Source organism: Poromitra crassiceps (genome assembly GCF_964638095.1).
Source record: "Poromitra crassiceps genome assembly, chromosome: 2".
Taxonomy (NCBI): Eukaryota; Metazoa; Chordata; class Actinopteri; order Beryciformes; family Melamphaidae; genus Poromitra; species Poromitra crassiceps.
This window is the reverse complement of record NC_139624.1, coordinates 89,748,018-89,816,268: the sequence shown is the minus strand read 5'-3', so window position 1 is coordinate 89,816,268 and position 68,251 is coordinate 89,748,018. Positions and strand designations below refer to the sequence as shown.

Sequence of the window (68,251 nt, the reverse complement as noted above, 5' to 3'; positions counted from 1 at the left end):
TCAATTTTTTTCCGCCGGCGCCCTTGCGGTCGCCACCGAATCCGCCTCCTCTTGCTGGACCTCCCCTATTTCGGGACCCTGGTTACGGCCCTGATTGCGTGGGATGAAAATGTCAGAGATAGTGTGGAGACACAGTAGCATTGCTTTCTGATGAGGACAGGACATGATAGATTGGGATTTCTGTGAGGTCATGTGTGAATGTTGAGGAGAGTACAGTACAGTATGTGTATGAGGATATTATATATTATATGTGTATGTATTTTTACATTAATAACTGAAAGCTGTTTGCGGGGGCAATACTGAACTATAGTGTGTGAGTCTGATAACAAAAAATGTATCTAACATTGAGTCAGCTGAACTCTGCTGGTCTGTCTCTTCTAATCTGTGACTCATGCCTCCTTTTGGCTCTGTTAAGCATATCAGTGCATGTATTCAGAAGTTACAGGACTGATGGCTGTCACTGTCTATAGATACTCTTTAAATGGCTAGTTTAACTCATAGATAATCTATAGGCTGCACCTGCAAATGATTTAGCTAAAGCTAATTACAGTTAATCAAATAATAGATGCCTATATATTCCTTCACTCTCCTTGCCCTGCGCATCAGAGGGGATTTAGAAGTGGGTGCAGACTGAAAAAGTAGTCCATATACTTAGCCTGCACTATACCCTGCACTACACCCCTGGCCACACCATACAGTGTATGGGCCACACCTGTCCAGTTTTGGAAGTCCTGTAGGCAGCTCACCTGTGGGCCCAGCAGGCAGGCTTGGTTCTATGGGGGTTCAAGAGCATGCATTGCACCCTCAGTTTAATATTTTGCACCCTCAGTTGAAATTGGCATGTGCGGCCAATATTACTGTCTTTCAGGGGCTGTAGCATAGCAGGCTCACTTTTAAAGCTAAAGTGATGATCCTGGTATAAAACTAGAAGACCAAAGGCATCCAATGGTACCAACCATGTTGTGCTAGCTTGTCGAGAATGGGGGTAAATAATGCTTCAAATTTCAGCTAAATTTTTGCGAGGGTAAAACTGGCATGGCCATTTTCAAATAGGTCCTTTGACCTCTCACCTCAAGATATCTGAATGAGAATGGGTTCTAAGGCTATTTTGGCTTATTGCCCTTTGGTACAAAGTTTGAAAATCACTGCTTTAGCTCAACACATGCACACACATTATCTGTGTGCTGGTCTGGGAGAACGCTTCACATGTCGCTGCTACAAATTGTTGGCAATGAGCCAAAGTAGGTCGAATATGAGTTTTGCAGATATTTTGAATGATTTTTATCTCCATAGTACATCATTGTGAATAATTATTTTCATAAAACAAAAGGGAAAGTATTTATTTTTATGGTTTTGGTGGAATGCCACTGTAGAAAATGAAAGGTGGAATGTTTAAAGCCAGGAAGTCCTGGAAGATCATCAAGGACACGACCACCCGCACAACAGCCTGTTCTCCCTGCTGGGAGAAGATACAGGGTCCCGAAGGCATGCACAAACCGTCTGCGGAATAGTTTCCGCAGGCCACGAGACTCCTCAACAGATAACACACATGCGCACGTGAATTTCACACGTGCGGTGCGTACTTGTACAACGGAGTGACAATAAAAATATTTTATCAATTATTGATTGATTGCTTATGATCTATGGCTCTTCTAAGATGGACTCTGCTCCATCATGCAGAGCATTCCTGTATAGGGAGATAACATGTATTTTGTCTTGTGTGATCAGACCAAGGTTATTGTGTCTTTTGTGAATGTCAGATGAAACTACTGGCGTAATGGAAATGTACTGGGTTAGATGGAACTTCTGTGAGCGCAGTAGAAAATCACTGGCCTCCAAGGTGGGGGGCGGGTGCTCATTTTAGTATATGATGGGAAGACGCTTTGACTCGTGGCTCTCCTGATGTAAGTTTTTTGGACTGTCAGGGAGACTCTGTGCACAGATGTAAACATGTGGAATAAAATCCTCCTATATACACTTTGAACGGGGAACTCATTATTGATGGATCAACAAGGCATTTCAACTATTTTTCCATTACAGATCCCTCGCGTGAGTGTACCAACTTTAGACTTTTCCTCTTTAGCGCCATATGCCATATGGCCACGCCCCTAGCTTATGCCGGCGCTGTCTATAAAACAGTGCTGCGCCCAGCAAACAGCTCCTAATAGGATTCTTCACCTAGTGGATCAGTGAGCCTCAAGCCAAGAGAGGGCCTCGCTGATTTCATAAAATTAGAGATTACTTTAAATCTTTCGTTTGATTTCAAATCAGCTTCAGCCCTCTCTTAGGCTTCGCTCATTGGATAATGGCAGAGCCTGATGGGTCCACGCTCACTGTGACACTCAACGCAGGGGTCACCATGAGCTCATATTATCCAGGGGCAATGACCATATGATATGAGGCTGTGGAGGCCACGCCTTCACCTGGGAAGGGTCACCAAATCAGCCTGAATGTAAGCGCATGGCATGTTCCTGGAATGATACGCCCAGAGGGCAGTCTATGCTCCACCACCCTGGAAGGAACAGCCCCAGAGGTAGCAAGACAGTACACGGTTAAGTTAGCTCCAACCGGGCATCGCCCGTGGAGTTCATGCGTGTAATATGCTTGCGTGAACATGTAATAGTGGGCAAGTATTCTTGCTTTACGCCTAAGGGAGGAGCTGCTCCCAAGGCGAACATAATAATACTCATGTCTGAGTCTGATGTCTGTCCCAAGGGGGCAGCAGGCTGCTTTCCCCAGGCGGTCAGCCGGCGAAGTTTCTCCGCCTCCTCCGTAGCATTCTGGAGTGAAGTCACCACATCTTGTAGCTTGGGCCCGAATAACCCTGACAAGGTTATTGGGCCGTCGAGCAGCATCTGTTTCACAGCGGGAGAGATGGGCGACTGGCTGAGCCAGACATTTATCTGGACCTGGGTTTGCCACGCCATGATGCGGGAGGAGTTCCCGGTGGAAACCTGTGGGAGCTGGAGGATGTGGGAGGAGTTCCCGGTGGAAGCCTGAGGGAGCTGGAGGATGTGGGAGGAGTTCCCGGTGGAAACCTGAGGAAGCTGGAGGATGTGGGAGGAGTTCCCGGTGGAAACCTGAGCGAGCTGGAGGATGTGGGAGGAGTTCCCGGTGGAAACCTGAGGAAGCTGGAGGATGTGGGAGGAGTTCCCGGTGGAAACCTGAGCGAGCTGGAGGATGTGGGAGGAGTTCCCGGTGGAAGCCTGAGGGAGCTGGAGGATGTGGGAGGAGTTCCCGGTGGAAACCTGAGCGAGCTGGAGGATGTGGGAGGAGTTCCCGGTGGAAACCTGAGCGAGCTGGAGGATGTGGGAAGGAGTTCCCGGTGGAAACCTGAGCGAGCTGGAGGATGTGGGAGGAGTTCCCGGTGGAAACCTGAGGAAGCTGGAGGATGTGGGAGGAGTTCCCGGTGGAAGCCTGAGGGAGCTGGAGGATGTGGGAGGAGTTCCCGGTGGAAACCTGAGGAAGCTGGAGGATGTGGGAGGAGTTCCCGGTGGAAACCTGAGGAAGCTGGAGGATGTGGGAGGAGTTCCCGGTGGAAGCCTGAGCGAGCTGGAGGATGTGGGAGGAGTTCCCGGTGGAAGCCTGAGCGAGCTGGAGGATGTGGGAGGAGTTCCCGGTGGAAGCCTGAGGGAGCTGGAGGATGTGGGAGGAGTTCCCGGTGGAAGCCTGAGGGAGCTGGAGGATGTGGGAGGAGTTCCCGGTGGAAGCCTAAGGGAGCTGGAGGATGTGGGAGGAGTTCCCGGTGGAAACCTGAGGAAGCTGGAGGATGTGGGAGGAGTTCCCGGTGGAAGCCTGAGGGAGCTGGAGGATGTGGGAGGAGTTCCCGGTGGAAGCCTGAGGGAGCTGGAGGATGTGGGAGGAGTTCCCGGTGGAAGCCTAAGGGAGCTGGAGGATGTGGGAGGAGTTCCCGGTGGAAGCCTAAGGGAGCTGGAGGATGTGGGAGGAGTTCCCGGTGGAAGCCTAAGGGAGCTGGAGGATGTGGGAGGAGTTCCCGGTGGAAGCCTGAGCGAGCTGGAGGATGTGGGAGGAGTTCCCGGTGGAAACCTGTGGGAGCTGGAGGATGTGGGAGGAGTTCCCGGTGGAAGCCTGAGCGAGCTGGAGGATGCCCGTCATGTATCTTACATCGTAGGCCACTGCAGGAGGGACTCGATTGTCGGGGTCAAGGACCCAGGCAGAAAGAGCAGAAGCCAGCAGGACCACATTGTTCTGTGCAGCCATGGACTGGGCGGCGCAGCGGTGGGACTTGTCGTCAGTCGCCTGGTCGGTGAACTGGTCTCTCACGTTCCCCGTGACAGGCTTGTGTTTCCCAAAGAAGTTGGCTTTAGGCAGGAAGATGGTCACTCACCAGGCTGGGCTTGAGGTGCGGAATGGCCGGGAACCCGCTGTCAGTCTCGCCGGCCACTCTAGTGATGTCCGCCCCCTTAAGGCGCTCCCCTTAAAGTCGAGCTGAACCCAAAAATGACTTTTCTTTTCTTTTAGTTCAAAGGGAGCCGGGGAGGGGGCAGGCTGCATGGACAGTGCCCCCAGGCCATCACTAAACTCTGAGCCGCCCAACAGGGAAGCAGGAGCACGTGAAGAGGCGGAAGAATCATCCTCCGGACCGGAGTCGTCGAGTGAGTGGTCAGCCACCACCACCGCCCCGGCCTCTGGTAGACCGGGCAGGGCGGCTTGGATTAGGGACGCCGTCACAGTTGCAGCAGTGTCAGCGGCCGTCTCTTCCTCGTGCTCAGGCGTGGTTTTCAGCCCACCCTGGAAGATAGAGTTTTTTTTTTTTTTTTACAAAAGTAAGAATAGCTGGCCCTCCTTTAAAGCCATAAAAATAATAGTAATAATAATGGAATTGGTGATTGGTGCATGCAACATACAACCTTTATTTTGAAAATATGGTTAGGTCTAGAGGAAGTTACTCATCTACACTCCTGGAAAATTGATCACCCAGGAAATAAGGAAGTGTTCTTTTCTCCTTGAGAGCCTCAGACGGACAACAGAGACCACCAGCAAGACAAGGTAGATTAAGTCTCTTTTCTATAGTGAGTAAGGTGTTAAACACCATGATCATTGAGTTGGTTGAAAAACTAAGTCTTTATTTTAACACGTTCACTGCCAATGACGTGTTAATACGTCAAAAAAAAATATATTTTTTTTTGACCGTGGGATGTGCATCTAACCCTTTTACATCTCTTATATAAATATTGGAGCCACCGAACGTGTACAACCCATTCCACCGACCCACTAAGTGGCGACAGTGCTCTCCCAGACTAGAAAAAGCAGAGCCAAAACTGCAGGGGAACGCGCGATGAAACCATTCTCATACTGTAGAATGGATTGGCGAAAACGCTTTCGCTTTCGCGCTGATTGCTGGCGGTGAGGGATTGCAAATTTGCATAATAGATTACGGGTGGAACACACTTTGAAACACGCAGCATAAATAAGACCAGAATCGCAAAAGCTTCATCAAAGCTCTCAACCGAAACTCCAAGAAACGAGCGAGCCCATCCAGACTTGCCCAGCGGCCGCCAGCAGACAGGAGCAGCAGCAAAGCAGTGAGCCTGGTGACGCGAGGTTACAGCAGCAGCAGAAACGAGCTTGTGACACGCCCGCTGCAGCCAAGAAGAACACACACGGAGGGAGGAGTTTGAAGGAGAGGGGTGTTTCCTGCTGTTATGGAGGAAATTACTGTTCAAAACTATTGTTTAGATGTCTGACGTCTTACTGATGCCAAAAATGAATGGTTAAAGTGACTGTTCTATCGAATTTCACAAAAAGCTATTTATCTCAGCTTAAATTTTCAGACGCTGAAACCATGCTGTATTCAAGTGCTAATGCCTACATAACTACTAACTCTACAAACTAACTCTTTTAGACAGAGAAAGCACACATTCTATTAGTTCTTTTGAGATATTTTGTGTTCACAAAATCTTAGCAGAAAAGAATCCTCGGGTCTTGAAAGATGAGCCAGAATCCTCAAAAAACCCCTCTGGCAGAAGCTACCTACAGTAAAAAAAAAACGGCTGGCAGTGAATGTGTTAAGTTATATTTTGTAAATGAACTTCTTCATTAGTCAACCAGAGTTTACTATGAAGTGAATGGGTGCAACATCATGCATCTAATGTATTGGGTACCTGTGATCATCATTGTGGGGCTACTGAGCTGAGGTGTAAACTAGGCTACTAGTGCTAAGCTGTTTGTTAATGAGTCTGTTGATATGCAAATGCACACTAGCATAATGCTAAGTGGCCAGCCATTTTGGTAATGTGTTAAATCGTAGCCTATGTTTAGAATAGCCACTGATATGCCTGTTGCAGTGTTGCTTGCTATGTGTGAAGAAGGTTAGCTTTATTCATGGTTGCCATACAGTTTATAAAGTTAATTCCTTTAACTTCTTTGGTAACTCATTAACCTCAAGTCACTCTTAGATTATTGTTTTTGTGTGGAGGTGGAGAACAGAGGAACTGTGAGAAGAAGCTGTATCTGCTAAGAAGTACACACACACAGAAGAAGAGTGAATCTGATAAATTGATTAAGCTTTCTTCATAGATGTAGTCTCTTCATTTTGATCTCAAAGTGCACCAGATTGATAAATTTTTACTTTAAAATGTACAACATTTTCAGACCCCCCTAGGGAAGCCTTCAGCCCTCTCTTGGGCTTCGCTCATTGAAGCTGATTTGAAATAAAACGACAGTGAAATAAAATGTATGGTTTACTTGGAATGTTTCAGTATTGCCAGTAGGAGGCAGTGTGGTGCTTTGCCAGAATGTGTTCCTGCACAGTCTATCAGGGTTTGTATTAAAACATTTATTATTTAAACCCCTAATTATCTGTGTGGTCTCCCTGGTTTTGTCTGACTTGGAGCTGGTTTATGACACCATCTCCATGCCCAGTGATGCAGCTCCCATGGGAAAGAAAATCCATGCAGACACTTGGTGAAAGTAAATTGCTGTTTTTCACCTTTGCAACATCACTACAGACCTTCCACCTCCATGGAGACAACCTCAGATTACCAAACACATCTAGCAGGCTGAAGAGGATACAGCACAGTGCAGAGAGGGAAGCCCAATTGCTGTAAATTTTACTTTTCTAATGCGAGCTATTTCAATTAGTTTAATACAAATTTCATTTCAGTCATCAAATATCTAATAATAATCACAAACCACCCATGGAGGTTCAACTGCATAAAACATGGTGGCTTGTTTGACCATGTTCCCAATAACCTTCTTGCTTTATTGCAATCATTAAAGGCATATTTCATTATTGAAGTGTGGGCTTGTTACACATTTGACAAAAGAAAAAGAAAAGTCACCCTCTGAAGTACTGGTTTTAACATAAACACATTAGTGCAGCGTACATGTGCTCTACACAGAGGCCATTCCAATGACATTCTGCAGCACACTGGTAAAATACCATTAAATGGCTTTAGCATGTCAAGTAACAGCCTTTCAATATGTACAAAGGAAGAGCACACATAAGCGTCTCTCTTATCAGTCACCCATAGACTTGGCTTTGTGCCATCCAGATGACGAACTGTCACTAGAACAAGCCATTACTGTGAGAACAGAGGGTGAGCTGGAGCCTAAAGTTGTCCCACTGTAGTGTGATCAGCGCTAGTTTCCCCCATGATGACGAAGGGGACGGACAGACTGATTCACAGCCAGCACTCAGAGGTTCCAGTTGGTGGAAATATGCCTTTCCCAGATGATGTCATCATGGTTAACATAGATTGTTCCGTCAATGTGAATTTCATTTCGCTTTTCAAAACCCTCCCTGTTACACCATCTTGTTTGGTTCTCATAGAAATACCAAGATGCGATGTTGTAATACAAACCAATAGCCCCCAATAAATAAACTTGTTTTGTTCCCCCCCTCCCATCCAAGGCAAAAAGTACAGTGCAAATTGAAAACTCAACATTTACATATGGCCCAAGATGTCATTTCTAAAAGCTGTTGCATGTAGTAACCATCTTTTATAACTATCCACCCAATCTAATGGATGATTATCTAATCACCAACAGTTAATCCGTGGCCAGAGTTTTAGAACACAAGGAAAACACCCAGTTGAATCATATGGAACCGCTGAACAGCCCCACCTATAGAGGCTCTACTTAAAGTAGACATAGCATCCAACAAGGCTTTGTGACTGATATTGTCCTCATTGCAGAGAATGGAATGTAGAGTCACCTGTTCTGTGTGCTATTCATGGCAGTGCTCAACATTTCTCTACACTAATTATGACATGCAAACACTGTGGTGGGAACCATTGCAATAAAATGAGAAAGGGAAATCATGTTGGCTAAGGCAGTCTAAGTACTTATTATAACCAATATAAATGCTGACTATTCGTCTAAAACATTTGCTAGTTAGCGGGTTGGTTATGCCGACTGGTCGCAGTCACAATCCTTCTGGACAAATAAACAAAATAATTTTACACAAATACACAGGTTTTGCCACGAAAACATTTAGTGAAAAATAGATACTTTATTAGGAATTTATATAGTTACTGTGCAAATATTTAGGCAAGAAAATACGATCAGGCACTACATAGGGCACTTTTAAATGTAAATGCAGAGAACCATTTCTTGTTAAAGTCCATAATTTCATCTGTGCATACGTCAAAACTCTGTCCTTAGAAAAAAGCAGCTAAGAAAATAATTTGCATCTGCTTATGTTTGCTTGCAACACTTCAACACAATTCATTACAATCTTCAACCATGCAAAGAGAGAGATGATTAAATATCAACATGATAGAACATTAAATGTTCTAAATAAATATATAAATTTTATCCATATTATTCCTCCATTATTTCTCCAAGTATTATTAGCAGTGTAGCCTGCGTTGTAAGGTCAAACTCTGCAACTCTACTCTAAATATAAGCCTTATGACAAAAACCTAAGCTTAATCGGTCACCAAAGCATGGACTAGTAACCGTTGATCATGAAAAACTAGCTTAAAGTCGCTGGAAACCAGAAATATTTCTTTATTATTTAGCATTTTGAGTTCATCACATCACAGGAGCCTATGTTAATAAGCCACCAGCCAAATTTGAACGATGATGAACGTCGCAAAGTATATAAATTTAGGTTTGACAGTCCTGGCAAAAGTCATGAGAATCAATTATTTTTTAGAGTGTATTTTCTCCCGCGGACTGTGTGGGCGTGTCCCGTCTACAGCAGGGAAATTTCCCTCTCTCAGTCAGACCTCTCTCCTCTCCTCGGAGAGGGAGAGAGAGAGAGAGATGGTTTGTGTGTGTGTGTGTGTTCGCGTGTTGCTGCGCGCATAGCGTACTGACGGTCATCTGTCTATCTGTCTATCTGTCTGCACGCGCACACACACACACACACACACACAGCAGCGCCGCAGCAGGCAGAGGAGAGGTTTCTACACACCGCCGACGAGACTAATCTCTGCTCTGCCACTTCGAGTGCACAGCGCTTCTGTCTCCCTCCCACCGTGTGCTGTGTTCGTTCGTTCTCTCTCTCTCTCTCTCACTAGTCCAGAGAGAGAGAGAGAACGAACGAACGAACACAGCACACAGAGTGGGAGGGAGACAGACAGACAGCGCTGTGGGGGCAAAGAACGCGCGTGTACAAAGGTTATATAGAGCTTATGACGTCATAAGCTCCTGCGTTTTAGCACCTCGCGCACTGCTGTCTTCAATGAGGAAGTACTTTGTAGAATCTTGTAGAAAAGTGTCGATTTTAAGGCTTTGGGTTGAAAGTAATGTATAATAATTTCGGAGGCACACAATTACTAACATAAGACCCTAAATAACATAGTTAGAACGTTTTTGTGGATTTTGGTTTCCAGGGACTTTAACATAAATCCCTCACTAATACCACACATTTGTCCAGACCACAAGTATTGAACGACGATGATTGAGTATATCTGATAAAGCCTGTGCTTCTTTGATGCCTTTATGATGTAAAAGAAACTGCCACATTTGAAAAGCATATCATGCAGGCAACCAATCCCTTATACAGTAAGTAAGTGTCATAGCATTATCATGAAGCACAATCCCTTGACAGTGACACAGATGGGAACCTGTTACACAGTGGTGTCCCTACTGCTGTTCAGTTTCTAATTCAGTATCCAACAGTGGTCCTTTCCAGCTCCTCTCTCCTTTCCTGCAGTGCATCTGGAGGTAGGAGAAAGGAGAGGAGGCCTTCTCAGATGCTTCCGTTTAATCCGTTGTTATGTACACCATGGTCCTTGGTGCTTTCAAAAGAAAATTATGAATATTGAAAAGTAGAGGAGATGAGAGATCATTAGTGCACTGATTTAGTTTAACATTTGCTTTGCCTCTCACAGCTCTCCAACTCCTTAAGCGTCATGTTGTTTTGTCATCTCCATTGTCCATGCTATAGTGACTTCAGCAATACTTTGTTGAGAACGACAGAGATAATATCTGGATAATATATTACAGTTGAGCTTAGGACTACAGAAAAATTAGCCCCAATTCCTCTCCAACTTTCACAATTCAGTCTCTTTTTCATCACCTCCAGTTTCCAGGTAATATTCATCATCCGTGGTCGTATCTGAGCTGCTGTCTGAGGACTCCTCGAAGGCACTCAGACTGGACACGTAACCTTTGGAGGGCAAATTCCCTCTAGGGGAGTGGCTGTCCTGTGATGCTCCTGGTAAGCTGGGGGACGAAGGGCAGGACAGACTGGGAGGTTTGGAGATGCGCCTGGATGTTGGTGACAGGGGAGGGGATGGAGGAGGGGTTGGAGTACTCTCTGTGTCCCACGCAAAGTCATAGGTGTCCAGGTTCGTGATCCAGAGGTTGCCTGGCTTTGTGGTTGTGGTAGTTACAGCTGGAGGAGCGGTGACCTCTGACCTCCAGAGAGTCAGAGATCGAGGAAGGGATCTGGATCTCATTTTAACTGGATCCCTTGAGACGGATGACAATCGATCGTCACCAGCGCTTCGATAATCATATTTTGAAGTTTGATCACCTCTGACTGCCCACTGATCCAGGCCAGTGCTGCTGGATGAATATCCTCCAAAAGACATTGCAGGGTCAGAAAGGTCGTTCACACTCATGAACCGGGATCCGGTGGAGATGCGTCCAGGTCCCGAGGGTCGGCTGGAGAGCACCGAACTCACAGAGAAGGACCTCCTGGCCTCAATGCCATACTTGATGTCTGCACAGGAGGAGTAGGACGCCAGACGTTCCTTGTCCTGACACTGGCCTCCACTTGAAGGAGCTGTGGACGCCCGGCTCCTTGTTGAATCCACCAGGCTGATCCCCTCTCCCTGCTCGCAGGAACAAGTGGACCCTCCCCGGCGCTGTGGCTTTGGGCTGTAGAAGACACTGTCTTCTGTACCATCAGCTGTGGGCAAGGGGGAAACCGGGGACAGAGAGGAGAAAGGGGAGAAGGGGCTCCTGGGACTGGGTGTGGACTTGCTGCGTTGAATGGCAGAGTGGTTAGGGCTCCAGCATTGCTGCCTTGCAGGGCTGGGATCTCTGTGAGAGGGAGATCGCTTTGTTGGTTTATAATCTGCCCTGTCGTCTTTGTAAAAGTCAAACTGGTGCCTTGTTGGTCTGCAGCTCGTCAAATGAGCCTGGATTTTACTTTCAGAGTCCTGGTCTTTTGCAAAAGCACTTTTATCCTTTTGAAAAAACCCAAACACAGAGTGCTTGTTTTGGTCACTATCTACGGTTGTTTTGTCTGACCAAATGGAGAATTGATCTCCCACCATCCTGTATCTATTTTCTGTCCATCTCTCCCTCTCCTGTATTCCTGTGTCGCTGTCCCTCCCCACCTTCCTCTCCTTCTTCTCCTCCTCTATGGTTTTGTTACTCTCAAGAGTACTATCACTGCTTGATCCACTAACAGAGGGTGTCTGGGGGGGTCGCTTAAATCTCCATGAAGAAAATCTATCGTCATCAGAACGTCTACTGCTGAATGTCTGTCTCAGCTTGCTTAGGACCTGGTCCACTTTGTTACCGCTCTTGTGGGCCCTTTCTGGCTCTGGCCTTGGTTTATATGGTGAAAATGGCATCTCTTTATTAGCATGTAAACTAGAATTTGGTGTGCCGGCACTTTTTTTCAATGCAAAAAGGCCTCTCCTTGGGCTTTGAGAAGGAGGGATTTCATTCTTACTCTCCGATGAAAACAATCTGCTTTTACTGATAGTACTCTCCTTCATTCTTCTATTACTCCACCCACCATCCACCTGTGCAGTGGAAGGGCACTGATTTTCCTTTGAGTTGCTTCCATTGGAGATCTGATTTGACTGACATTGTGGAGTACCTATGACTTTTCTACTGTGAGTTATGGAAGGCTGTCTGCTGAACTTGCTCTCCACAGACACATGTGTGTTTGTGTAAGGCTGTCTGCTGAACTTGCTCTCCACAGACACATGTGTGTTTGCGGTGTGTTGCATCAAAGGCTTAGGTGTGGCGTCTAAAGCATTTGTGGAATCTGCTGTAGAAATGTTGTACACAAGCGTTTCGATTACATTGACACATGTTGCTGGAGAGCCGAGTGGCTTATCAGCCTGTAGCATCGGTGGCTGTGAGCTGATATCAACTCTGTTGAGGACAAGTGACCTCTGCCCTTTCTGGCCATCTTGGCCACTGTGCTTGCAGTGATTATTGTTGGTGTGATCAGTTTCTGTAACAACAACCTTTGAACTCTCCTGCAAGCCAGTCTTTTGGAAATGGGGGGATAGGGGCTGGGCTGAGTTGATGGGTGACAAAGGGAGTTTGGATTTGGATGAGGTTATTTTGTCCGGATCTAAAGAAAGGGGTAGGGTATAAATTGACTTGGAGGGTAAGGAAGTCTGTTGGAAGAGAGTTGACATGGGTGCTATATTCTTAGCTTCTCCCTGTGTTGACCGTGTAGACTTGAGGGCGGAGTAAGGTGTGGAGCTATAACGACGTTGATAGCCACTTGAAAAGTCTGGTGGGAGGGAGAGAGGAGTAGCAGAAAGACAATGGTCTGGGCTTGCCTCCTCTGACAGCTTCCTCTCATGTCTGGGTGAGGTCAAGTGACTTTTTCCATGGTCAAAGTTGTACTGTGAGGGGCTGTCTATGGCGCTTGTATAAGTTCTTCCTCCCTCTCTGGATGGTTGAGCAGCAGAGTCGGATGATAAAACCCCCGGCTGCTGCCCTCCTCTCCACACCTGTATGGTGGAGGTCTTGGGGGTAGGGGGGCAGAGTGGAGATGTTCCGGTGGGACTTCCTAATCTGAGGATCGAGAAGATCGAGGGAGACCCCAAGCTCCGTGGAGTCCTGGGAGGGGATATGGGGCTTGTTGGGGTCTGAGGTGGCTCTGACTTCTGTGCCATTGTGGCCTCAGAATGTTGATCTACTGAGTCCTGCCATGTTACGCATCCCACCCTCCTCCCCTCCACCTGGGAATGCTGTCTCTTTGGGGTGAGGTCCAGGCTGCCAGAGAACGTCCTGTCTACCTGGCGGAGGGAGGTTTCTACAGGGTGGTTAAGGGTGGGGGTGGCAGGGGGGGTTAGAAGAGAGGTGGTGACAGTAGTGGCAGAAGACGTGAGGGCACGAGTCCTTGAGGGGTATTTTGGGCTTGTTGGGGTCTGAGGCGTGATGGGGGGAGTAAGGAGGGATGGGATGGTGGGGGTTGTGGGGGCAGGATGGCTAGATAGGGTTGTAGCAGAGGTGCTGAGGCTGGTGGAACTGGTGGATACAGCGTTATAGTTTGTTTTGGGTGGAGGCGTAACATGGGATGTGGGAACAAGGGTGGAGATCGCTTTAGGGTGGAGAGACTTCGGGATGGAGGCGTAGCTTCTTTCAAAGCCAATGGGTGTGGCAGTGGCTGTCTTGGTGAATGTAGTGCATAGTGGACGGGCTACAGAGCCAGTGTGTGATACAGAGGGAATACTGCTCTGAGAAGAAAGTGATTGGGTGTTGGAGGAGGAGTTTGAGCTGGGGAGGGGACCAGAGACAGCTTTAGTGTTTGAGCTGGGGAGGGGACCAGAGACAGCTTTAGGGGAAAGAGCTTGACTGTTGAGAGCCTTGGTGGTAAAAGTGTCAGATTTGTCTCTGTGATTTTCAGCTTGATCGGTGCAGGTCATTTTAGACATTTCTACATTAGTAGTGTCGGGACTACTTGTGGATGGAGGGATGAATAGAGCTGGGGAGGGTTTAGTGTTCGCAGTGAGATCATCTTTCTCTGAATGACATTTTAGTTGACTCTTAATGTCTTTAACCATGGCCTTGCTGCTAAATTTAGAACCAAATGAATCATTGGGCAAACTATGGGGCTTTTGTGGTTGTCTGTCATTCAAATTGGAGCCATGTTTGAAAAGCTTATCAGAGTCCCGCTCAGATTTGTCCTCTGCATTGCTTCCCCTGAGGATGTGAGCTCCTCCCTGTGAATTCAGAACAATGTTCAGGTTACCTTTGTAAGCGGATTCCGCTGTGTTATTGTTGTCTCTGTTACTGGGGATTTGGCTGCTAAATCTTTTGTTGTCAGTAGGACTTCGGGAGGCCAAGTCACTATTATTTTTGCAGGGTGTAACTAACGGTGTGCCGGTCTCATTTTTGTTTTTGATGTTGGTGGTATCATTAAGGTTAAGAGGGGCAGTGCCTTCCTGGGTAACTTGTTTCCACCAGGAAGTGGATGTAAGGGTGGTCCTTCTGGGGAGGGACTGGCATTTTAGGTAGGCATAGCGGTCATATGGGGAAAGTCTAGGTTGAGAGAGTGAGCTCTCTGACATAAGATCTGTTCTTTTGTCTGAGCCTTTGTAGTTCTGGTGCCCCTCCGATTGTCCTCCAGTTAGAAATGTCTGTTTGGGACATGAAGGAGTAGTTTGAGTTCTTGTTGTTGTCTGTGATAAGCGTGTGTCCTCTGAGTCTATGTTTTTGGGTGATGCAGGAAAGAGGGGTGTTTTAGATAAGTATCCTTCTCTGTGATTGGGGGGGGATGGGGAAAGGATAGGGCCCGTTTCAGGTGTCCTGTAAGAGATGGATGATGAATAGGGGAGGGACGTCAACCTCTCTTGCTCATTGTTATTGAGTAATGTTGGAGAGAGGTGTGGCCTGAAAAACTCTGCAGCTCTATCACTGGTTGAACTGGTCATAGACAGAGGGTTTGTCTCAGAGAGGGAGCTCCTCCAACTGGAGTCGAGTCCTCTTAAAGAGAACAGGTGACTGCTGGTTGTTGGTTTGGAGCATGAATGTGACAGTTCTCCTTGATGACGGGACTGTGGCATCCTCCCATGTGCATCTGAGATTACGTCCAAAGAAACAGACTGAATAACTTTCCTCTTGGATTCGTAGTCCAGATTTAGGCTTGGGGGACCACTCTTAGTTGACCAGCCTGCTATGTTCCTCCCAGTACCCAGAAAGGAAGCTCTCAACTTGGCTTGGGATACATCTCTCAACCCACTCTCCCCAACATTCTGGCTCTGGGTTTCCAGAAACTGTTCATGTGGAGAGTTTGCCTCAGTGTTTGGGCCGTATGTCACTACTTGTGAATTCCCTTGGACTCCCAAATCGCCGATAGCCACGCCCCTCTTGATCCGTCGGAGTCGGCTGTTCCAGTTTGGGGCAAGAACTGATACCATGGTGGAAGACAAGATGGGGTCCGATAGTGCCACAAGATGGTTTTGGTTCTCAAGCCTTGTAAAGTCCTTTATATCGTCCTCTGAATCAACTGATCCAAAGCCAGTCCTGCTTGGTTGTGACCCATGTGGAACTGTATGCAAGCCATTGTTTCCATTTGGGAAAGTGTGAGTTAAAGCTGAGGTAGGCGTGGTCTCTAGATCTTTGCATATATGGCCAGTAGCCAACGTCTTGCCCGATGATGGCAAGTCACTGGCTGCCTCTACAGAAGTGTCCGGTGGCGATGTTCTTCCATTCACCTGTCAAGAAATGAAGCATTACTAGTTAGACAGCCTTAAGTTGGATAATATTTGAACTATAAAGTAATGTGTCACAAATTATTATAAATATAAACCAAAATATGGAAGTTTCAAGTTATTCATTATATGTTTTGCTTTTATCATTAATTTAAGCCAAATACTTTTCATGAGGCAATTTGACGTTATCACATCAGAACAATGCACATGCCATGCACACACAGTGAGGACAACGCTTAGTGCTTTTTAATTATGTGGCAGTGGCCTTGAACTGGAAATCCAAATGATGTGCTGGCATTGAAGTCGTAAACTTTGCTCGAGCTCCTGTTCCCATGGTGTAGTTATTTAAAAGATTCAAGGCTTGACAAACAGGTTATTTTGAAAGAGTTGATAGATTTCCAAGGAGAGACAAAACACACACACCCTGTCCCTACAAACTATTAAAACAGTAACTGAGCCCAGATGTCTTCAAGATTACACAATTGTCAGAGTGGTACATATGTTCTTTTACAGAGAACTATAGGAGGAAACAGAAACGGAATGGCTTTGAACAATGTCATGCTTCATGTTTGGCCAGAATGATTTGGATGGGAATATTTTCGACTGGGAAGAAAATGTGTTATTTAAGATTTGCTTACATAATAGTTCTAGATTGGAATGATTATAGCACCAGGTGTAAAACATAATTTAGATAAATGTCACATTCCTAGTGATGCTTACCTGTGATCGCCTCTTCCCAGACTCACTCCTTAATGGTTTAGTCAAACTGGTAGAGCAGGGTGGAGAGGAGACAAAAGAAAACATTAGACATGATGATGATAGCTAACTTCACATAAATCACTTTACACATCACACATCACAGAGCCGCCTTGGCAGTCCTGTTGTTGATTTGTAATTGTACTTTTTTCTGAGTAGTATGATGACACTGACTATGTTCTCTTTTATTCACCCCCCCCCCCCCCCCCATCACTGATGATGTCAGATTTATGACATCACTGATGATGTCACAGTGGGATTTCATCAGTGGGATTTATGACATCACTGATGATGTCACAGTGGGATTTTGATGATGGCACAGTGAGATTTATGACATTACTTTTTTTATTTTATTTAACCTTTATTTAACCAGGAAAATCCCATTGAGATTAAGAACCTCTTTTTCAAGGGAGACCTGGCCAAGATAGGCAGCAGCAAGTACAAAAGTTAGTTACAGTTACAAAAATTTCACAGATAAGACAAACAACATAACGTATTGACTTTTCAAGCAGATCATGAAAAACAAGCACATGTAGTGGAGTCGGCCACAAGTACACTCAATTTGGATTTAAAGGCGTTCAAAGAAATTAACCCTGTTAGTTTCCAATCATTCTGCAGCATATTCCATGCTAAAGGTGCAGAGTGGACAAAAGCCTTTTTACCCAATTCAGTACGAGCATAATGGAACAGAAAGCAACAAGTAATCTTGAGAACGGAGGGAGTGAGGACCAGCAGTTCTCTGTGCAATTAAGGCACAAATGTAGGAAGGCAGTAGACCAAGTAATGCCTTATATATAAAAGTATACCAGTGACTGAGCCTTCGGGTGACCAGAGCAGACCATCCTACCCGAGAGTACAACTCACAGTGGTGTGTCAGTGATTTACAATTAGTAATGAACCTCAGAGAAGCATGATAAGCAGTGTCAACCATGTGAAGACATTTAGCAGGAGCATTCATATATAAAAGATCTCCATAATCCAACACAGGTAAAAAGGTAGCAGCAATAAGTCGCTTTTTTGCATTAAAAGAAAAACACAGCTTATTTCGAAAATAAAAACCCAATTTTATCCTCAGCTTCTTTACAAGTTTCTCAATATGCGGCTTGAAAGTGAGGGAGTCATCAATCAGGACACCCAGGTATTTGTACTCGTGAACCACCTCTATTTCATTTCCCTCGAGAGTGGTCACTGAGGGGATAACTTGTGGCCTCTTCCTAGAATTAGAGAACAGCATAAGCTTAGTCTTGTCCGCATTGAGAACAAGTTTTAGCTGAAATAATGAGTGCTGGACAGCTACAAAGGCTTTCTGCAGGGATTCAATAGCCTGAACAAGAGTTGATCCACAGCAGTAAATAATTGTGTCATCAGCATAGAAATGCAAATTAGCATCATTACGGATGATGTCACAGTGGGATTTATGACATCACAGTGGGACAATCAGTGTGGGACAGAGAAACAAACAGAGAAACAAACAAACAGAGAGCCCCAGCTCGCATTTATATACTGATGATGATGATGATAATAATTCCTAGGCTTGGCTAATTGGCCTCGCCCGCCCTGTAGCTCGACCGCTGTGCAGGCTCACTTGCTGAGATCACTTCCATTTGAGTGACATCACTTCCAGGACAAAGATCACAGACAAAGCCCACATGCTCCCTTTATATAGCCACCGGGACACCCCATTTATTGTATAATTGAGTATGCATGAACGCATGGTTATAATAATAATTATTATCCAGCCTGCAAGGAATACAATGGTCAATTTAAAAAGAAAAACCCTTAAATATCAGAAGCTTCAATCCAACAATAACTCTAGTCTAAACAGTACTATTTGTCCACAGTTTGCAGCTTGGAAAGGAAGCCATTAAAGGAATATTGATAATTATATGACATGTAAGTTTTGTTATTGTTTGACATAATAAGTTAATAACTGTATGTGATTGTGTCTTTTGCCAAAATTGACCTAATTCACTTGTTGCTGGGAGGAGAGCAGAATGGGATGTGATATTGATGTGGCTTACTGGGAGAAAGGCAAACGGTAGGCGACCAATCAGCTTAGAGAGGAATATCATATAAAAAGAAGAAGGCTAAACAGGGTGTTAAAATAAAAGCTTTAAGCATTGTTGAGACATTCTAATTTGTTCTCAGAAAGAAAAAGAAAAAAAACATTCCATAGGCACACACCCACTTTCACCCCTGGGAAACTATAAAGGTTTTATAGAACCACTGCTTTATTAGTGAAGTGAAACAGAGAGGACATGTAAACAGAGTAGTGAGGAGACAGGGAAAGTGAGAGAGAAGAATGCTGTCCTACCTGTTGATCAGCATTGCTGTGGCAAATGTTAGTCATCAAATACCTCTAAAGTTTTTGGCCAAAACATTACAGTGAGTGCGGGCAAAACAAGAAGTCTCAACATGGGGTCAGGGGACCACCAGGGGTCGTTGTTGAGGAGGGTCCAGGGGGGTCCCCAAAATGGATGAATTGTTAAAGTCCAGCTGAACCTAAAAATGATTTCATCATCATCATCATCATCATCAGTATATAAATTGGAGCTGGGGCTCTGTCTGTCTGTTTCTCTGTCTCTCTGTCCCACTGTGATGTCATAAATCCCACTGTGACATCATCAGTGATTTCATAAATCCCCCTGTGACATCATCAGTGATGTCATAAATCCCACTGACATCATCAGTGATGTCATAAATCCCACTAATGACATGATCAGTGATGTCATAAATCTGACATCATCAGTACCTGGGAGTCAACATCCACCAGGACCTGACTTGGGCCGGTCACACCGCCACTGTTGCCAAAAAGGCCCAACAGCAACTACACGGACTCAGGCGCCTGAAGAAATTTGGGCTAAGGACAGAAATCCTTATGGACTTCTACAGAGGCACCATTGAAAGCCTGCTGACTGGCTGCTTCACCACCTGGTACGGGAACTGTACCACCATGGACCGCAGGGCGCTACGGAGAGTGAGACGCGCGGCCCAGCACGTAACAGGATGTGAGTTGCCAGAACTGCATGAACTGTATAACCAGCGGTGCCTCAGGAGGTCCCTGAAGATCATCAAAGACACAAACCATCCCCACAACAGCCTGTTCTCCCTGTTACCCTCAGGGAGGAGATACAGGGTTCCAAAAGCACGCACAAATCGCTTGAGGAACAGTTTCTTCCCGCAGGCCACGAGACTCCTTAACATACACAAATAGTGTAGTAGCCATACTGTACCGTACTGTAGCTGCTACCATTACGTATAGGGATGGGTACCGAACTCGGTACTTTTACAGGCACCGACCGAAATACGTCGGTACTGCTCCGTACCAGTTCACATAAAAACGAACGGTACCTAATTTCGGTACTTGAACGCATCTGAGTAATAGAAAGAGAGTGGGTAAAATAGAAATTCCGACGGAACCTTAAGGCAACACGCGAGAGCACGTTACGTCAGTACGTCACTCTACCTGAAGGTCCTGAAAGCAAAACAGGAGCAGCCGAAAGCGGTCCAAAAATGTGGCTACACTTTACCAAGATAGACTCAGACAACACTGGTTGCAACATTTGTGATGTGAATTGCAAAGCTGACTAGTAGGGAAACACCTCAAACTTGAGGAAGCATGGTCAAACACAAGATATATTTAGCTAAATGCTGAAGACTGTAACGTCTTAGATAGGCTGAGGGTGAATGAAGCAGGCAGCGCACCACAGCTAACGTTAGCAGAACCTCCTCAGCTGTAACGTTGAGAGAGGCATCGACTTAAGGCCTAAACATGGTCGTCCGTCCGCCTCGAATTGGAGCCGTCTCGCCGTCTGGCGGCGCCAGCGAGCCCCACATGCTCGGACGCCACTACGCTAGCACACAACTAGTTGTTATAATCTAACATCATGCTTTGAAAGGCGACTTTACGACGAAGAGCCAGGGCAACGGCCAATCACAACTCTCCTGCAGCTGACGTCACGCACGTAACGTCGCCGTGAAGTCACATTTTCGAGCAGCCCCCGTCAGAGGACGGCGCCCCCTCCCCGTAGGACGGCGCTCCACCCGCCGTCATACCGGGAGGGCGGGGCGAGGCTCTGACGGACGACCATGTTTAGGCCTTTATACAACATCAGGTAACGTTATTTAATTAGCTAGCGTTAGCTGGATAAGTTGTTTCACTGCCGTTGTGGTTGTTAGATAACGGGGCTTTTCACTGTCTTCACAACGACTGCAAACGTTACTACGTTAAACGTTAAACGCTAACGTTACTCTTGCTGCAGTAATTGTCAAGGGTTCAACATAACGTATTTCCTCAGCCTGTATAGTAGCTATCAACATGAAATAAAAAGCATTTGAGAGCTTAAACCCGTGGCTTTTTATTTGGAAGGGTTACATTTGCCATAATCTTTATTAACATTTCTTAAAATGCATTAGAATATTTTTATTTTTAGGGGTTAAAGATAAAACATTTTTTTAATGAACATTAGGGCAAATATAATACGAAAAGCCAAAGGGTTAAGCTCTCAAATGCTTTTTATTTTATGTTTCTATGTGCTACAGAGCCTGAGATATGAAGGCTTTAGTGAATACCGACCGCTCTCTCTGATAAGTTTGGATTTTTTTTTTTTTTACAACTGTAATTTTTTTTGTTATTAGAGCGTGTAAAGTACCGAAAATGGTACCGTTTTGGGTACCGTACCGAATTCCAGGTACCGGTATCGTACCGGTATCGGTTCAAATGTGAACGGTACCCATCCCTAATTACGTATGTCTAATGTTTAATTGTATGTTTAATAAGGTATATGCTATTTGCACCTGTATTTAAATTGTTTAAAATTTAAAATGTTTAAGCACGTCTAAAGTATGCACATGACATGTGCACCTATGTGCAGTGAATATGCCACTGTCTCTGACTTGTCTCATCACTATACTGCCTTATTGTTGTTGTGTCTCTTGCTGTTTTTGCACTCATATGCCTTGTTATATTTGTACTATGTTGTAAACTGAGTCCACAGCACAAGAATTTCACACGTGATACTTGTACCATGGAGTGACAATAAAAATCTTGAATCTTGAATCTTGAATCTTGATGCCTGTCTCACGGAGGCAGCTGGCTGCCTGGTACTCTGCGGATCCTACTCGCGTAGCACCACAACACGCTAAATCCCACTCGGTTTGGGGGCAGAACACGCCAGGATTGGCCAATGCCAAATCCAGTCCCCAGAATTGTCAAATCAAATCAATTAATCGACACGCTATTATGGCCCGCCTCTCAACACTGTCATCTCAGACAAGATTTGTTTCCAGACTCTGAAACGTCCCCGACCCAGCACTATTTGCGTTCCATTGGGTTCAGTTGGACTTTAAACTTAATTTACAAGAAGTTAAGCCAATTACAGAATATAGAAGAATAACTGTTTTGATCATAGTTTCACTGTTATCTCTCTAGCTACAATACAGACAGTCATGGAATTCTGGAAAAAATCCCTCCAACAATAAAATATTCTCAGATTAGGGTCTGAGGGACAAAATCTCATGAAATGGGGGCCCTAATGTGGCATGAAACGGGTTGAGAACCTGTGTACTAAATCATATCATTCACACACACACACACACACACACACACACACACACACACACACACACACACACACACACACACACACAGGTACAACAAGTCTATATATGGTCATGTTGGATGGTGTGAAGTGACTGGTAGACAGTGTAAACTAAAGGGTGTGTTCTCTCTGCCACCAATACAGACAGTTTAGCAACAACCTCTATTGATAGGACTACACATAAGCCTCTTCTAAACATGAAGTCTGGATCATGTCCGGCTAGCCAGAGCAGGATATTTTCCGGTTTTACCTTTCTAGACATGAGGAGTCTGTGTTTAGAAACAGCTGGAAATGGTCCGTATTCTCTCTGCCAGTGGGCGGGGTGCGGTAGCGTGTATCGATAACAAGAAATGTGATATGGAAACAGCTTTAGCGAATCTGTAACCAAACTCCATTCAAAAACATGCCGTTTTAACAGAGGATCCATTCCGACCATTCAGGCAATAACGCGGGGTGGCAATGTGCCAAAAATGAGCGCTTGCCTTTGTTACATCTGCAAAAAGCCGCCCAGTCAAAATAGTGGTCGCACCGTCGTCAATCACTGTGGGTGATTTATTTTACAAGTGGCATTCAAGTCATATCTGACTAGTTTTCAATTTATTTCTCCCCACAAAAGTTAGGCTAGGCCTACGTCTCAATATAGGCTGTCAGTCAGTCAGCTCCTCTCCACAGCTGTGTTAGCTTGGACGCTCACAGTCACAACACTGGAGTGGCTGCCTCACAATACTTGGCTGCATCCAACTCGAGACAACTTTTCAGACCCTCCTGGAGACAATCTTTCTCAGAAGAGACTAATGTTAGCGACAAATCTGGAGACTTTTTCTGACATGGGATTAACATTACCAGCAAGCAGCAGTAAGCAGGCAATGACGATAGCTGGGTAAGTCCCGCTAGCATCGACGCTAAGTTAGCAAAGTACCCAGCGCAGCTGAAGCACATGGCTAATTAATATGGATGTTAACGTCCATATTAATTAGCCATGTGCTTGCACGATGACATCGTATTGGCAATGTCAAAGGGTGGGGATTGACGATCTGACTGAGGTCAAGATCGCGCAACTCTAGTAGTAGTAGGCTATCATCTCCTTGTTGCATTTTTAAACTGGCAGATGGGGGACAAAGAAACGAGTCAACTTTTACTTGTTTACTCACCTAATTTGTCTCTCTTCCAAATAATCCAGCCACGTAACTAACACTACGTCCATTCATGAAAATAATGATCACTGGGACATTAATGGTTTGTAAAGTGCCACCACCCGCCCACTCATACATAACAGCTACATGATCCGGATCATGAGCTGCCAGTGTTAAACAACAACAGCCGTTTTTCCAATAATGCGGATCCTAGACTAGGCGCTCAGATGGTCACGATCCACACTCACGGGAGTGCGCATAATCCAGCTAATTGTTTCTAAACATGCAGGCCAACCGGCTAGGAGCTGGTTATAATCCGGATTCCACTGCATGTTTAGAAGGGGTTATACTGTAGGCATGCAAATGTAGACATGCTCATGGGAAACTGTGCTAATGTCACAAGCTCACACATAATGCAAACTACTGTATACAAAATCTCAAAAGTTGTTAGCGTTAACCTGTCATTTCTTGAGATTTTATCTTGAGAATTTTTTTTTAAAACTTTCCCCAGAAAAACAAGGCAACACTTCACCTTAAATAACATCGCCGCTCTCTTTCCTTACTTGTGGCAGTACCATTACTGAAGCAAAGCACTCTGCAGGTTAATGATTTGCAAAAAGCTTGTGATAAGACACATTGCCTGGCAGTACTTGAATAGTCAGTTGTATTTGCAGAAAATTCAAAAATACAGATAAGGTCATTTTATTATCTTTGGTCTAAGGGCCATCTGTCCATCAAATTTCATCTAAAGCCATTTGTGACTTTTTGTGATATCTTGCTAACACACAGACAGACAGGGGTGAAAGCAATCTCATAGGGCAACAGCAAGCTTCCCTCTGACTTGTCTCACAATCACATTTCAAATAGAGCCAGATCCACTCTCTCTATCAGAGACCATACTTTCCCAGTTACTTTAGGCTGTTGCTAGTAGTAGTACTACTGTATATATAGAGTACACCAAATCCAAGTGATGTGCTGAATTCTAGACTTGAATAGCCAGTTTGTAATATTGTAATATTTTTTGCATTTAAATTTTTTTACATTGCACTTTATTTCAACATTTGTCCTGTTTTATTTGTTCAAGAGTAGATTACAATGCATCTATTGTCATGCATGTATTGTTATTTTGAGTGCCTGTTTATGCCAGACTGCACTACATTTTCCTCTTTGTGAGACGGTAAACATGACCCTGACCTTAGGAAAGAGTGAGAGTTGCACAGCACGCCTTCTCAAAAACTCTTATCTCAAGAACCTGGGCATGAGAATTTCAGTGGGATAAAACAGATTTAATTTATTTTTTACTCCTTCTGATCTCCCCAGCAAACATTTTGACTGATCAGGCGTCGATTCCACGTTGATTTGAGGGTCTGATTTGAACGTTTTTCTGACAGAGAGATATGGTGATGACGTGCAACTAAAACCCACAGTCCGGCTCAAACCACGGAACTTCTGATTGTGAAGCACACATCTTAACCACTCATCCACTAAGTCTCTCTATACAGCCTGCTAGAGGCTCCATAGGGTCCCATTATAAAAGTTGAAAAAAGTATAAAACATAAACTACGGTACTGCGATTTCTCGAACAGTATAAAAGATAAATTAACGCTGAATTAAGGTGATAGAATCCTAAAAGTGATGAGACATTTACATTTGAATGGAGTGTCTAGCTTAATGTATGAAGGAGCAGTTAGAGTTCAAAGAGGGCATGGTTTCACCAAAACCAACTAAAACCCACAGCCAGTTTCGAACCACAGAACTTCACCATGAACTGCTGTATGAAACAAACAGAACCACGGAACTTCCCCATGAACTGCTGTATGAAACGAACAGAACCACAGACCTTCACCATGAACTGCTGTATGAAACTAACAGAACCACAGAACTTCACCATGAACTGCTGTATGAAACTAACAGAACCACAGAACTTCACCATGAACTGCTGTATGAAACTAACAGAACCACAGCACTTCACCATGAACTGCTGTATGAAACTAACAGAACCACAGAACTTCACCATGAACTGCTGTATGAAACTAACAGAACCACAGAACTTCACCATGAACTGCTGTATGAAACGAACTGAACCCCGGAACTTCACCATGAACTGCTGTATGAAACGAACAGAACCACAGAACTTCACCATGAACTACTGTATGAAACGAACAGAACCACGGAACTTCACCATGAACTGCTGTATGAAACTAACAGAACCACAGAACTTCACCATGAACTGCTGTATGAAACTAACAGAACCACAGAACTTCACCATGAACTGCTGTATGAAACTAACAGAACCACAGAACTTCACCATGAACTGCTGTATGAAACAGAACCACAGAACTTCACCATGAACTGCTGTATGAAACGAACGGAACCACGGAACTTCACCATGAACTGCTGTATGAAACTAACAGCAGTTTCACCTGGAAGTATAGCCAATCTGTTTGTTTACAAATGTGCTGATTCATCCTATACAGAAGACGAACTAACTGCTCCCATCTACAGTGTTCCAATTAAATACAGGAAGATACTGGGCCCTATCGTCGCAAAGGGGGTAATTTTGCGTTAGCGCCCGTTTTGCGCTGGATTAGCACCGCACAAAGCCCTAATTGTGGGCGTGTTGGCCCGCTGCGTTTCGCGTCATCTCGGCGCAAACCTCCATATACTGTAGGCGTATTTATGCCAAAAACAGTATTCACAAGTGTGAGATCACTCTCCTTAAAAGCCACAGCGTCACCGCCATCACGTCTGTGACAGCAGCGTCTTTCTTGCTGAGTGCATGCAGAGGGACAGAGTGAGAGAGAGAGAGAAGAGAGGGGGGAGAGAGAGAGAGGGGGAGAATTGGAGGACAAACCAGTTTGGATTCGTAATGAAAATTGGTGCTGATGGAACGATCCATTTGAAACACACCAAAGGGCCGCCGTGCAGTTACTCAGTGAATATCCCCATGTCCCAAAGCGTGCACTTACTGTAATTAGTCATTTCGTTCATATAGGCTATAACATACACGTTTAAAAATATTCGTTTCTAGGGTAGGGATGTGTGAGATTTAAATTCTAGCCTATTTCAATAGCCTATATCAGAACTGTCCACTCGGGTTAAGCTATTGTTGCATGGTGCAATTGCAGGGAGAGAGGTTACTGTATAGCCTACTGGTCGGTGATGTGCCAAAAAGTGATTTGCTACCAGGAAAACTGATTTCACTTCGCGGGACCACGCACAGCGCTGCCTCAGTGCCTCTACCCACCCTGTGAGCCCCATGACCGGCCCTAGACACCCAGTGCACTGACCCACTCCCAACACCCAGCCTGCCTAAATCGAGGTGTTTTTTTCTGCAATGTAGGCTATAGTTGAAAATCAACGTGGCATTCTAGGGAAGAGTGTGTCCGCGCGCGAGGTGTTGGAGAGAGAGTGACATCGTGCCGTGTGTAAATGTATCCAAGCGAGGATTTCCTGCACTGCGCGGAGAATACTGTGTGTGCTCAGGCGTACGCCTGGCGTAGTGAGGTTTTTTGCGACCTGATTTTAGGTGGCGTTAAAATTGAGAGCACCCAAGGCCATTTTTTCTAACACATTGCGCTGGAACGCCTATTTTGGCACGGGCAACGCCCAAACCTCTGTTTACGCTCGGAACATGGCGATGGTATCTTGGCCAGAGCGCAAAATGAGACTTGCAGGAGGCAGATGATAGGCTAAGAGGCGCACGGACACACCTGGGCCACGCCTACACCTGTGTCTGCGCTTAGATCCCAGCGCAAAACTGGATGGTGGAGGCAGATGATAGCTTAAGACGCAGGGAAGATAGCATAAGAAGCGCGCAAACGGCAGCGCAAACGATAGCGCTGTACGACGATAGGGTCTGTCTGCCTCTCTGACTGTCTGCATGTCGGTCTGTCTGTCTGTCTCTCTGACTGTCTGTCTGTTGATATTTTCCTCACTGCAAAGACTGGAATGTAGGCTAGGATGAGTGGCCTCCTCTTGTGTTGTTCATGGCAAAGCTCGACATGTCTCTATCTCTCTACACTCATGACATGACAAACGGACTTGGCCAGGAGGTCATGTTTTCCCCCTTTGTCTGGCTGTCTGTCTGTCTGCAGCATATCTCAAAAAGTTATGGATTTGCATGAAACTTTGTAGAAAAGTAGGTCATGACTCATGGGCCAAGTTAGAACTGATTAACTTTCCACGCCCACTGGACAAAAAGGGGCCTGGTAATGGGCGTGGCCAATCACAAAGAGGGACCTAAAGCCCGGTACACACAAAGATAATCTGGCTGATTTTGGCCCGATTTCCCCCCTTCCGACCAAGGACAGCAAACGCCCAATTATCTGATGGCTCTAAAGATGATCCTGTGGTGTGAGGTGTGTGAAGAGTCAATTTCTCCCGACGATCTGCTCGGAAAATGGTCGGGGCCGACGATCGTAAATATTAAACCTGTTCAATATTTACAATCAAAAGTCCTCTTGTGTGTGGGGAAAGCCGGCAACTCCAGAGTCGCTGACTCCGTGGATTGTGACGTGCCCATCACTGTGTGTGTGTATGTGTGCAAAATAGTGAAAAAATGCTGTTGGAGAAAATTAAAAAAGGCGGAAAATCTACGGAAATGGGCGGGGCCTCTATCAGCAGATGCGGAATGACCCAAGGAATCCAGGGGGGGAAAATAAATAAAAAATAAATAAAATAATTTCGATTGTAGATGCTACGGTTAAAAAGTTATGGACCAAAACGTAAAGAGGGTTGTTATAGCGCCACCTAGTGGTCAACAAGTATACTTTTTCTGCCCATAGTAAAAGGTAACTCTGTGAACCTACCTACCAAGTTTGGTAGCGGCAGGTCTTATGGTTTCTGAGTGGGACCAAATTGGCTTCCAAATGGCCTTGCAAATTGGGTGAACAAACCCTGTTATAGGGCCTGCTGCGCCACTGCGTGAGCTGGGCAAAAATCTGTAAAAATTTAGAAAATCTTTATGTGTGTACCAGGCTTAAGTTGCAAACAGATTAACATAACAGCACACAACTTTGTTGAAAGGTTGGGGGAGGTATGCACTCTACCGAGTGCCCTCTAGTTGTATTGTATGTATTTTTGTGTGGCAGCCTTTACACTGTATGTCCAAGACAAATTTACCTAGGGACAAATAAAGTAATCTTGAATCTTACTAAGAACACCTCCCTGATAATGCAATCAGCAATGCAATGCTCCTCCAGTGAGTTAAGTGACTGTGACTCAGCATAAAGAATGCAGGTTGAGAGGTTCGGTTACTGTTTGACTAAATGTTACATTGAATGTGGTAGTAGGCTCCTCAATGTGCCTGCTCCAGCATCTCAGAAACGGCTGTCCTCCTGGGATTTTCAACACTACAGTGTCAACAGTTTATCGAGAATGGTGCAATAAGCAAAATAGATCCTGCCAGAGATCAGAGGAAAATGATAAGAGTCATTCAACGTAACAGGCGGGCCATACTGGGAATCTCTGGAAGACCACTCCAAATCTTTCTTAAGACAGCATCTCCGCCTAGACGAGGTGTACAGTATGGTCTTTTTCTCCTCGATACAGTATTCACCTTATGTTCAGACCTTACAGTGGGCCAAATTCTTCCGGGTCCTGTTAACACTTCCAGCGGTCACGGCGCAAAATAAAGAGTTGTTTTTGGAGCGGACAGTGCAGGGGATAAAATAAAGAACGTAGCCTACTACTTTGAGCCGGTACACAGCAAGCAAGCGAGTATCCACTGTTAGCCAGGTCAGATAACGTTATCGTCGACAATGACGGGCACTTTCTTGTAAAACATACCTGGACTCCAACAAAGAAAGCTTCAGATGGTTTTCTCTCCTCCGAGCGCTCGAGCCACTTAGGTCAATAAGACCCGCAGACGTTAACGTAATTCCCTGGAATGTGAGACTTAACGAGCCAGTTACATGGCGTTGCATTCTTAGACATTGCCGTTTGCTTTTATTTGGTATGTTACATACAATTGACTAAAATATTAGTTAATTCAGAGTTAGATGATATTGGAGCAGCCAGCCATTTTATTTTATTTTATTTTTAGCCGGAAGTTTTGACACGACCACACAACCGGGTCAAATGGGCGTGGCTACATAAGGTGAATAGTATCACCATATTTTGTGTGGCAATATATCATATTACGAATGCCAAGCATCTCAATATTTTATTATAAATTGTCAAGTGCATGCAACATTTATGATACGTTATTTATGACAGTGTTGGTCAGTCTGTCTGCTCAGCAATCCCATTTTGCTGCAATAAAAATTATTGAAGTGAGATGAACAGACTGGAAACTTTATCTCATTAGATAGAACAGAATGTTGATAAAGCGTTTTCCTTTGGGGGCATTTGCAGAGTTGAAAAAACTGTAATAAATCAAAATTACTGTATCCCAATCATCATCATCATCATCTATCTATCTATCTATCTATATATACTATCTATCTATATCATCAGTATATAAATGAACAACATGAATTTGGCCACAACAACATGTATCCATTGACCCATCCAGCCTGCTATAAACAGCACAGGCTAGTGGTGGAGTTGTAATGTGTGGAGAATGTTTTCTTGGCTCACATCAGGCACCTAAATACCAACGGAGCATAATGTGAACGCCACAGCAACGCTAAACATTGTTGCCGATCACATCATCTCTTCATGGCAACAGTTTACTCTTTTCCAAATGAAACTTCCAGCAGGACAACACACCATGTCACAAGACACACATACAGTACATAGTCTCAAGATGGTTTCAGGATCACAAACGGTGAATTTCGGTGAGATTAGAGACTTTTGGGATGAGTGGAATACTGTAGGATGTTCAAGTGAGCATGGACCAAGATGCCTGTTGGACGTAGGGCTGGCTATCATTTAAAAAATTACGATACCAGTACCCTTAACGTGACACCACTACCAATTGCTCTATTGCTCCAATAGAGCAATTGAAACTAAATTTCAATTGTATTGAATTGTATTGTATTGCGCAAATTGTATTCTTTGCTAGCTCTCGCGTAAATAAAATGAAGTGCTGGGAATGAAGGCCCCCGGGCCTTGAGTTTGACACATATGCAATAGAGTAATTCATTCGATACCTTCCGGTGGTATCTCGGCACGCTGAACTGCCAGTCCATCACATAGATCACACTGGACTTCACCACCACAGACTGTATGGGTTGTAGCTGCTGCAGTAGTGGGCCAATCACACGTCACATTAAATGGAAGAAGGCTTGCGGTGATTGTCTGTGAGCAAAATCATACAAATAGTCTGTTTTTTCTAGATCTGTCTACAAAAAGGATCGAATGCAGGTATCATTTGACTGGAGAAATTTCAATAATACTTGATACTGGGTTATTTCGTTTCCAGCACCTTTTTCAATCGAGGCCTCGAAGAATTGAAGCTGTTCTGGAGGCAAAAGCGGGTCCCACCTATTACTACCTAGGAGTATACCTAATAAACTGTCTCACCTGTGTGGACAGGGGTCCGGTTTCTTCTTAGGTTTTAGTTCGGCAGAGCCTGGCTTCCTGGAAAATCTGAAGGAGAGGGAGGAGGTGAATCTTGTCCCAATAGCCCTCCAGGTCTGAACCTTCAGACCACTACAACCAGGAACCTCCTCCTCCTCTCCGGATCTATCTGCTCCAAATATTAGCTCTGGAATAGATTTACAATCATCGTTACTAACCCTAAAATGCCTCAAAAATTGTGAGCAGCATAGTGTGTGTGTGTGTGTGTGTGTGTGTGCGTGTGTGCGTGTTAGGGCTGTCAAAATTGGCCCAAAATCATATTTGAATATTCCCTCTAAACAAAACGTATTCGTTTGTAGGGCTGGGTATTGGTTCAAATTTCAAGAATCGATTCGATTCCGATTCACAAGGTTCCGAATCGATGAATCCGGATTCGATTCGATTAATTTCAAAATTTCAAACATGTTTTTTGAGCTGTAACCTGAATTACATGACTGTCCAGTTATGTAACACCGGGGTTCCCAACCTTTTTTGCGCCAAGGACCGGTAGATACATGGGGGGGAAAAGTTGCGGACCGGTTGTCAATTTTAATGGTTTTAGTTACACATATATTTACTCACGAGAGGCCCATACCACGAATGTAGGATAAGCAGATCCACGATCTGTCCCTTGATCTGGTTTGGCTTAACCAGATCATTGCCATCTAGCTAACTCATACCATGAATGTAGTTCTCAACTCGTTAAGTGGATCCAGGTTTTTCTAATCCAAGTTGAGAGTGCGTGCACATGAAGATGCTCGTGCACTGGAGCTTGTGCCCGCAAAAGAGGCATGGTTTTTAACAACTAGCCAATAACAATCCAATATGGACTGCTCCAGCTTTTACAGCGCCAGACACGCCTATTTCCTCATTCATTCTGTTCCCGAATGACTGTCTAAAGTTACCGCTTTTATTCACATCAGTCATTTCTTTGAAGAGCGGTTTCTGCCTCCACGTATTATACAGCAGCTCAATTCACCCTCTCAATAAAACCTGCAAGTCTTTTTTGTGAGTCGCAGTAATGTGTGATCTATCTCAGTCTAAATTTCCAAAATCCGTAGGCGTATTTAGACCATTTAGGCTCAATGAATAATAATGGTTTCATGATGTGTTTAGTCGCACTGATGGAATAATTCCTATAGGGTAATAGGCTATCAATAAAAAAATAATGATAATAAAATTAAAAAAAGGCTGCTGAACTGAATCGACAATACGTGCGGGCATAGATTTCATTTATAAAAAATAGCCTATTTTATAGGCTATTGGCAGCAGAGTCGCATATCTCCATATTTCATACAAGGACTATGTTGGAAATAATATGAAGTTCAATCACATCATACAGGCCAAAAGCAACACAGTTGCAGCTGCAAAATGCAGGAGTAGCCTAGATATATGAATAATCTGTGTGCAGGCGATCCCATATTAAATTGTTTAGATAGTAGTAGGCTATTCTGGCATGTACTGTATGACCATATCCAACCCAACGTCAGCCTCAGCTCCGTTGCGCACACGGCACCGTGCGCTTTGGAGACGTTTATCTAACCTTTTTATGCCGGTTTAGTGATATTTCTCCACTCACCATTCAGCTGCAATCGATCAGCGGGGTCAAACAACGTATCTAGGCTACTTGAGAGCACAAAAATTTATATATAAAAACATATTCCAAAGTGGTAAGTACGGCTTAATTTAAATGTAGCCTGCAACAAGTGCAAGGCTAATCAGTCCTGGATTAATTCAACAGGAGCAATTTTTTCTTTTTTCTTTTTCATTTGAATGCAATGTATTTTTCATATGGGGACCATATGAATGGCGACTCGCTGTTTCCAGAGAGCTGATTGGTAAGCAGGTGGGTCTTTCATGGGTTTTGATCTTATCCTCTGAACTTAACCTGCTACAAAGCAGGTTAGCCGTAGAGCATAAGTTGCTATGGTGATCTATCTCGTTAAGAAGTTAACTAGCGTCGTGGTACGGCAAAACTAGGGTTAACCCTGAAGTTACCTCGCTAAGCCACTAATCTTGTTTCGTGGTACACCCTTCAGGTGACTACACTCTTTTACACAAGGGGCATTAGCCCAGGTCAACTACTGACCTCCATGATGTGACCACACTATTTTACACGAGGTGGACTCACCCAGATCGACTACTGACCTCCAGGTGCATATGAGCAAAGTCAGCAATAGAAAAACAGGGAAAGGTGATGGTGATGATGTCACAATGCCCTAAAATGGCCTGCGAAGGCCTAAAAACAAAATATCACTGTAGTACCCGCCGTGGGCGGTTTCTTTTTCTTTTTTTCCTGGAGCATCTAATAACAACCAATATCAGTCATTGGACCAAATTTCAGGTATCTGCGATGTAACAACTCACGGGAATTTGCATCACGGCTGATGAAGAAAAAGAAAAATAATTAATCTGAGCAAGCCCCCCCTTCGGGCCTTGAACCCCTAATAATAACAATATAAATTGTTATATTCGAACATATATTTGAATATAGAATATTCTTTGACAGCCCTAGTGTGTGTGTGTGTGTGTGTGTGTGTGTGTGTGTGTGTGTGTGTGTGTGTGTGTGTGTGTGTGTCTGTCTGTCTGTCTGTCTGTCTGTTTCACCTGTGTGTGTTTGCTGAGAGTGCTGCCCAGTCTGGTTTCCATAATGATTCTCCTCCTCGAACCCTCCATCAAAGGCCTCATCTTGCTGTTTTCTAGAAAACACCAAAACCCAAAATATTAATAACTGCAGCAAGCATATAAGTGGATGAAAAATGTAATTGTCTTGTTTTACGCTCCCCTAGCTCTTGACAGAAGAAATGGCTATGGACCCATTTTACAGCAACCCTTTTGAGGTGGTAAAAGCAGGAAGTAAAGCAGCTGTACGCTAATACCATTAATTATGCTTCCATTCTGTTTAGGTGTTCCAGTGCCAGCCTGCCAGGTCCCCTCATTAATGCTAATGATTACACCTGCATTTTTTCCTCCTTTACCACCTCAAAAGGTTCTTGTGAAATGAGCCTATTTTCTCTTATGCACACATCTTGAAAAATTATTCTTATTCTTATTACCCCAGCTCATCTGATTAGTTTTCAACAGTGACAGTGTATTTATTTATACTAGTGGACCCGTGGGAGTTAGACCCCCCTGGGAGTTAGACACCCGCCCCCGGTCTGGAACACAGTGGTCACCAAAGCCTCCAGGACACACTAAAATTCCTGTCACCAGTGATTATTACCAATTACCTAATTAAAAAAATCGGGCTCACGTCACCCGCAGGGGTGCTCTTTACACTTCCTGAAAGTTTCAGCCCGATCGCACGTAAAATGGCATAGCTGTGGCCGAACAAAAATCTGCTCCGCTTCACTCACAGAAATATTCTAGGATAGTCTGCAATCTCTCTCCATGCTCTCTCTACTCCAGTTCCTACAGTACAGTTTTTAAAAAGACAGAGGAGCGAGATCAATGCAGAGTACAGTAAGTATCCACGCTTCCCCCGTGTTATCAGTTCACCAGCAAACATTTCAATCATTACATAACAGTTTGGCTCTGCTCGCGCCACACTTTGTCTTATAACAGGGAATAGAGCGTACACACACACACACACACACACACACACACCGACACACCCACAGTACGCATGCTGCTCACTGATGTAACGCAAACGCTGAACCCACACTAGCAAGATGAGGACACCTGTCCTGAACATAGATTAGGGTTACCAGTTCCCACACCTTTTTTATATATATTTTATTTTCTTCTTCTTTTTTTACATTACATGAACAAGACAGATGAACAGGCTCAGACACAAGACAAGAAAAGACAAGAAAAAACATACATACATTATCGGCAATTAGGGCTGTGAATCTTCACTGACCTCACGATTCGATTCGATTACGATTCATTTGTCAACGATTCGATTCGATTCCACGATGCATCTCGATACAGCTCAAAGTATTGCAGCTCCAAGTATCACATCCTCAATTCTCTATATTATTACTGCACATGGCTACTTTTTCATCAATTCATACAAGCACTCAGATAAATATCAAGTCCCTTTTTTACTTAGAACGTGCTTTAAAATCTGAATGTCAACAGACATTTAAACATAAACGATTCAACGATTCATCTGTCAACGATTCGATTCGATTCACACGTCTGCATCACGATGCATCGATTAAACGATTGATCTTGACACCCCTATCGGCAATACAGCCTTTGTTTCATTAAACACAACAAATCAAATATCTGTATCTGTTATCCATCAGTTATGATGGATTATAGGCTTGTAGGATCCAATAGCTTGAGTTACTTGCAATGCGTTGTGTGATCACAGTGAGGCATCTTGATTTTGTCCCTCTTTCCTAATATAAGAGCAAGGGCCAACACACACACAGAGCTCTGACTCTGCCTATCCACCTAGCCTTCAGTACCAACACAGAGCTCTGACTCTGCCTATCCACCTAGCCTTCAGTACCAACACAGAGCTCTGACTCTGCCTATCCACCTAGCCTTCAGTACCAACACACAGAGGTCTGACTCTGCCTATCCACCTAGCCTTCAGTACCAACACAGATCTCTGACTCTGCCTATCCACCTAGCCTTCAGTACCAACACAGAGCTCTGACTCTGCCTATCCACCTAGCCTTCAGTACCAACACACAGAGCTCTGACTCTGCCTATCCACCTAGCCTTCAGGACCAACACAGAGCTCTGACTCTGCCACCTAGCCTTCAGTACCAACACACAGAGCTCTGACTCTGCCTATCCACCTATCCTTCAGTACCAACACAGAGCTCTGACTCTGCCTATCCACCTAGCCTTCAGTACCAACACAGAGCTCTGACTCTGCCTATCCACCTAGCCTTCAGTACCAACACACAGAGCTCTGACTCTGCTTATCCACCTAGCCTTCAGTACCAACACACAGAGCTCTGACTCTGCCTATCCACCTAGCCTTCAGTACCAACACACAGAGCTCTGACTCTGCCTATCCACCTAGCCTTCAGTACCAACACAGAGCTCTGACTCTGCCTATCCACCTAGCCTTCAGTACCAACACAGAGCTCTGACTCTGCCTATCCACCTAGCCTTCAGTACCAACACACAGAGCTCTGACTCTGCCTATCCACCTAGCCTTCAGTACCAACACAGAGCTCTGACTCTGCCTATCCACCTAGCCTTCAGTACCAACACAGAGCTCTGACTCTGCCTATCCACCTAGCCTTCAGTACCAACACACAGAGCTCTGACTCTGCCTATCCACCTAGCCTTCAGGACCAACACAGAGCTCTGACTCTGCCACCTAGCCTTCAGTACCAACACACAGAGCTCTGACTCTGCCTATCCACCTATCCTTCAGTACCAACACAGAGCTCTGACTCTGCCTATCCACCTAGCCTTCAGTACCAACACAGAGCTCTGACTCTGCCTATCCACCTAGCCTTCAGTACCAACACACAGAGCTCTGACTCTGCCTATCCACCTAGCCTTCAGTACCAACACACAGAGCTCTGACTCTGCCTATCCACCAGGACCAACACAGAGCTCTGACTCTGCCTATCCACCTAGCCTTCAGTACCAACACACAGAGCTCTGACTCTGCCTATCCACCTAGCCTTCAGTACCAACACACAGAGCTCTGACTCTGCCTATCCACCTAGCCTTCAGGACCAACACAGAGCGCTGACTCTGCCTATCCACCTAGCCTTCAGTACCAACACAGAGCTCTGACTCTGCCTATCCACCAGTACCAACACACAGAGCGCTGACTCTGCCTATCCAGTATCCACCTACCAACACACACACAGAGCTGAGAGCTCTGACTCTGCCTATCCACCTTACCTTCAGGACCAACACAGACACAGAGCTCTGACTCTGCCCATCCACTTTACCTTCAGGACCAACACAGACACAGAGCTCTGACTCTGCCTATCCACTTTACCTTCAGGACCAACACAGACACAGAGCTCTGACTCTGCCTATCCACCTTACCTTCAGGACCAACACAGACACAGAGCTCTGACTCTGCCTATCCACTTTACCTTCAGGACCAACACAGACACAGAGCTCTGACTCTGCCTATCCACTTTACCTTCAGGACCAACACAGACACAGAGCTCTGACTCTGCCTATCCACTTTACCTTCAGGACCAACACAGACACAGAGCTCTGACTCTGCCTATCCACTTTACCTTCAGGACCAACACAGACACAGAGCTCTGACTCTGCCTATCCACTTTACCTTCAGGACCAACACAGACACAGAGCTCTGACTCTGCCTATCCACTTTACCTTCAGGACCAACACAGACACAGAGCTCTGACTCTGCCTATCCACTTTACCTTCAGGACCAACACAGACACAGAGCTCTGACTCTGCCTATCCACTTTACCTTCAGGACCAACACAGACACAGAGCTCTGACTCTGCCTATCCACTTTACCTTCAGGACCAACACAGACACAGAGCTCTGACTCTGCCTATCCACTTTACCTTCAGGACCAACACAGACACAGAGCTCTGACTCTGCCTATCCACTTTACCTTCAGGACCAACACAGACACAGAGCTCTGACTCTGCCTATCCACCTTACCTTCAGGACCAACACAGACACAGAGCTCTGACTCTGCCTATCCACCTTACCTTCAGGACCAACACAGACACAGAGCTCTGACTCTGCCTATCCACCTTACCTTCAGGAACGCCTCATTGGCCTCATTACAGCGTAATATCTGTTATTATGAAAGTCTAACATGACATGACATGAGAGGCAGAGAGAGAGAGAGAGAGAGAGAGAAAGAGACAGAGAGAGAAAGAAAGAGACAGAGAGAGAGAGAAAGAGACAGAGAGAGAGAGAGACAGAGAGAGAGAGAAAGAGACAGAGAGAGACAGAGACAGAGAGAGAGAGAGAGAGAAAGAGAGACAGAGAGAGAGAGAGAGAAAGAGAGAGACAGAGACAGAGAGAGAGAGAGAGAAAGAGACAGAGAGAGAGAAAGAGAGAGAGACAGAGACAGAGAGAGAGAGAGAAAGAGAGACAGAGAGAGAGAGAGAGAGAGACAGAGAGAAAGAGAGAGAGATATTAGCCTTCTTAAACAACTTCACTGCCAAATCAAACACGCCCTCCATTCACTGTTTTTATTGCACCTACCTCTGCCACAGGCAAGGAAAGAGTCTAAGAGAGCATAACAGATCACATCAACATGTCAGCCTTAGCGCAGGTAAAACTGAAGGCAACCATGTTTGTATAGTTGAACCAACAAGAGAGTGAAGAGACAGATCTATAGCAGTGGATCACCGCTACTAAAAGCTTCAGTCATTTTGACAGCCTACCCACTACCATCGTCACGATACTAAAATTTCTAACTTCGATACCGATACCCATGAAATATCGATACTCGATACCATTTCCGATACCACGGGGACGGGATAACAGCTGGTCGGACAGACGCACGCTTCTCCATCATAATCTAAATAAAAACTTTGCACTTACACATCAGGGGCCGGTTGCACCAACTGGTCTTACACTGGTCTTAAGCTAAGTTGGTCGTAACTTTACGACCTAACAGCTACGCCGGTTGCACCAAGACGACTTAAGCCTTATTTTCACTAAGACCAGGCGTAACTCCTACGCCTCGTCAGGAGGAGGCGTAGAGCCTGCCTGTAACAGAGATCTCCGCGGAGACCTTTTTGACCGTCATCGTCGTAACACCGCCAGTTCGCCGTCTTTGAAAGCACGACGTTAGATTATAACTAACTAGTTAACCTAACCCGCCTTCCAAAATGTTGCCGTTAGTTTTTTAGAAGTTAATACATAGAATTGGGAACGTTACATTCAATTTCATTCAGACTGACTCTGTCTGCTCAATAGCCGCCATTTTTCCCCCGGAGCGAGGGAGGATGGGAGGAGGGAGGGTGTTTTACAGTAGTGGCTGAGAGAGCGTAGTGGCACAGTGCTCCAAGCAGGTCGCGAGGCACATTTTTTGCAACATCATCCAATCAGGGTGCATTCCCTGGCAATTCACATGGACGCGCATTGCTACGACCAGCATAGTTAAGACCAGACGTAAGCCGTGTTGGTGCAACAGGCGTAAGTCCATGGTCTTAACTAAGACCGACGTAGGAGTTACGACCAGGCATAGTTAAGACCAGTTGGTGCAACCGGCCCCAGAACACTTAGCTTAGCCCACCGAAAACAAAACCTAAAACGCCGCGGCATATTGGCACGGTCAGCTTTGGTCAGATGGTGCAGCAGTATCTCTATTTAAAGTAATTCATATTTTGGGATGGGCATTTTGAATAGATTTCCACAATCGAAATACAGGAAAATTAACGATCAAAGCATTTTATATATATATATATATATATATATATATATATATATATATATATAAAAACAATGTCTACAAAATATATGTTGAACAGAAAATAAATGCACGATTGTAAACAGTGCAGTACACGCTCCAGAACCGATACTTCCGGCGGCGGCGCTGTGGAGCAGTCGAAACCCAAAATGACACAGCCAAAGTTTTATTGTGATTGATAACGTGTATATCGCGTGAAGCCATTGGAGCCGACCTCCCAGTGGCTAGAGGACCCGCGCATCCAAGACTCTGAAGGAAGAATGACTGATGTGATGAGTCTCGCATTGAGGCTACGGCGACGCTAGCTGCTCCGGTATGCTTAGCTTTTAGGTGACAGCTCAAAGTAACTCGATTGGTGATATTTTAATTACGTTTTACAAGGTGCAAACTACTGTTGACATGTCCACTGTGCCATTTGGGAGTTTTTTTAAGTAAAACGAGCCATTTAGAAGCGTGTTGCTCTCTTTCTTTTCCATGCCTGCAACAGCAGGAGACAGGAAACCGCTGCGACCGGCTTGACTACAAGTATGGGTGCGTCGAAGGGACAAAATAGTGGCATGCGATTAACGGCACTCACACTTTGTTGAAAACTAGGAAAGAAGTGTACAAAGTTTCATGCCCATACGCGGCCTCAAACAGGTCTGCAGACCGCTGGGTGCGCATGCCGGTGTGAATTTCCCATGTTAAAAACAGTGTTGTTTAGGACGAAGGACTAGGGCTGTGAATCTTCACTGGCCTCACGATTCGATTACGATTCAGAGGGCTACGATTCGATTCGATTACGATTATCGATGCATCTCGATGCATCTTAAATCGATGCATCACTTTTTCCCCAATACATGATTTCTTTTTTCTCACTTTCTTTTTTCTCACTGTGTGGCTACTTTTAAAATAAAAGTGCATTTGGAATTGAATTGTATTATGATCCAAATAAACAACTGCATGTACTTCCATTATATTTTATTCGATTATTTAAAAAAAAAATATATATATATATATTTTTTTTTTACATTTGTGAATCGATGCAGAATCGTGCACGTCCGCATCGCGATGCATCTTATAATCGATTATTTTTGACACCCCTACGAAGGACCCCGCCCAAAACAGAGACTAATACGAATCTACACCTCACGCTCGTTGGCTGTGCAATGGAGAGGGGAGAGGAGGAAAGAATTCCACCCAAACCTAGTCCGCAAAAAAATTAATAATAATTCGATCAAAATTCCACATGATCGAATTGATTACTTAACGATCAATTATTGATTTTCGATTATTGATGCCCATCCCTAATGCTGATACATGCCCACCCCCCCCACCAAAAAAACAAAAACAAAAACAAAACATACTCAATTTGTGTGTTAGGCCTACTTACTAGTCTACTGTTTAGAAAAGGTTTTTTGCACAGTGTGATTCATGAGTTCATGAAAGACAGTGTGCTTTCAAAGTGTGAGGCAGCCAGCTGTAAAAGGAAGCATCAGGGAGCCAATATAACAGGATTTAACCTCGCCTTCAGAGGACAATGCAGGGGCCTGAACGCTGCTGCTAAGCACTGAAGTGCTTCATTTCATTGAGCAGCAAATCCTTTGTAGAATTTTCACAGCAATATACGACCCAAAGAACATGATAGGAGAATACCTCTAGCTTTACATAAGTATTAGTGGTGGTCTGGTGGAAGACCAACACTGGCTAGTATGAATTAAAGGGTGATGTAACCTGTGGACTGTTATTTAAGTTCTTCACAGTATGAGATCTTTGGTCTTCTCATTGTATTCCACAGGCTTAAGTCAGTCAGCCATGTCATTTGGATTAACAGGGACTGTGTCTCAGTTTGTTTTGATAGCTTGCCAGGTGATAATAACTGATTATTGTGTTTGAAAGGCTTATGCGTGCTGTGCTGCGTATGTCCCTCCCACCCAAGCATGTGTGTATGCTTCACCTGATGTCTTGCTTGCCGTGCCTCGCTGCTGTGGGCGTGTGCTCATCTCCGCCAGCTAACAGTTAGCGTTACATAACCGGAGGCCGGAGAGGCCCTGCCTGAACTAAGTGTCATGTGGGGAGTGTATTTCGCACACTCACACGCAGACACACGTAACTGCAAATGATTTACATCCAAAACTTCTAGACAAGGTTCACCTAGACCTTTACAATGGTTGCCACACCTTCAGTGTCTGCCAGACTTTCAGGGGATGTGTTTATCTTTTAGCCTATAGTTAGGTATTTGGAGGGGATTATTTGGAGGGGATATGCAGGAGGATAGCAGATCAACAAAATAAGAACTCTGGGCATGCAGAGACCAGTTGTAGTTCTCAAACCTTTTCATGTCAAGGACCCCTTAACTGAAACAAATTAGATGACGGAAACCCATTTGATAAGGTTTTGTCCCAGGGTCCCCCATAAGACTTTTGCTTTTAGTATGAAACCCATGACCAAAATAGTCATACATTCTGTCATTGTGTTACTTATGGAATATGGATGGAATTAGTGAAAATAAATGATTCCCCTTTTTTGATGGAGGACCCCTGCAACCCGCCTCAAGGACCCTTGGAGGTCCCCGGACCCCACTTTGAGAACCACTGCCACTGGTAGACAACAGCATACTGTCTCCTATATTGTAGGATTGGCTGTGCATGTGTGAGCTTGCCTGCTAGATCACTGGGGCTGAACTCTCCCAAATAAAGTATAGAGTAACCTCTGATTCTAAAGATGTGCAGTAATTAGCTTTTGAGTTTTATTAGAGTGGTGGTAAAGTGTAGGCTACAAACGCATACAGTACACCCCTACACGTGGGATTGCATGTTATAATGTAGGCTAGCTAGGTAAAACCATTTAGATAAAACCAGCAAGCTTAGCAGGTATGCTCATTCAGTAAGTCCAAATTAAAACTATAATTTTGTTAAAATATTTGTAGAACTGGTCGATTTCTAGCCCCGAGGCGTGCCACCGCTGTCGCATTACACCAAACCTCATTCAAAAGCTGGTAGTGTAATGATGTCTTGCTTATCAGCATCAATTGATACCTAGCACAGCACGACTTATAACATGTTATGAATTGTTAGGAGCCATTCGTCAATTCGGCATAAACTAACTTACAGGCAATATACTAAGTAGCATTTATTTCAATAAAATGTCAGACTCGCCTCCTGTTATTCCCGCGTTCTTCTGACAGCAAAACCCTGCGTGGTGGGCATAGTGGGGGGCGGTGCCGAGCAAATTACCAATTCTAAAAAGTTAAATTCTATGTTAATAAAGCGCTCCTTTATCGATTATCTACATGCCGAATTTACCATAAGCAGGTATCGATTCATAGTCACTACTCTACGTGATGTGAGTTTAATGACAAAGCAAGACAACATTACATTTACAGACTTCTAAACAGAGTTTGGCGAAACATTCTCTCCCTACGGGCTCGTGTCGGGGCTAGGAAGTCTCCAGCAGGCTAAACTGTATGTACGCCACAACTCACCAAGTCGATAGCAGGGAAAATAAGGTAAGTTCAAACGCGTAGAAAATGAGGTCCAGTCGATAAAACGTATTTGGCCTACTAGAAAATAACAGTAACGTAGCCTACCTTGTAGTGCGTGTTGCTGGCGCAGTTGTGACTGCAGTCTCTCCTCCTAGCGTTACATCTCTCACTGCCGCGTCACTTGTTGACATGCTATTTTAACCGGTTCGGTAACCCTCCGTTGATCAGGGTGGCAGGGAGGACATGCTGAGAGAATGCAGGCATTGCAGGGTGGAATTACTCTGCACAGTCTCGCCCATAGCCGTTAGGTAGCTGCGTGTCCACCCCCGCCCCCTGACTGGCCCACAGGTGAGCTGCCTGCCTACTGACTTCCAGGACTGGACAGGTGCGGCCCATGGGGCAGCAGCTTAGCCATATTAATTGTGCATTTTGTGATAACAGGCTTAAAAACATACAATTTGGTACACTTATAGCTAATTGGATATGGGGGCATCATGATTATTATTATTTTTTGTTTGTTTATTTATTTATTTACTTAGGCCTATTTATTTATGGGTTTAGGTTTGGGCACTTATGGTAATCACTTATTTTGACTCTTGAATTGTGAGATAGAATAAAGTTCCAAATTGGAATTCCTCATCATAAGAAATAGCGTCACCGTGTCCTGCATCGGACACCTCATTGCCTGTTTCGTCACGTCCGGGTCAGAGGTCTCTCGACGTGGTTTCCGGTACTTTAGCAGGCATTTCAGATGCTGGATCGCCGCTTTGTGAAAGTGGAACTAATTTATACATCTATAGCCTATGTGTCAATATGTGGAATTTCATATGAATATGTGCATGGTAACATGTCAAATTACTTTAGGAAAGTGACTCTGATGACAGAAAGCCATAAGACGTGCTTGGGCGACAAGAGTTACTGATCTTTAAAGTTGCTAGCTTGCTAGCTAGCTAACGCTAGCTTTGTCTAAAACACAACAAGGCCAGCAGGTGGCAATAATACAGCAAAATGGGACTCAGCGACCACTACAAGCCACTCTCTTTGTTGACTATTACTGGCTTGCTAACCACTGGCTTGCTAACCAGCAGAGCCGCAGAGTGAGCTGTCCGTAACAGGACAAGAGCAGCTTCCAGTTAAGACGCCAGCGGTAGCGTCCTTTCCCCGACTCTGGTAAATCAAAGACACAACTAAAATAAATGATTTCAACGGTATGTTGCTAGAAAGAAGTTCGACTTAACGTTTTCGCCGTTAAACTACACGGAAACATGACCTGATCATTGTAGCAGTGTTTGAAGCACAATTTTAACAGAAGTTTTGTAAAAATATTGTCCGATGCAGGACACGCTTCCGTTATATGATTTGACACCAAGATCATCCATTATATATGAGACTAGTCTACACAACTTTATTGCAGTTGCAATTTCCATAGACTGCCAGTCTAGCTGGAAAAAAAATAAATTTTCCCTATAGGACCCCCTGCATAGTGATATGTTCCAATAAACTGTGGACCACGACGTACTGTCAACATTTTATTATTATCAGGCACAGTCACAAGCTCCATCTTACATCAACCACGACACTACGAAACTGATAACACAACAGCTATACAGGGCTGGGAAAGCATACAGCTATTTGTATTTAAAACCAGGTCGACACCTGTAGGGTCGATGCATGGTATCCTCACCCATGTATACCCATGAGGTCCTTGCCAATTCCCAGCTTTAGCTGTGGTGGGGCATTCCTGTCCGTGTTGGAAATTAACTTTTGCATAGATATCTCGATACTCGATACTTAAACGATACCATTGCAAAAAGCTAAAACAACAGGAAAAGTTGTGTAATAATGGATGACAGAAGAACATGGAAGTTAAAATTCATGTTTTGAGTCTTCATCATACTTTATGTGGTGTTCAAAGATAGCTGGGGAAGGCTGCCTCAACTGAGTTGGTGCTGATTCTGCTGGCATCTCATTTGACTAAATAGAAAATGAGGAAATGTGTTCAGTAGAGCGCAGAACAGAATCATTTCTGTTCAGTCTACTTTAGTATAATCCTGAGTTTGAGCTTAATCATTAAGTGCCAGATTTACAGTTAATGTCATGTATGCTTATTATTTTTCACAATAAAATGTACAGTAGGCCTATGTGGTAGGCCTATGTGGTGTCAAGTGTTTTCTTGTTTGTTCATACATGTAGGTGAGTTTTTTTTACAATTAGTATAACATTAATCATGGATTATTCTAAATAAATAAATAATTTGCAGTGTTATTAAAGCTTTTACATGGTAATATGCAGTAATCTGATGTCCCTTAGTGTATGTGATTTCTTTAACAGTTAACGTTATACAGTTTGCAACCTCTAAACACAGTCATGACTCAATAGCTTACCTCCTTGGCAGAGGTTAGGCGCTCATGAGCACATTGCCTTTAATTGCCTCGTCAAACGAGCTGAAAAAAGTTTGGTTCTCACAAAATAAATCACACTCGCTTGACTTGACGTTATCACATTCGCTAAACTGTCAAACTTTGTGCTAGTCGGATCGTCTGTTGGAGAGATGCTTTGGCAAGTCAAGTGGACGTGTGCAGTCTCCCTTTTGCCTGTGTAAACATCGTTTTACAGACGGACAGCTTTTATGGGGCAGCATAAGGGACAAAATTAAGACTACTGAGAAGCCGTCGGAGGCTATATCTTTGCCAAAGCCAGCTATGGATCTGGCCAATGATATGCCGGCACCGGCAACTGAGAGACCGTCGGTGAGAAATGAGAAGCCGACTATTCATTTGTCTTACCAAGCAATCCACTGGATCGGCTATTGGATCGGCTGGTCATTAGCTTGTCTAGGCTAGCTACTAGCTTGGAGAGGCTAGCAACCCATTGGATCGGCTAGTCATTAGCATTTCTAAACCCACATAGGATAAGCAATAACCACGCCCTGTGGCGCCGGGATTGGCCAGGAGCATTGAAGCTTGGGACTAAAGCACCTGGGGTTTTTAATCTTTTAAAATAAAGATGTTTAAAAAACTATTGCTTGTTACATTTTCAGTGCTGTACCTTTTCTCTGGGTAAGAATTGAGCTTGAAATTAACGATATGATACATTATATTATATGAGCTATGAACGTGAACACAACACCGTTTATATTATTGCATGTTTTTGTAGATTGTGTACACATTGTGTAGATTACAATTATTATGCTTATTATTATTACTATGCTAAGGAAGGTAGGTGACCATAATTAATTTCAATGTCCGCTCTCGAAATCGCTGTCCGTTCTCAAGAGCTATTCAGTTGGTTCATGAAATCGCTGGGCTGCGTGCCCTCCAGTGTTGCTCCTGGCCAATCCGGGCGCCACAGGGCGTGGTTATTGCTTATCCTATGTGGGATTAGAAATGCTAATGACCAGCTGATCCAATGGGTTGCTAGCCTCTCCAAGCTAGTAGCTAGCCTCTCCAAGCTAATGACCAGCCGATCCAATAGCCGATCCAGTGGATTGCTTGGTAAGACAAATGAATAGTCGGCTTCTCATTTCTCACCGACGGTCTCTCAGTTGCCGGTGCCGGCATATCATTGGCCAGATCCATAGCTGGCTTTGGCAAAGATATAGCCTCCGACGGCATCTCAGTAGTCTTAAATTTGTCCCTTACGCTGCCCCATAAGCTTTGTCAGACAGGCAGAGAGAAGGGGAGTGAAAAAGACTGTGATTGGTGGGATAGTTAGATTTCAAAGATGTTGGTTGAGGAAACTGTTTGTATGGATCAGAGAGCCTCTGACTGGTGTGCACATTAAAACACAAGGATCCAAGGGCCGTTTAACCATTTATTTCGTAGTAGGTTCGGCGTAGGTTGATTGGATGGATGAATGGATGTACGGATGGATGATTTATTTGTTATGCATCCACTAAATTAAGGTCAAAATAGGTTTCACACCGGTTGGTGTGTGGCTCCACTGGTCGGACAGGGCTGGTGGGCATCACCTTGCGGTTTTCACAGGTTCAATTCGAACAAAGAGATGCAAACATTTGCTTCTTTGTTTGGTGCTGCTGAAATGGTGGCAGGCCAGCTCTCAACTGGGGGTGAAACTGACTGAGGTTTTGAAGGGAGTGTGCAGGGTGATTAGGTAATTGTGAGCAGCTGGGTGAGGTGCAAGAGGAACAGGTGAGGGAGTGATGCATTATGGTAAATGAAGTCCAGAAATCAAGCTTGGGATTTTTAACAGCCGCCCCTTCAAATATGGAGTATTTGAATTGTTCTTGAATCTCAAGCTTTGGGTGTGGTGTGGTGAGTTAAAGTGGTGTCCATTACCACGAGAGTTATAAGGTGGCTTCCGGTTGAAAGTCCCACTTACTTTTGGTGGCAACTTCTGTGGTATGGACTCTTGCCTCCTGGGGTAGAGGATGACTGCGGGTTGTGCAGGGGCCACTTTGACTGAAGGCGGCATGGGGGGTGCCTGGACCTGAGGGGGGGCAGAGGGTACCTTGACTGGAGGGGGCACCTGGACCAGAGGAGGTGTGGGGAAACCCTGGACTGGGGGAGCTTGGTGTTTGGTTCCATCCACCTCATTCCTATAGGGAAGGATATCCACCTTTTGCAATGTATCCACATCACACTTTAGATCATTATAACAGCTCGATGTGGATGTGAATAGACAATGTGGGTTGTCTTGTCGTCCAGCTAGGAGCGTAGGCCCTTGGAGGGCCCAGCCGAGTTTAGTGTGTACTGCTACGGGTCCCCTTTGCGTACCAGATGGGAAACGAACAGGTTCAACAGGAGTAATAAGGTGGGAGTTATCAGATCCAATCAAGATCTGGGGCTGTACGTTGGAAAATGCTTCCAAAGGTACACCATGTAGATGATGATAGTGTTGCTTCAGCTTATGGACAGGGTAGGTCTGTCTCACTAGTGAGAGTCTATCTGATGTGAATACCCCATTTATATTATATGTCCTTGGGTTTGAAGCTGCAGCAATTTTCAGAGTGACAGATTTACCTTGCATGGTTTCTGTTTCTTCACTGATGGTGCGCAGGTGAAGTTTCTCGGCCTCCCCATCCAGTCCAAGGTACTCTTTCGCTGAAGGCAATAAGATGGTGCGCTCTGAGCCATCATCTAGGATAGCATAAGTTTCAAGGGTTCGATTCCCATGGATTAATTTAACTTTAACTACTTTAAGGAGAATTTGGGGGGAGTTACTTTGTGGGTTCATGTACAGTACCTTGGATGTAGGGGGTGGTTTGTTCACATCATGCAGTATCCCCAAATGCTTGCCATTGCACTTAGGGCAGGGTTTCTTCAGGTCACAGGTTGCTGCCATATGTAGCCTCCCACATCTCCAGCATCTTCTTTGCTCTTTAATCCATTTGGCTACTTCATCTGTACTCAGGGCTCTCAAGTTTTCACAGAAAGTCAGGTAATGATCAGTGCACTTGCAGTAGGGACATGGGAACCTGTGTCTTGGTCTGGCTTTAGGAAACGTGCCTTGGGTCGCTTCAGTGGTGCTGTGGAGTATGGTAGTTGGTCTTGGGTTGTACTCACTTCTTGGGGATTGGGAGGTGCCTGTTTGGAGGTTGGCGACCTGGGCTGCTAGGGCTTGGCACTGTGCTTCTCCTTGAAGCCATGCAGAGAAATCAATTAGATTGTAATGTCCATCTGGGTGAACAGTATGGACATGGCGTGCAAAGTTAGCCACGAATTCAGCTGGTAATTTGCTTAGCAAGCGGTGTACATGTGATGCACATGCCAGTTCTGCCGCCCCGTGCTGTCCTAGTGACTGCAGCATACCCACCATTGATCTGACCCTTACCGCAAATCTATGGAAGCTGTCGGCATTCCCGGGAGGGACTTTAGGGAGGTTTAATATGGCCTGTATTTCTCCAAGTGCTAAATGATGGGGTTGACCGTACTGTTGGTCTAGTGCTGCTAAAGCTGTGGTATAAGGGAATGGGTCATAGGCGTAGGAAAGTGCTATGTGACGGGCCGTGCTCAGATGAAGGTGGTCTAGTAAGATGTGATATTTGTAGGTTTCTGGTTCTTCAGGGGGTAGGAGATTCTTGAGTGCCATTTTTAACATGGCGAACTCATGGGGGTCGTCGTGGGTGAAGTTGGGAAATGAAGGGGCTTCTAGATGAGAAAATCTGGGTCGGGCGTAGTTGATTGCTTGTGGTGGCCATACTGGAGCTGCGGGGAGTTGTGCTTGATGGTAGGGATACAACAGGTCAACGGGGGGAAGAGGAGCAGGTTGAGGTGGAAAGGCAGGCTGGGGTGGAAAGGCAGGCTGGGGTGGATAGGTAGGCTGGGGTGGATAGGCAGGCTGGGGTGGATAGGCAGGCTGGGGTGGATAGGCAGGCTGGGGTAGATAGGCAGGCTGGGGTAGATAGGCAGGCTGGGGTAGATAGGCCGGCTGGGGTAGATAGGCAGGCTGCAATGGGGGGAGCGCTGGAGGTGCCTGCATTGGCGGGGCACATAGGCCTGCTGTAATGGGGAATGGGCTGGAGGTACATGGAGTGGAGGAGGCATATAGGCCTGCTGTAATGGGGAATGGGCTGGAGGTACATGGAGTGGAGGAGGCATATAGGCTTGCTGCAAAGGGGGTAGTGCCGGGTGCACATGGAGTGGAGGAGGCACATAGGCTTGCTGTAATGGGGAATGGGCTGGAGGTACATGGAGTGGAGGAGGCACATAGGCTTGATGCAGTGGGGGCTGAAATGGAAGAGGCATCTGTTCTGGAGGAGGCGTAGGGAACGCCTGTATTAGAGACGATGCAGGGGATGCCTGTACTGGAGGAGGCATAGGGGATGCCTGTGATGGAGTAGACGTAGGGGATGACTGTAATGGAGTAGACATAGGGGATGCCTGTACTGGAGTAGACATAGGGGATGCCTGTACTGGAGGGGAATGAGTCTCGTGGCATGGGAGTGTTTGCATCGACTGCGTAATTCTACCTGTTTCTTCATATACAGTCTGTGCATAGGCCGGCTTGGAGTGCGATTCACTAATGGTAGTGTATTGGTCTTGGTCACCAGGCTGGATATAGTGATGGTGATAGGGGATGCCTGTGCTGGAGGAGGCATAGGGTTGACTTGCTGCTCCTTCCATGTGGCCGTAGAATTCGGTTCTGTAGTCCTGGAGGTATGGTGGTGGCCTCCTCTCTCTGCTTGGTCTCATGCCTGCTTCCGTCCCAGGCTGTAGTTCGGCCCTTGGATCCATATCCAGTCAGAGGCTCAATCCGGCTGTTCGAAGGACCATGAAAAAGACTGTGATTGGTGGGATAGTTAGATTTCAAAGATGTTGGTTGAGGAAACTGTTTGTATGGATCAGAGAGCCTCTGACTGGTGTGCACATTAAAACACAAGGATCCAAGGGCCGTTTAACCATTTATTTCGTAGTAGGTTCGGCGTAGGTTGATTGGATGGATGAATGGATGTACGGATGGATGATTTATTTGTTATGCATCCACTAAATTAAGGTCAAAATAGGTTTCACACCGGTTGGTGTGTGGCTCCACTGGTCGGACAGGGCTGGTGGGCATCACCTTGCGGTTTTCACAGGTTCAATTCGAACAAAGAGATGCAAACATTTGCTTCTTTGTTTGGTGCTGCTGAAATGGTGGCAGGCCAGCTCTCAACTGGGGGTGAAACTGACTGAGGTTTTGAAGGGAGTGTGCAGGGTGATTAGGTAATTGTGAGCAGCTGGGTGAGGTGCAAGAGGAACAGGTGAGGGAGTGATGCATTATGGTAAATGAAGTCCAGAAATCAAGCTTGGGATTTTTAACAGGGAGAGAGAGGGAGGGAGGGAGGAAAAGCCAGCAGCACCCCGCACCCAATTTACAGGCAAAATCTGTAAAGATTCAACACATTAACGTTGCTTCCCATGGTCAGAAAAAGTCGCCAGATTTGTCGCTAGTTGCCTTTGAGAAATAAAGTCGCCACGTGGGTCTGAAAAGTAGCTAAATATATCGACAAAGTCGCCAAGTTGGCAACACTGCATGTCGGCTGAACAGAGGACTGGAGAGTGGAGTGTGAGACAGGGGAGGGCAGACTTGGCACGCCCACAGGGAGTTGAAACAGACAGAGCGGGGCGGCGCCCTGGCGCCCTCTAGTGGCCAGCCACCACTGAGACGTGACCGTGTGGGGAGTCGTGCATTTTGTGCTAGCGACTGAGTCGAGTCTAGGGGCCCTGGTGCATCACCGCACCGGCCCCAAAAAGAAAAAGAAAAACATTCAACTGCTGAGAGCGAGAGTTTGAATGTCACCCACTGTGTATGTATATACACACACACACACACACACACACACACACACACACATTTAAATGATTTATTTATGTCCACATAGATACAGAGTACAAAGGACATAAACACTAGTAATGCAATCAGATGTTGGGAGTTGGTCAGATACAAGAGTGCCTAATTGGCGACCACAATAATGCATACAAAGAAGATATAATACCGCACAGGGTGATGACAAAGGCAGATTGACATACAGTTATACTGTAATACAAGATAAGGGACAGTATCCAATTTCATGGGTACAAAAAGCAGGGCCTCCTCCATATTGAGCGACTGCCAATAATAGCAGATACTGAACAATACCTTGCTAACTGTTTGGCCCTTCTCTTAGGTAGACCAGCCATCTGGAGGCCACTCACAACCAGCTTATGGACATGACCCAGGCTACCAAATATGAAAACTATAAGTTTACACCTGTAGCCCAGCTGTGAAATGGTCTGCTCCAGCTGTTGATATTTTAGCATCTTGGTTATAAAGGCCTCCCCTAGGCTGTGGTCAAAGGTACAGCCAACCTCAAGAACAAACACCTCTCTGAGATTTTCATTCACAACAACAACATCAGGAGTGTTAGCTGAAATATTAGAGAAGACATCAGAGTTGTCACTACACAGACTGAACATTAACCTCGCGTCACCAGGCTCTTCTCGGCGAGAAAGAGCCTGGCTCCCGCCCACAATTGATTTTGTCACCCTACCTGGTTCCGGCCTAGAGCCCGCCCTAAGAGCCCGCCCTAGACCGGATGGGCAGCATTTCTAGCTCGTCAACTTTCATGTTAACTTGACAATTTGACCCAAGTATCAGAACGGCAAACAACAAAACAAAAGATGGACGTACCGAACAAAGTTTTTGAAGAAGTTCTTTTAGAAACATTGCGGATTCACAATCTCACATCTTTTAAGCCAATACAGAAGCTTTGAATCAGACAATTAATCGAGGCAAGAGACGTCAAGCTAACGGCAACAAAGACGTTTTTTGGCGCACTGCCTTCCGGTGTTCATTCTGGTTCCGTGGTTTACGCCCCATGACAAAAAGCGGGATGAAAGGTGCCCAGACTAACTGAACATGCTCGGCTTCACGGTGGAATGCTTATAGAGTGAAATAGAAGATCTGAAAATAGAGCCCCGGCCCCAAAAAGAAAAAGAAAAAGATTAAACTGCTGAGAGCGAGAGTTTGAATGTCACCCACTGTGTATGTATACACACACACACACACACACACACACACACACACACACACACACACACACACACACACACACACACACACACACACACACACACACACACACACACTGGATTAAAGATAACTGTATTGTAGGTGTAGGAGTTAACTAACTCCAGAAGATGGCAGTAGCTGCGCAGCCGCTGCCGCAGCCGCTAAACCCCAGGGAAGAAGAAGAAGAAGAAGACGCTTCCGCTTACTTCCTAGTTGTCAAGCTGTTTTGGAATCTTGTCGAGTAAAACCTAAAGGCTATAAACAAAACAACACTGGTTCTGTAAAGTAACATACATAGGCTAACTGGGAGGTTATTTACCTGAATGAAAAACCCAGATGACCACGAGAAAAAGGACACATTGGCTAGCCCAATAACGTTACTACTACTAGCTAATGTAGCAGCCCGTGCTGCCTGCGGATCTGGTTTTCCTCGCTTGGCAGGTGATGGAGAGGCTGATATCCAAGCTTACGGAGAAATATGTGCTTTTCACGGCTTCCTTCGTTATACGACTCGCCCTGGTCGCTTATGGCGACTACCAGGACAGGACTATGGCGGTGAAGTACACAGATATTGACTATCATGTCTTCACAGATGCTGCAAGGTTCCTCACTAAGGTAACGTTAACACACTGAAGGCTTTTGCACACCAAGTCCCCCATTTACCCCGCTAGCCGGGCGTTTCTGGCTCATACGAGCGCATTAGCGCCAGGCGAACGTCACACATTTTCCCATTTTACACTGTGACATTTTCACGTCTAGGTCTAAATGCCAGCTCCTACCTGAATCTTCACGTGAAGTGAAGACGCTATCCGATGTAGAACATCCTCTTCTTTTAATGACACCTAGTTGTTGCATCCAAATTGTTGCATAAAATCCACTTTTCTGTCTCTCAAAAACCGAAAAGCATTTATCTGGAGCACCTCGAGCAACCCGGAAGTCGTTGTTCCGGGTTGCTTCAGATCAGAGAAGAAGAAGAAGCGGTGCGCCAGATAAATGCTTTTATCTGGCGCACCGCATTTAGACCTAGACGAGAAAATGTCACAGTGTAAAATGGGAAAATGCGTGACGTTCGCCGGGCGCTAATGCGCTCGTATGAGCCAGAAGCCCCCGGCTAGCGGGGTAAGTCCCCCATATACTTCTATCAAGTAGCACTTGGCTCTGCGTTTTATAACGATTTCTGGTTCTCGTAATTGGCCGTACACGTCCCTCACCTACCCTTCGTAGAAAACTTCACATGTAGCTACTATTTGTGTCCAAGGCCATGAACTCCCCTTATATTCATGTAATATCTCCTGACGCAGACCTCCAACAACAGTGTACAGCTTCGTTCCACCAGGTGGCTTTCATACCAAGCTCCAGGTAGGGGGGCGGGGCTTCTCCTGTTTTGCTCCCTGGTTCTGCAATAATCTGCACTGCAGAGCTCAATTCAATTCAAACTTTATTTCAGACACAAGTGCAGGTCCATATAAAAAACAAGACAAGACATAAAATACATAAAAAATTCATTATAAATGCAAAGACAACACTAAAATAAATACAAGGCATCATAAAACATAGAGGCTCTTTCTCCAATGTCGCCACAAAGGAGAATAAAACCTGGTGTTGCTTAATGCAGGATTGGTTAAGGCCACAATAACCTTCTTCACAGAGGCATCTAATTGACACATATATCTGTACATGAGATTTCTCAAAAGTGCATTGTGGGTATACCCATAGTGACAAACAGCTGACTGGCACTATGCCAACGAGGGACTCGCAAGAGCAGTCGTAGAGCATCATTATAAGCCACATTAAGTTTTTTCATGCTGCTTTTTCTGTAGCTGCCCCACAGGTGAGCAGTGTACAGTGGCGTACAGTACGTTCTGAACAGTGACACTTTGACATCAGCTGTACACATATCGAATTTTCGTATCAACATGTTTACCTGGGCGTACAGTTTACGTCGCTGTCTCATAATATCATTATCATCAGACATATCATCAGTGATACAATGGCCAAGATATTTAATATCGTGGCACACTGCAAGGACGTTGCCACTCAAATAAAACTGAGGAAAAATTAACTTGGGGTCTTCTTTACAACGTACAATCATAATGTTACTCTTCTTGGCATTGTAAAGGATGTCACATTCTACCCCATAGAGAGAACATATGTTAAGCAGCCGGCAGGGCCGATTTTACCAACGGGCTTACCGGGGCTGAAGCCCCGGGGCCCGGGACATCAAGGGGCACAAATGCCTCTGGAGAGCGCTCCTTTTCAAAACTTGGGCTTGTCAAGAACAGGATACGGTCTACAATGGGACAAGAAAGGCTCACCCACTTGACATTGATGTCATTAGAAAGTGACATTGTTAGAACATTGGACTTCACCACTCTAGTCAAACGCTTTGCCACGGCAAAAGTCAGGAAGAAGACATTTCAGGTACGAACAGACTTGAATACTGCTTGATTGATTTGTGCAATAATTGAATAACCATGTGTGTGTGCACTGTAATAATAACAGCAATAATAAATACTAAATAATAATAATAAAAGTGCTTGTTGTGACATCTCAGTGGCAATGTTTTCTTTCCAATCAGGCTGTTTATGAAAGAACATGATGGCTAAACCTACAGTTTGTGTTTGTAAGTTAGAATGCTGACAGGAGAGCAGGTGGTGACATGAAAGTTAGTGAGAAAAGGAGAAGATACTGAATAATGACATCACAACAGTATAATCCTAATGTTGATTTAAAATGAGATATTCCTTTAAATACGGCTAAAAAAGGTTAAAAACACGCCGCCAACACTCCCTTCCGCTTGAGGGGGGGGGCCCTGCAGAGATGAATAGCCCCAGGGCCCATGAAGTGTAAAATCGGCCCTGGCAGCCGGCACTATACGGCGAGAACACAACTAAATCATCTGCATACATAAGGTGATTGAAAATAAATTCACCAACAAGGCAGCCAGTATTGCACATATTTAGATGTTTGGACAAGTCATCCATATAAACATTATAAAAAAAGGGAGAAAGGATTCCCCCCTGTCTCACCCCATTACCCACGGTAAACTGAGAAGACACAGAGTTCCCCCAAGACACCTGCATTTTCTGATGCTCATACCAGAATGCAAAAATTCTAAGGATGAGCCTTGGGACTCCACAGTTCGACAATTTATTAAAAAGTATGTTATGGTTGACTCTGTCAAAGGCCTTGGAGGCATCTATAAAACAAGTAAACATTGTTGAGTTTTGGCTCCTGTACTTGGTTATTAACTCATTGAGTGCCAGCCACTTTTGGAGAACGGACGCTCCCAGTGCCAGAGTTTCAGAGCGTTTTCAGTGATTTCTCGAGGCCCACAGAATATTGTGTGATATTACTATGTAAACACCGAACACGGACCAAGAACAAGGAGACTCTTCTATCATCAGCAAAAAAAAGTTTATTGATATCATTTTCCGTTCTTTAGTTATCAGCCGGAGAAGATAGGTGGATTTCAGCAAAAACACACGTTTCAATTTAGAAGCTGAGATATTCAGCCTTTTGTGAAATGAAGCATTTCAAGCACATCACTGACTCTGGAGCTAATATTTTCTGATGTAATGACACCTCAAAAATAATTTCCTTCAATAAAACAGTGAAAACAAAGGAATTTTGTTTGGCCAAATAATATTTTTTAGCTGCAACCAGCAGTGCTGGCCCCTGCGTGCGCAGACCCTACACCTTCTTGCTGGTCTTGATTTACTGCTGGTGGGCATCAGATATTCTAGCTTGTTTGCCTGTCTCTGTGCATCGAGCCTGCTGTCTGGGTCTGTGTTTACTGTCAATGGTTGTATGCTGCCCTGCGTGCCCCACCCCCCTCCTCCTCCTCCGTGGGAGTGTCTCCGGTGGCTCTGCTGCGTTTGCTCTGCACTGAAAAGTGCGCTGCACCCCGCTTTTTCACAGCGTGTCGCCGGCTCCCAGCTGAGAATAATGTAACTTTTCAGAAAGACGCTGGTGTCGGCAACTAAATCATATGGAGGGGCTATCGCAGCGGACACGGAGGGGCTCAATTGTGGCAGCAGATTGACTGCTGTTCACAGGCACAGCTAACGTTATGCTTCATGCATATCGATGCATACCGATGCCGTTTCCGTTTCCATAACGACTTCTTCTCTGTTTTTTACTCAACTTTCTCTAATCTGGAGAGCACTGTCGCCACCTAATGGGTCGGTAAAATAGGTTATACACATTCAACATGCCCCAAAATTTTACAGGAGATGGATCTGGCTTTGATCCACGTCCCACCGTCAAAAAACGCAATTGACGACTTTAGTCGTCATTGTCACTCTACGTCAGTATTTGAATTGACGACTATACTCGTCCGTGGCACTCAATGAGTTACCGTAAATTCCGGACTATAAGACGCACCGGTCTATAAGCCGCGGGACCAAAATTGACTATTTTTTTCTTCTATAAGCCGCACCGGTCTATAAGCCGCGGGTGTTTTGATGTTTAATTACCATATGAAAGGGTTCGTGCACAGAGAGGAATGTCGGGAAAGCGATGGCTGTTTGGGGAAGCTCCCATTTATTAACATTTCAACAAAACAAAACAAAAGTCAGGTCACTAATCCCCAGACAAAATCACACAACAATAGGCTATATGTGCAGCAAACCTGTAACCAGAGAAGTCAAGTCACTAATCCTCGTCTTCCTCTTCTTCCTGCGTACTGAAACCACCAAAGTCCTCATCTTCAGTGTCAGAAACGAACAGGTTCAGGGTGGCTTCGTCAACCACTCTCCTCTCTCCTTCATTGTCACTCAAAACCAACGAACTCCTCTTCATCACTGTCGGCATCGAACAGCCTCTGAAGCCTCTGACGGCCCTCAGCGCCAGCTGTGGCGGCGTCATCCTCTTCATCCCGCAGCAGTCCAGCGTTTTGGAACCCGTTGGTGATTGTGGATGTTTTCACACTCCTATAATATTCCGTGCTGAGACAGTTCCTCCTGCTGCACCGTCCAACGCCTCACCATTGACTCATCGATGCCCAGGTTACGCGCGGCTGCTCTGTTTCCCTCTTTTAATGCGAGATTGACTGCTTTCAACTTGAAAGCTGCGTCGTGTGAATTTCTGCGTACCTTCCCCATGGTAAGTGAGAGTGTTGCTTCTACTGCTCGTTCTCATGCTGTCGAGAACGAGCAAAGCTTTTTTTTGGTGAAAGAATCCTCCAGGGCGCTTCTTGTTAACAGTCCGAGTGAGTGGCAGGTCGAACGTCAAAGGCACTTCATCCATATTTATGATCTGCTCCGGTTCGATGGAATATTCCTTGATCTTCCTTTGTGTGAATTCGCCGAAGTTTGTGATTTTCTCCTGGTAGTCGGGGGAGGGAGTTGATGGCCGTTTGCTTACCGTAATTACCATATGTAAGTGGTCACGCACAGAGGGGATTGTCGGGAAAGAGATGGCTGTTTGAGGAAGCTCCCATTTACCGTATTACCGTAACATTTCAACAAAACAACATAACACAACACCACCGTTGTTTATTTTTACAGTGCACACAGTGTCCGCGGTGTGGTGAAAAGAGGGCAAGAGAGGAAATTAAAACAGAAGTGGATTTATAGTTAGAAAGAGTGCTAAAAAAGAGAGATTTTATTTGTATTTTTTTTTTTTTTTCTGAAAAAATCCATAGATAAGACGCACCGTTATATAAGCCGCAGGGGCCAAAAAACGGGAAAAAAGCAGCGGCTTATAGTCCGGAATTTACGGTAATTCTTTCAGAGCAAAAATACACATGTCCGTTCCATGTTTGCGTTTAAAACCATACTGATTATCAGTGGTAAGAATGTACATTTCAATTTTGCTCACTTCATCTGTCTAACCTAGTCTCTCTGGGGAAATTTAAAGCCATATTAAAAGTCATTGTAACAGAGAAATGCAGCTGCCTAAACTGAGCTGGATTTTAGTCTCTGTCTTGTTATTTGATGTGTGTATTATTTGTCTGTGGTGTTTTATGTGTATTTTTGTTTTTACTGTAACTGTAACTGGTATGCTATCTTGGACAGGTCTCCCTCGGAAAAGAGATTTCAATCTCAAGGGACTTCCTGGTTAAATAAAGGTTAAATAAACAAATAAAAATGTAAGGGCCTACTATTTGCACACCAGAAAAAAAGGCAACACACCCTTAAATGTTGTGCTTACGTTTTCCTTAAATGTTTAACATTAACACGTTCATTGCCAGCGACGCCATATGGCGTCATTAGAAATTTACCGTACAGTGCCAGCGACGCCAAATGGCGTCATAACTCCAAATTGTTTTTTTGACGGGGGTGGTGTCGATCTAAGCTTCTTACGTCGCCTCTAACAATATTGTAGTTATTGGAGGTCGATAACCTATTTTACAAACCCATTAGGTGGCGACAGCACTCTCCTGATCAGAGAAAAAGGAGCCAAACACACAGAAATAGTCACTGTGGAAAATGAGGAAATCGCATCGCATCCGTCCGTATGCATCGACATGCCTCCATAAACGAGCACAACGCCAGCTGTGCCCCCAGCAGCAGCATCCGCTGTCACAACTGAGCACTTCCATGTACGCTGCAACAGCACATTCACATAATCAGCATTATTATTCCGAACTGGAAGCATGCCAGCCCGTGACAAACACACGCGGAACCAAAAAGCTGAATGTCGCGCACCATTCACTGTGTGTGCGCAGCAAACTCAGCAGAGACTGAGAGCCACCAGACACATAAGACACACCCAGGAGGCGTGTGCAGTTGAGGGGGGGGGGGGGGGGGGGAGCACGGAGAGCAGCAGAGCAGCATACACTTCACCCAGACAGACCCAGACATCAGAAAATTAGCTTCAGAGTCAGAGATGTGCTTGAAATGTTTAATTTCACAAAAGGCTCATTATCTCAGCTCGTAGAAAAAAAGGTATGTTTTTCGTTCAATCAAGCTATCTTCTCCGGCTCATAACTAAAGAACGGAAAATGGGATCAATAAACTTTTTTTTGCAGGTGATAGAAGAGAGTCTCATCGTTATTTGTGCGTGTTCAGTGTTTACATAGTAATTATTAAAAAAATTATATGACTGTTTTAAAATGCATTGCGGCCTATGTGGCACAGCAAGCAACCTTTTGCCCAAGGGCCGTGGCACTGAAAGTGTTAAGGAGAAGATTTAAGGGTGTTTTCACTGTTTTGTGCAACCGATTTTATTTTATGGACACCTTATCTTAATCTTGCTTTGTGCAACCGGTCCCAGATTTTTGAATGGAGTTTCACATGATGGCCTACTGTAATAGGAGAACATTGCACTTATTGGGGCTCTTTGTCAGCAGTGTTATCAAAATGAATCTGAATGATGGCAAATGTTAAAGGAGAATTTCGTTTTTTTTTTACCTGGACCCATCTCCTGGCAATAATTATGATTTGGCCACTCACCCAGCGATGTCCGCGGCGTTTCTGGCCGTCCTAGCGTTGTTTTGAGATCAATAGCATCCAAGTCAGTTGTAAAATGGAGCTGATTTGGGGCCAAGTGTGAGCCTGTCTTTCCTGCATCTAAATAGCTATTTTTATTCCCGTTTTCGCCACATATGGTCGTAATGTGATCCCTCAACATCCACCAGAGTGATATTTCGCCCCAGGCCATTTCCTGGAGTCTCCCAGGGATCAAATTGCCTCAAACGTGATCTCGGTCACCAAGTCTCGTAAAGTCCCGCGATACTTTCCTGCCGACTGGCCAACTACAGGTAGGACGCTTTGCGGTGGTGGTTTTAGCGTAACCTATGTGGGGTTTGGCGTAACCTATGTGGGATTCGAAATAACAAAGGACGGCCAGAAACGCCGCGGACATCGCTGGGTGAGTGGCCAAATCATAATTATTGCCAGGAGATGGGTCCAGGTTAAAAAAAAACGAAATTCTCCTTTAACATGCATGAACGGGAGCATATGGCAATGCACATATAAACACAATGGATGGAACCCCAATTACATCTTGGTTGGAATCATTTCAACATATTTTTTGCTCATCCTGCATTCATCATTCATTTCCTTGTTGCTCTCTCCTCCACAGGGTGAGTCACCATACAACAGATCAACCTACCGCTACACCCCTCTTTTAGCCTGGCTGCTCACCCCCAACATCTATGTCAACCTGATGTTTGGCAAGATCCTCTTCATAGTCTGCGACGTGTTCTCAGGACTGCTCATGTACCAGATCCTCTGCCTGCGAGGCCTCGGCTCTGAGGTCTGTTTGTGGACAGTCTATTTGATGATTTATATCAGTCTAATCCTCACTGAGATCCAGTTTGTTCATAACATTTGTTCTGTGGTTGGAGACAATAGACGGACATGGAGGGTTTCATGAGAAATGCACTGTAGGTAACGTGTTTTCTTTGGGATTTTCCTTCAGGCAGCGTGCCGTGTTTGCGCTCTGTGGCTTCTCAACCCTCTGCCTATGGGAGTGTCCAGCCGAGGGAATGCAGAGTCAGTCCTGACAGCCCTGGTGCTGGGGACGTTACTATGTATGGAAGGTAAGAGTATGCCTGTAGCCCTGTTCTGGTGCTGGGGACGTTACTATGTATGGAAGGTAAGAGTATGCCTGTAGCCCTGTTCCAAACGCTTCCCTAATACAGAAATAGTGGACTATATAGTGTGTTCTCCATGTTAAGCGGTGCAGCCGCTTCTATAAGTGACATGTGTGTCCGTCCATCCCTTCTCACAAAGATTTGAGCAGTGCACCGAGATGAGCAGGAGATTTAGACTAGGCCCCGCCCCCTTCACCCCAACTCTACAAGGAAGTGAGAGTGGAGACAGAAAGCGCCACGGCTCAAAGCCGGCGAAACACGCACACACACACATACACACACATACGTTACGTATGCATAGTGCCAGAGAGAGGGGAGTGGGTCACACCGGGGTGTGATTTTTTTTACTGGTGTCCATATTTCAACTGTTAATATGATTAACTTTATAGTCCACTATAAAATGCCCACAATGCACTGCCATCTCTAGTGAACAGCGAATATACCCCATATTTTCTCCCATATACCACAATGCAATGCGGTCGTCTTTACCAAAGGAGAAGAAGAGTGAGGTAGTGTCTGAAATTTTGTTTGATCGTTCCCCATACAGTTCACTATATGATAAACACTGCAGGGGGAATAGGGAGTGAGTGAACTGTTCCGAACACGGCTTGTGTCTGACTGCATGATGTTGCCAAAGTCAATGAGTAATTGCGTTAAATAATCGTGATCTTAATATCAGTCAAAATAATCATGATTATAATGTTTGCCATAATTAAGCAGCCCTACCCTGCTATGACCCGTGAAAATGGCTGTTGTGAAAAGGGTCCATACCCATAAAACGGCATTCAAGGAATTTGTTTTTACATAGAGCTCATCCACTGTTACTGTACCTGTACTATTTTGTTCTAGGCCGTCGTCTGACATGGGCAGCCATGCTCTATGGCCTGTCTGTCCATATGAAGATCTACCCCATTACCTACGCCCTGCCCATCGCTTTGACCCTGCGCTCCCCAGAGACTGGAGCGGAGGAGGGGGAGGGGGGTCGGAGGTGGAGGACATTGTTGCGCTTCATCGGCAGCTTCCTCAACCGAGAGCTACTCCTCTTCACAAGTGTGGCTGGAGGAGTTTTCTGCAGCCTTACGGCTCTCTTCTATCACATGTGAGTTTAAATAGCGAATCAGACAAACGCATGCGCGCGCACGCACCCACACACACACACACACACACACACACGGTTAAAACATGATGAGGCTATTAACTCATTGAGTGCCATGGACGTCCTTCGACGTCCAATTAAATAGTGACGTAGAGTGCCACGGACGTCCTTCGACGTCCAATGCGTTTTTTGACGGTGGGACGTCGATCAAAGCCTTCCGCAGCTCCTGTACAACTATAGTAGCTATTGGAGGTCTATAACCTATTTTACAGAACCCTTAGGTGGCGACAGTGCTCTCCAGATTACAGAAATGTCAGGAATACACAGCCTGAAATAGCCTTGATCAAAGAGAACCCGCTCATGCTGCAGTCCAGAGCCATGTAGTTTGTTCTGGCTGCAACTGACGGTGCGTGCGAATACAGTCAATCCGCGCACACAACTGAGTCCTTCTGCCTCTGTCTGTCTGTCAGCATAGTTTCTCCACATGATTAGCCGCTAGAAAAGCAGCAGCGCGACACTGAAAAGCCAAACCTTTCACTGCAGTCCGCGTGTGGCTTCTCCATGTTGCGCTGCCTGGGAGGCGGCGCACCAAAAGCATTCCGAAAATAGACGCTTGGTGCGAGGCTGTGTGTTACTAGTGTGGGGAGGAGTTTTCAGCTGAGGGGGGGGAGGGGGGGTGGGGCACGCAGGGCAGGACACAACTACACCACATCACTACATCAGAAAATATTATCTAGAGTCAGTGAATGTGCTTGAAATGCTGCATTTCACAAAAGGCTGAATATCTCAGCTTATAATTTGAAATGCCTGAAAACGCTGAAAACAACCTATCTTCTCCGGCTCATAACTAAAGAACGGAAAATGGTATCAATAAACTTTTTTTTGCTGATGATACAATAGAGTCTCCTTGTTCTTTTTGCGTGTTCGGTGTTTACATAGTAATATCACACAATATTCTGTGGGCCTCGAGAAATCACTGAAAACGCTCTGAAAACTCTGGCACTGGGAGCGTCCGTTCTCCAAAAGTGGCTGGCACTCAATGAGTTAATAAAAAAGGGGGGTGAAAGGGGGGTTATTATTATTTGGGCAAGAGCACAAACTAATTGCTTAAAGTCGAGCTGAACCCAAAAATTACTTTTCTTTTCTTTTAGTTCAAATACCTGGGTATGCAGTGAGTGCACCTATTTAATAATGTATGCAAACAAAATCACAAAAGTCTAATTTCTTTCGTTTTTCACACTTTTTCACATCAAAAGTTCATTTTTCCAGATTTCATTGATAACAGTAATGTACAGTTTGCTGACGTCACCTAGTACTATCAAATTTCTACCCCATTTCAACCAATCATATCATGACATGCAGCTGTCAACCAAATCTTCATTTCAGGATAATTTTCTCTTCCAAAAGAAAGAGAAAATGGCGCCTAGTGCCTGTCATCTGGCAGAATTCCTATCCCATAAACTAACTACTAACTTGGCCAATTGTTAGAAACATGAACAAAAAACAAAAACTATAATCTCTAAGAATGCAAAGAAATGTAACTGGCTCGTTAAAATGTGCATTCCAGGAATATTATTTACATTTATAACGATAATGGTGCGCGCCTCCGAGCCTGACAGCCTCCCTGGCTGTCAGGGGTCGTCTCTCGGAGTTTCCAGGCGGGCGGGCAGCACCCATGCATCGGATTGTCCGCTCGCTCCACACGAAGCAGCCTGGCTGCCTGGTACTCCGCGGATCCCACTCGCGTAGCACGACAACACGCTGAATCCCACCCGATTTGGGGGTGGAACACGCCAGGATTGGCCAATGCCAAAGCCAGTCCTCAGAATTGTCAAATCAAATAATCGACACCGTATATGGTCCGCCTCTCAATTTGTTTTCAGTCTGAAACGGACTCAGATGCACGTGACGAACGGGTTCACCTCGACTTTAAGTTGTTTTGTTAAAGGGGACACTTGAGATGTATAGAGAGCCGCAGTAACGAGTCCGGAAATCATCGATGCTAACAGCCCTGGTTCTTCACAGTTTTCGCCTATGGGAGTTTTGAATGGGTTTTTGGCGCGATGCTTCTAATAATCTCTCTGGGCAACGCTGGCTTAATCAAACGCGAACCAGTGTTTAGTAATATCATCTTCACACACGAGGACCACTTTTACGAGTTTTGAAGCTTTTACTTGCCGTTAAAAGGACGGCTAGCTAGCAAACGGCTAAATGAGACTACACTTTTGAGTCGATGGGGATATATACGTCAATAACGTCACCACTTCAAAGGGCGAACACGGAAATTCTCTTTCCCTCACCTGGTTCAGCCCCGTTCAGCCCGGGGTAATCAGTGCATACATCAACAACAGTCCAGGTTGAGTGCTGACGTGACGTGGAAGCCTATGCGACAGTGTGTAGTTCTGGATTAGCTTAGCTCGAGCATTTTACTTCTAGGGCTCGCATTTACGCTTCAAAACTCATGAAAGTGGTCCTCATGTGTGAAGATTATCCGACGGAACTCTGGTTCGCGTTTGATTAATCTTGCGTTGCCCAGAAACCGTATTTGAAGCATCGCGGCAAAAACCCATTCAAAAACCCCATAGACAGAAACAGTGTAGAACCAGGAAGTTCGGGACTTCCGCATTCTGCCTACAAAAATATGTCATCCCTGCGGCTCTCTATTGACTGACAACCTAATTCCCCCACAACAAAAACTTGCATCCCGGCTCTCTCTGCATAACTCCTCACTTATCTGTAGAACTTGACTAATGCCCCGTTCAGACTAGGTGCTCTGAACCCTCGGCGAGCAGATTTTGGAGCTCGACGACAAACCCCCACAGATCAGAGGCAAAGCGGCATTGGCTCGGCACTCAATTTCTATGTGTGAACTGTTCAAAGACGTGAGCTTGGAGCTCACGAGAGCTCGCCGATGAGTCACAGAGGTCTGGTTGTGTCAGAAGAGCCATCGATGTGCTACAGCCAATGAGGGTGCAGAGAGGCAGACACGGCTGGGGTGATGTCTGCAGCAGGCTGCAAGCAGCCAAGCCCATATTACAATCCGTTCAGTGGAACACCGTGAAGAGAGAAGCGATAAAAGGAGCGACTAAACAGTAGATAGGTAGGTATAGATAGTGTTGCAGGATCGTAGTTTATCTCAATTGTCCGAACTGAATGATTTGGAGCAAAGAAGGCAGCCAAAGTTTGCAGTTTTAGTCGCGTGGTGGTGAAGTTGATGTTTTCACCCAGGTTCTATTTAGCTGGTTGGTCAATTCATGTGTCTGTCACGCATTTTTTTGTTGTCTTGGGAGGTGGGCGTTAACCACTTTTGAGAGTTGTGCTCTAGACGTAGATATCATCTACGGCTGGCACTGCAAGACTAACTAGAAGCCACCGAGGCTAACAATGTAGCTACCACTAGCTAGCGAGTGGCTAACTACATAAATGCAGAGGCATAATGACAGAGGAAAGAAGATGAGACTCTTGAGAATATCAACATGTTCCTCAGACATATCATAAAATTACTATGAAAAGCTCTATACAGCTAAAATGTCAATATATTTACTTTCCATGAACGTCCTGGCGTCCGGCATTTTGTGATGTCACAAGACACGTCACAGGTTGTGAGCTTCGAAGCTTTCAGAAAGATTCCACATACCAAGTCGTGAACACCACATGAGGGGGCCGTTCAAGTGGATTTATGTCGTATTCACGGTAAACAGGAGCCCAATTGTACGCAGCAATAATCATTGATGTCATAAGACATCATCAGTGATGTTATCATAAGAGCAAAATCAAGTCCCAGGGGCAGACACAAGAAGTGGGAGTCTGGCTTCAGACCCCGTCTTCAGCCATGGACAGCTGTATGTTGCCAGCTCCAGGACAGGTGATCCACCATCCCTGAAGTATGCCATCAAGAGCAGCCAGGGCTAGGCCACGCAGCGGCCGAGCTGTGTATGCGAGTTGCAGGGCCAGCTCAGCGTGCTGCACAGCCGGCTCGCCCGCTGAATTGAGCGCGCAAGATGCCTCGTGTATATATATATATAAAAAACATATACAGAAATAGATCATCTTAGTCTGGTGTGTTGATCAGAGTTGTGAATAGGATTGGGTGGACCCTGGAAGATTTTCACATTTCAAAGCGGGCCACGGCATTCTCAAGTTTGTCCCCCCTGCCTTAGATGTAATCTATCTCTATACCTACCTATACTGCATATATCTTTACCTGTAAATATCTGTGAATTGTTTATATTCTTTATATCTTATTTGTTTAAATTGTATATTTGTTCTAATCTATTACATGTTACTTGAGCACCAATCACACCAAGACAATTTCCTAGTATGTGAAAACATACCTTCCCGAATAAAAAATGATTCTTATTCTGAAGATTATATTTGATGTAGTAGTAAACTTAACTCTGACATTGAAACAATTGTGTAGAATGACCCATATATGTTGTGTGCGCGTGTGTTTAGAAATAATTATAGCAGTGAGCAGACCTGTGTGAGACTGTCTGTGGACTCATCAGGGATTCTCCTGGTGAAATATCTTGTGTGAAATATCTTGTGTGTGTGTGTGTGTGTGTGTGTGTGTGTGTGTGTGTGTGTGTGTGTGTGTGTGTGTGTGTGTGTGTGTGTGTGTGTGTGTGTGTGTGTGTGTGTGTGTGTGTGTGTGTGGGTGTGTGTGTGGGGTCACAGCTCAGTCATATAGTGTGAAAACCAAAATGACACAAAGACTCCCGATTACAAGACAGCAAGTTGTGGAGTGGGAAAATAACAGCGACTGACGATTGACAACCTTCGAGGACTGTGTCTGTGTCTGTGCCATAAAGAGGACTGTGTCTGTGTCTGTGCCATAAAGAGGACTATGTCTGTGTCTGTGCCATAAAGAGGACTGTGTCTGTGTCTGTGCCATAAAGAGGACTGTGTCTGTGCCATAAAGAGGACTGTGTCTGTGTCTGTGCCATAAAGAGGACTGTGTCTGTACCATAAAGAGGACTGTGTCTGTGTCTGTGCCATAAAGAGGACTGTGTCTGTGCCATAAAGAGGACTGTGTCTGTGCCATAAAGAGGACTGTGTCTGTGCCATAAAGAGGGAGAGCTCTTCATCAGGGCCTTTGATTTTACAGCCTGCCATAAAGTAAAAGCTTCGTGTGACTGAACTCCTTTCCTCTCTGTGGTGTTCAGGTATGGCTGGGACTTCCTTCATGAGACCTACTTGTACCACCTGACCAGAAGAGACATCAGACACAACTTCTCTCCCTACTTCTACATGCTCTACCTCACTGCAGGTATCCGTCCATCCACCCATCCATCCAAGCAATGATTAGCTTAGTTAATTAGCATGTTTAATATATGGTGATTATAGCTAGGCATGGGTCAATCGAATTTTTTTAAACCGGTACGATATTATTATACATTAAACCGCACCTAACCGGTATACAGAATTGTACCACTAGGTGTCGCACTTTGAGCAGCGCTTCCCAATGGAGCCCATAAATTACTGCAGTGCGACCCCAGTCCACTTGGTGGTGATAATGTACCTCTAAACTGGTTTACCAACCACCAATAACACAAATAAAAAGAACAACTGAACGTTGCTTGTTTATTAAAAGAACCGTAAGCGAGATATGTCATATTCATACGTGACCACATGCCCGTTGTCAGTGCAAAGTTATGGCCCTCTGAGATCAAAACTTGAACCACGTTTCTCAGTTTGTTGTAGGCTACAGCTCAGGGATGGCAACTTTAGAGAAATACATTCGACCTGGCATCGTATTGACGGTCAAGTGTCAGAAGCATGGATTTAAAAGACTTCTTTTCCACTGTTTTGAAGGACACCATATCTTTAGCCAGGTGAGTGGTGACTGCTTCACTGTCCCGTTTATATTTAATCTTCACTACAAAACAACTCAGACAGTGCACTGTACGCATCTTCCCCCTCACCCTCTAGTGAAATTTGATCTCCTTCGTTCATGTTGCTGCTTCGCTTCATCAGTACACGGCTCTCAGTGACTCCGGTAGTCTGTTTATAAACAAACTACAGTATATAACTAATAAACATTAGATTAATCACGTTGCCATGTTGCTTATTACTAATGCAATACAAGTTGGATTTTGCCCTGCGACGCCGTCAGCATAGGTTGCTGAGGGTGATTTTTAATTTGCCAGAACCTGGCATAATGATACATGTCGCTTCAGCCGGTTGGCATGAAATCAAACCGGTTTAAGCTCGTACACCGGACCAGTAAACCGGAAATCGACCCATGCCTAATTATAGTAGGACATTAGGCAACTAAAGTGTCTCTTGTTTTCTAGGTTCTGTATACTGAAATGTGAAATATTCTCATGGAGATCAAGCAGCAGCCAATAATGCCCCCCGCCAACCCAAACTCAACCAATCAGAACTGATCCATTTTCTAATTTAATGCCTTCTTTCTACTTTGTGTTGATTGAATTGAATCAATCTGGGAACCTATTATATAGGAGTCTATTTCGG

At 45.0% G+C, this 68,251-nt stretch overlaps 2 protein-coding genes across 2 annotated transcripts in view; one reads left to right on the top strand and one right to left on the bottom strand.

The window, feature by feature from the left end:
• Positions 1 to 8,338: 8,338 nt before the first annotated feature.
• Positions 8,339 to 42,797, bottom strand: LOC310790599 (uncharacterized protein). Its single transcript, XM_083652310.1, has 5 exons — positions 42,747 to 42,797; positions 33,439 to 33,530; positions 30,796 to 30,979; positions 16,557 to 16,602; positions 8,339 to 15,839 (listed from the first exon to the last, which is right to left on the bottom strand). The coding sequence occupies exon 5, from the start codon at positions 15,540 to 15,542 to the stop codon at positions 10,470 to 10,472; it is 5,073 nt and encodes a 1,690-aa protein (XP_083508436.1). The 5' UTR covers positions 15,543 to 15,839; positions 16,557 to 16,602; positions 30,796 to 30,979; positions 33,439 to 33,530; positions 42,747 to 42,797; the 3' UTR covers positions 8,339 to 10,469.
• Positions 42,798 to 52,462: 9,665 nt separating this feature from the next.
• The window catches only part of pigm (phosphatidylinositol glycan anchor biosynthesis, class M), a 25,511-nt gene continuing 9,722 nt past the window's right edge, over positions 52,463 to 68,251 (top strand). The window contains exons 1-5 of the mRNA XM_083656468.1: positions 52,463 to 52,748; positions 60,165 to 60,338; positions 60,504 to 60,624; positions 61,528 to 61,777; positions 66,940 to 67,043. Of these exons, the coding sequence (XP_083512594.1) occupies positions 52,578 to 52,748; positions 60,165 to 60,338; positions 60,504 to 60,624; positions 61,528 to 61,777; positions 66,940 to 67,043 (820 nt within the window). The 5' untranslated portion in view covers positions 52,463 to 52,577. The remainder of the gene's footprint in view (positions 52,749 to 60,164; positions 60,339 to 60,503; positions 60,625 to 61,527; positions 61,778 to 66,939; positions 67,044 to 68,251) is intronic.

What these genes read in the sequence shown, in the direction of transcription:
- LOC310790599 (XM_083652310.1), bottom strand. Translation starts at nt 15,542, where the DNA reads ATGGTATCAGTTCTTGCCCCAAACTGGAACAGCCGACTCCGACGGATC.